This window comes from Phlebotomus argentipes, unplaced genomic scaffold (genome assembly GCF_947086385.1).
Source record: "Phlebotomus argentipes unplaced genomic scaffold, Phlebotomus argentipes genome assembly contig_2, whole genome shotgun sequence".
NCBI classification, from domain to species: domain Eukaryota; kingdom Metazoa; phylum Arthropoda; class Insecta; order Diptera; family Psychodidae; genus Phlebotomus; species Phlebotomus argentipes.
The window spans coordinates 9343896-9404843 of NW_026776162.1; the positions used below are offsets into that span (position 1 = coordinate 9343896).

A 60948-nucleotide genomic window follows, 5' to 3' on the forward strand; every position below is an offset into this window, starting at 1 on the left:
GTGATTTTAGAGGAAACTTAATGTTCTCAAATCAAATAATCGATTATTTGACTAAAATAATCAAAAAATTAATATTTTCTCAAATAAAATTGAAAAATAATCAAATTCAACAAAAAAATGATCCAAAACGGATTCTTTCCCAAAGTAAAGTTGTGAAAAAAATACAAATTTTGAATAAAATAATCAGAAAAAGAATGTTTTCCAAAATAAAATTGCAAAATAATCAAATATTGAATAAAATAATAACAAAAAAATTAATATTTCCTAAAGTAAGATTGCAAAAAAAAATCAAATTCGCAAACAAAATATTAAAAAATTAATTATTATTTTCGAAAGTAAAATAACAAAAAAAAATCAAAATAATCAAATTCTGAACTAAATAATTTAAAAAAAATGAATTTTTTCTCAAGTAAAATTGAAAAATATTCAAAATTTGAATTAAAATCACAAATAATTTAAAAATAATCAGAATTTGTATCAAATAAACAATTTTTTATTAAATAATAAAAAAAAAATCAAAAATATTCAAAAAAATCAAATTTTAATCAAATATTCAGTAAAAAATCAAAAAAATTATCCAAATTTTGTATGAAATAATCAAAATTTGATTAATAATCACAAATAATCATAAAAATGATTAAATAATCATAAAGTTAATGGTCTCAACTTGCGATTGACTTACCCCTTGGAAATTCCTCAATTTTATGCCTTTGAAAGATTATAACAGCGAAAATGGACAATTTTTTCAAGTGTTCTTGAAATTTAAGAAATTCTCCATCAAAGTTATTTGAAACCCAGTTTTTATACACAAAAACGAGTAAAATCTCTTATTCCTAATGAACTTTTTGGCAGGTAAAATAAAAATGACAATATTTCACGAGATTTCAAACATTTGATGATCTTATATTTCTTTTCCTGAGATTTCTTTAAAATAAGCATGAAAATTTCGCATAAAATTTTTCGTATTTAATTTGTACATTTTAATGATAAAATTGCAACTCAATTGCAATTTCTGCAAAAGCAACATTTGGCCCGAATAATTGTCAGAGCAAGTGAAACACTGGAAAAGCTTCAAAATACAATCCAATGAAGCCATTCATCGTCGCAATTTCGCAATAAACTTCTCCTTTGGCCACAGAATGTGTGTCGGATGTCAAGTGCAACTGTTCGCAACAGTGTTGATTGCAGCTTTGTCACCCTTCAGTATCATCGCGCATGCAATATATGCTTTGGTTTGTGCGATTTTTAGCATGCGGCAAATTCAATCGGGCAATGAAAGTTCGCCGATGAATCACGGCGCACAATCGCATGTCTCCATGTAAAGCACTTGTGTCAGCAATTATGATTTACGTGCTCTACGCTCGCCTTCCTCCCTGAGACTCAACTTCTCAGCTTGCTGCGCCCGCCCGAAGGACCCTCCAAATGTCGAGCAGTGCAATCAAATTTTCCATGTTGTCGGCAATGTTGAGCAATCAACCACCAATTTGCAATCACCGCTTGTGTGCGGCAATCAGGAGCGCTTGATGCTACTTTGTTTCAAATAACGCGCCACTTGCCGAAGACGTGCCATGCCGAGAGTTCAATTTCAATTTATGGCCAGTACGATGCTGGCAAACACACACACACAACCCCCGAGACAGTCACTCCGGCGGGGGTGATAAAACGAGAGAGTGAGAGAGAGAGACATTTAATTAAGTTTTCTGCGACAATAAGTTGCTTAATTAAAATAATTTTTGAGATGCACTTGCATGCGGGACGCAGATAAAAACTTAACGTGCAGAGGGTGGAATTTATGGGGTGGCAAAAGGTGTGAGCGCTGAACTTGTCTGCTCAACAACAAAGAGGCGGATCAGTGATGCTTTTGCCAACGTCTCAGGGTGGTTTTTTTGCTATAAATTTCCACCATTGAAGCCTCCAAAGTTGGTTTAACTTGTTAACTCTCTGCGGATCTCTAAATGCACACAGTGAAAAGAGCGGGAAATACGTAGTAATATTCACTACGGCGTAGTTAACGCCAGACATAATAATCAATCCAATTGCTACTTTTGAATCTACGTACTTAATATCATTGCGTGGCTTTTGCCGAGCTTTAAAGCACGACGTCATAAATACAACAACGAATAATGCATAAACGGTGTATGAAAGCACAGCATAAGCTTCGCTAGTCACAGAAAATCAACTACGCGTTATAAATACTATTACGCGTCGTGTCATTTACAACGTTCTTGACAGAGAAAATCAACTACGCGTGATAGCATTTACTACATTTCACTAATTTGACCTGAAAAATCAAATACGCGTTATAAATACCATGGCAAATACCAGGCCAATCGAGTGACACATGGTAAATACGACAACGCGTAGTAGTATTTATAACGCGTATTTGATTGTTGAGTCATATTTGGATAATTTGAACATCGTGTCATTCTATTAATGACGGCGTAGATAATTTTTCGGAGTCGCAGCTTTGAATTATGTCTTTATTACGCCATTATAATAATTATTATAATATATCACGGCACATAAACGTTATTATATTAACTACGGCGTAGTTGATTTTTCGTGAAAAGTTTCACGTTTGGAGAAGCTTTCGTTAGATTTACAATGCATTACGCGTTGTGACGACGTTGTTAATCCGAGTGTGGCGCTTTTCCACCCCTCAGGCGAAATCAAATGACAGCTGGAAGTCTCATCCAAACAATATGTAGATATGAACTGAGAAAATTTTCGCAAAGCATTCTGAAAAGTGGCACTTTTATTCACATCCCTTTCCATTTTCCTGTGCGGTTGTTGTCGCATGCTTACATTGATTTCCAGATGGATGGCATTTTCCTTCCACAGCGACAGAGAGAGAGAGCGAGAGAGAGAGAGAGAGAGAGAGAGAGAGAGGGGAAATGTGGGAAAACTTTCACATGCATTATATTGCAAATTAACTTCTTCATTGTTTGTTTACGCGTCAAACTTCGCCCGAAAGTCTCTTATATGCCAAATGGATTCTCCGCTGCTTGCGAAGCGTTGCGAATTAAAAGTTGTGCGCCGTGCAAGTTTGCCAATTGTTGACATGCTTGCGAAGGTCTGAAATCGGATATAACCATCTTCCACAGTTCGATAAGATTATTGACTTTGCATTTTGCCGCACGTCTTCAGCCAATTTTGCCATAACAATAATTCCGGGATTCACTCTTTCGATGCTGATGTTTACCCAGAAAAGTACGCGCAAATTCGATTCCCGCCAACCCTCCGTTTGGGGATTTGTCGCTCCGGGGATGATCTCCCGGTCAACATTCTCATGCGCTTGTCCGAGATCGACGGGTGCCTCGAAAACTATCAAAAGTCGTCAAAATCGCCATTTTTCAGCAGAGCGAATTCAAAATTTAGCGTTAAAAAGATGCGAAATTTGCCAAATTTACCTCAAAATGCCTTCAAATCGTCCGTTAAAGTGCAAATATTGCTCTGTATTTATTATTTTCTTAATATTTTAGTTGATTTTATGGATATTTATTGGAATTTTTGACTAAAATATACCAAAATTAATAGAAAATCTGAAAATATTACTTTCCAAAGTCGGTTTTTAATAGTCTTTGAGTCGATTTTATCGTAATTGATTCTAAAAAATCAAATTTTCACACTTCACTTGAACTATTTTTAACAGTTTTTAACAGTTTTTTAGTGAAAAAATTTAAAAGATATGAGAAATATTCATTTAGACTATAAAAAACATTTTAGGATAATTCTGAAAATCTAAAAAAAAGGCGTTTTATGAGTTTTACAGCAATTTTTGAGACATTTTTCTTTGGAAAATTGTTGACAATTTTTTCCCATTTGAGCTTTTCTACAAATTATCAAATACGAATTTCAAAATTTCTCCACAGGAAGAACAAAATGGAAAGCTTCTCAAAAATACGTAAGACGAAAATGATGATAAATCAACTTTGCGCAGTTTTCAATTCACCCTTCGAAATATAAAAATTTATTTTGCAATTCGCATGTTTTTTTCGCCACTCTGCACAACTTTTTCTATAAAAATAAAAATACTGGGGCGCAATGACGAGGGTGGAGAAAGTTTTCTCTTATCGGCTGGAGAGGAAAATATTTTTCTCGCACTCGATGCGGTCATTCGATGAAATATGTGTGACAAATATGCACCTCTCGATATGGTATGGAAGACTAATTGCCTCAAACATCTACATTTGCCGTAATCTAATATTGAAATATGGATTCACCGAGGCAGAAAGTTAAGCTGAGTTTGTCCCGCTTTTTTCCCACCCTTGAGAACTTTTCCATCACGAGCTTTTTTTTCACCCAGCAAATATGCACAAACAGTGGCGTAGCGAAGAGAACGACAAAATTCACTCTATTTTTCGCATTTTGCGCCTGAAACTGTGAGAGAAAAATTGCTACATAATCAAATTTTAAAAGAATTTTATAAAGACAGTCAAAATAGTCATTTTTCAAGAGAAAAAGATGTAAAAATTCGCTGAATTTTACCTCAAATACGCTCTAAATTATTCACAGTATTCTGAAATTTTAAGTTTATTTAATTTTTGTAAATTGAAATTTTGATTGAAAAATTGCAAGAGTTCTAGAAAATCAACTTTCCACATTTTACATGTATTTTTTAAATAGAATTTCAATCTAAGAAATAAAAAAATATGTTAAATATTATTCTAGTCGATTCCTAATATTTTTCAAGTTTTTCCCAATATTTCTCATTAAATTCCGTCGATTTACAGCTCAATTTTTCACTTTTAATGTGACCAAATAAGACTTCAAGTGATTTTGAGTCAATAATTATTATTTTAATTGATTTTTTCATACAATTTCGTGCAATTTATACTTTGTAATTTTGAACAGAATTCAGCCAGAAATATTCTGAGTTCTTCTTTTGGCACAAAAATTGTGCAAATTAGATGTAAATCACGTCTTGCATAACGTGTGTGTTTCCTTCCTTAACATCTGAATGAGCGTCTGAATAGCGCAATATTGCAAGTTTCAGTGCAAATACATGAGATGAGTGAAGGAAAATTGCTGGCAGAATTGAGAAAATATGCAATTACGCCACTGCAAACACTTATCGAATTCCGAGAATTCATTGGTGCAAACATGAGTTGTTTCCCCATTTTCAATTTATTGCAAATTTCCAGGTGCGGTATTTGTGGCATTCGATTCGACGAGCCATTGAGTAAATATGGAGATTGCATGTGGAGTGAATCTATGCAAAAATGCATCTCGAATGTGTGCCTCTGGTCTGACCTCAAACTCCCGGGGGGATTGGAGAGTAATCCAGTTGCCAAAATTCCAAACAAACCCCTGGAAGAATGCCGGCGGTTAATCTCCTCGGCTGTGCGGCTGAAAAAGCCCCGCCAAGCAGAAGCTGAAGTGCATTCATGCGGATAATTGTTCTGAGTGTTGCACTCAAATTCACCGGTGAGACTGGCAATATGTTCATTTGGTCAGCAGCTTCCTGGGGAATCGGATTGTCTTGCTCTCCGATTCCGGGAATTTGGTTTGCACTGGACAAATAATGGAATTACATCGTGCGCTGCGCCACATTAAGGACGTGTACAATCGACGAATGGAGCTCTGCTGGCCGGCCTCAATGGGCCCCAGGCAGCCCGGGGCCGAGTCCCCGGTGTTATCGGCCGCATTCACTGCCAGGGACGATAAGGGGCGCGGTGTGGAAAAAAGGTGATAATTCAGAATTGGGTGCGAGTGGCAAAAAACCACGCTATCACTTCCATCTTCCTCGGCACAGTTTTGCGGAGCATTTCCCGGGCGAAAAGGTAAAATAAATGACTTTTATTCTACGCCAAGGCGGAGATGTTGAGGTGAAAAGTGGTGTACAAGCTCAACTGAGAGGACTGAAAAGTGAAAGAGCTTCAATTGATGCATTTCTTTGAACGAGATTTTGAACGTCTTTCGATTTGTCCTAAGAAAAACTGGAAATATTTTACTCATTAGACGAATTAAGCTTTTAAAACTGCCAGAAATTCAAATTTTTAAACTGTTTCCACAATAATTCACAAATTATAATAAATATCTTAAGATTCTGTGCGATATTTCTGTAAAAAATCGCCTAAAACAGCTTTTTTCAGCGTCTTTTCCGACCATAACCTCAGAAATATCACTAAGAGATCTTAAAATATTCCAATTCAAAGCTTTCTAGATTATAAAATCATCTTTTGGCTCTGATTCAGAGTCAAAATCGTGCAGAAAAGGGGTTTAAATGAGTATTTTCACAGTCCAAATGACTGTTTTTGAGGTTATGTTGGATTTTAACACAATTTATCGTGTTTTACAATGTTTATCGCATGAAAATATCTTAATTCTGCCAGAGATTAGCAATCTTGGTGACTTTAGCATAAGAATTGACGTGCTAGAAAGCAAAATACTAAATAAATCCGTCTGTGATTTGTTACATAACCTAGAAAAGGATTATTTCTTTGCGTAATTCAAAAGAAATCCAAAGAATCGCGATGATTATTTAGGAAAAGAAGCACTGAGAAATGGAAGGATTCTCAATTTATAAGTTAGAAGGAACACTGAAAATTCTGCTTAACTCAAACATAACCACAAAATTGTGTTATTAATTTGAAAAATAATCGTTTTGAGAGTTTTTTCATCAAATTTTGAATCAAAAACTTTTTTTGTCCTACAATTTCATCTAATATTCTCGTAATACGTTTAAAAACTCATTCTTTATATACCGGAAAGTCATGAAATGGTGTACAGATTTCCAGCTTTATCTTCATCCCCTTGAATTTCACCCACAGTTTTTTTGGGGTGCGCGTGTTTTGCAAATGAGACAAGACTGTGCGAGGTCAGAAATGACTGGAAATTAGTCAATTGACTTTCAAATCAAATTCAAATTCTAATTGCTTCAAGGATACTTTCGTGCAACATCATCATTGCGGAGGTGTGACTTTGGCAGGATCATGAAAAAAAAACGGAGCAGTAAAAACCTCTTGCGCAATGGGAAGTGAAGTTTTTCTCACCCTGTAAATTTTCCTTGTATACATTGTGTGTCGAGAGCAATAAAATATCGTCGGCAGAAATTGGTTGGCGGGAATTTTGTGTGTGTGTGTTTGTGTGTGAAGAAAAGGGCTAAAATGCTAACATTTTGCTAAGTAAGCAAAAACTCTCCACACGGAAACTCCTTATGAGGCGCACACAGCAAAATCTAATGGGAATTTATATTTAAATTCAACCACCCGTCGTACATTTTCATACAAATATTTAAACGTAGAGCGAGAGAACATTTCTGGCGGCGTCATAAATTCTCCCCTTTTCTTTCTTCTCCCTTTCGAAATCATCATCAGGAAACGCACACAGAAAATCGGCAGAAGAAAATCGGGTGTGTGTGTGAAAAAGAGCAGAGATTCCTCAATAGCATGAAAACTTCCCAATTAATCAGTGGTGCCATTGGAATTGATTTCCAATAAAAAGAAAAGTCGCTCACTGAACGATGAAAGAGTTTGTGTTGTGCGCGGGAAAATGTGGGGCGAATTCTATACTCTCGGAGGAAATCCTCCGAACAATAAATTGTAATAATAAAACATAAAAATTGATTTACCTTCACACCATAATCTTATGTCCTCCCCCACCCCCCCAAATGCGCCCCATTGCGAAGCTTTTGGCGTCTCTGGGAGAGCGGATTTTGGAGCTTGGAAGCTCCAAGGAAATAATAATAATGAAAAGTTTTTTTCTCAACCGCCATTCTTGTCTCTTTCTCGTCGTTTCCCATTATCCCACTCTGTCTGTGTGTGTGTGTGTGTGTGATCAAAAAATGGAAATTTTCCCATACACAATAGGAGAAAAGCCTGAGAGATGGCAAACCATGCAAATGGCGAATGAGATATTTTATTCTCAAGCCCTCTGAGAGCTTAAAGTTTTACGACTCGTGTCAAGAATTTGAGCTTTATTGCACAAATTCTCCTCTTTCACCCGCCCAAACTTGCTTCAGCATCGCTCATATTTCTCCAAATGCATCTCTAGGATCATTTAAATATTTAAGTGCATTCTCGTGGGAGCCAATAAAATGCGGCCTGAATACTTTTATCATGGACGAAATCCGACAGAGAGAGAGAGAGAGAGAGAAAAGCGAAAAACCGTCCCCGAAATTAGATCAAAACATCCACTTAATCATCCGCTGACCCACATTTTGCGGCAACCTCAATTGAAAACTACCCCGGAATGGCAGAGGAAGAAGCCTCAATGCCTCAGACACGTAATAAATGGGAGGCAGCGGAATTAAATTCATTTGCGAAATGAACATCACACCAAATTTTCAAACACTTCTTTCCGCGATCATCCCAACAGTGCCCGAGAGAAGTATTGTGGCACTTACTCGGAGATAATAAGACTGAGAATCACAGACACTCTTCCAGAATGTTTGCAGTTCTTCAAACTTGCTTTTTTTCTTATTTTCTTCAACTTTTTCGGGATTTAATAGATTTTTCCAACCGTCTAAAGTGTCATAACCTCAAATTTACGAGTCTTTAACCTAAAAAGACGCCATATTTCTTGTTTGCCTCTGAAAACTTATGAGGAAACAGTATTTTTGACATTTCCAGCAAATATTTTGTTGGGAATCAATATTCAATCACTCTTTCGGATGTGTTTCGGAACATAACCTAAAAATTATCTTGAAATATCGAAAAGAATGCAAGAAATTTGCTATTTCAGACCAGAAAATTAATCAAAACGTTCTGATAAAATCAATTTTGTATCTTGAAACAATATTTTAGAGGTTATGATCAATCTTAGCATCAAAAACACAATTTTTAATATCAAAAGCTTTTGATTTTCATCAGATTTCACTTATTAGTGTGTTAGTAAATGCAAATTATAACAGTTTAGTCGCAAAAATTAATGATTTTGGAGGTTATTTAGTGACACAGTTTGCCTTTAATTACCCTCAATTCTTTTTTCCGTGTATTTCGTTCATTCACAGTCGCAAGCCCCGCCCATTGGCATGCCCCGCCCCTTTTGACACGTAATAACGCAGAAATGTTACTGAATTCATGGCTTTACCGTCATTCAGTGCCAACGTGAGAGGAAAAAGCACATCCTGTGCTTTTGGGAAACCCGGGGAAAAACCCTCACCTGACCCAGTAAATCTCCCTTTGGGTGTACATTTGCGCCACAGCGAACAGAGCTGCGGGTTGGAATTGAATCGTAGCCAAGGAAAAGTTCTGATTTTGCAGTCAGATTCAGGCTCACGAATGGAATTTATTGTGATGTTGGCTCGCTGGCCAATTCACATTGCCATGGCGAGTGCGGTGGAATCATCTCATTTCTTCAGCCACGGCTATTGATGAGTTGCAGCGTCAGATTTCCCTTGGGTTGCGCACAATTTTTTTCGCCACCGCGGCGGTGAATTGTGTGACGCCGCGGTGAGAGTTCAATTGGAAGTGAAACGGCGCGGGACTTCTGCAATATTAATCGCGCCTCCGCGACTCTGTCCAAATTCAATTTGCTCACCCGCAGTCTGGATGCGGCGTGTGGGCGTCGCCGAAGAGTGGATATCTGTTCCGGCGTGCTATTTGCACGGCGCTGAAGGGCTGCAGAATAGGAATTTCGCGGTTTGACACACAACAATGTTCCCACGAAGCGGCGAGAATTCAGTCGCACGGCCAGAAAAACCAGCCCGACATTTTGGATTTGGCCAAAACACCGCTGGATTTCATCTTCCGGGTTGTGAAATTTTAATAGTGTGTGATCAATTTGGCCCTTTTTTGTCCGCCGGCGGGGTGGTTTTCGGCGGGGGTGACACCCAGGAATTCGCAGAGCCGTCACAATGGGGACGAATTCTGGGGGCCACACAATGCGTGAGTGAGGAATAAATCATTCCTTTGTCCCAACATTTCGTCTACTTAATGAATGTGGAATATGGACAAAAAGAGTCATTTTTACAGTCACATCGCATATATATTAAAAAGCTCTCCTCGCTCGTTCTCTCTCCTTTGCCAGAGGAGCTTTCGCATGATGTACAGCCAGCGTCCCAGGAAGCTCAACCACAGTTGACCTCAACTCGTTTTTGGGGGTTATTTATCCCATGTAATTGCAGATGATGCTTATATTGAGTCACAAAAGAATAATTATTTAGTGATTAATTACAAATTCCAACTACGAGGAGCGCAACACTATTAATCATGCCATTATGGAGAAAAACCAAATGAATTAATGGCTACAAATTAATGTTGCGATATGAAAAATCATTTTCCACGATGTGTGCGCGCCTTTCGCACCCCGTCCGCAGAGGGGTGGGGGGAAAAAAAAGAGCTTCGCCAGTGAGAAAACCATTCGCGAGGCTTTTCCATAACCCAAAAATGCAAATATAAATTCTCTTAGTGGATATTAATTACACTTTTCCCGGCTCATAGACGCGCCTTTCTTTCTCTCTCCCTCTGATGTAGGGGAAATGGGGTGGGATTTTTCTGTTCTCAGAGAGAAAGAAAGATGCAAAAAAAGAAGAAGTAATGTGAGTGAAGATTGTGGTTTTCTCCGCAGATTTGTGGCGGGTAAAAGGCTTCAAATATCGCTCGCTTTTTGCTGTCTCCTCTGACTTTTGCATAAATTACGAGCTTTTTTTCTGTTTACTCATCAGCATTTTTCCAAGGAATTTGCGCTGTGTGTGTTTTTTTTTAATCACTTTTTAAGCGACACCAGCAACAATAAATCATCCCTTTGCCAGCACACCCCCAGTCCTGGGATATACTATTAATTGGCAGAAAAATTGTGTTACTCCACATAAATCTTTTCCACCCGTCTTTGGCGCTGCCCGGGAATTATTCATCCGCCTTCGGCGAGTCCTGAAGGAGGTTCGAGGGTTGATTTTTCCACTTGCGGTGTGGCGTGGCAAATGAAGTTTCCCACTTGTCTATTTGCGCTGCGAAAGCACGACTCGTGGGCTCCTGAACTCCGGTTACTTCACACTTTGTTTCACCCCCACTCGTGCCTGCAGTAAACTTTCTTCCGCACCATTGACTCCACTCGTCCGCCAGAGTGTGTTTTCTGTGGGCATAAAAAGCCACCCCCCCAACCACCCTCGAGAGCCCCATTCGACGGTGTCACACATGCCCAAATAAATGGGCTCGGGTGTCATTTATTTTGGTTAAGTGTCAATTTCTTAAAGTAACACTTTCATTTATAACAATAACCCATCATTGGGAGTGAATGTTTTTAACCTTCTTGTGCAGATTTCTTCCCTTTTCGGCCATCGCACTCTTTTCGCCTTCTTCATTCTGTATTTATTTATTTACGCTGGCAATCCACAAGCCACCCACTTCCGGGCCATTGGCTCTCGGAGGGGTGGATTTTGCTTTTCGGGGGTCGGAGGCAAAAATAGCCCATGAAACCATTGGTTTGTGAATAATGCGCCTATTGTGTTTTGTGGCCACATCAATTCACTCTCTCTCTCTCTCTCTCTCTCGCTCTCTCGGCCTCCCCGTGGACCATTCACAGGAAGAAAGAGTCGCCAGTGCTGGCCAAGGGGGAGATAATGTGCCTTCCTCACACTTCTTAGCGCATTTAAAGACATTTTCCATCGCTTTATCGACTCCTTCAACTGTTTCTTACACTCCAATCTAGGTTTCTTTTCCGTTTTAAGACCAGAAAAGCTTCATTTCTGTCCTGATTTTCTAATTTTCTCTCCAGAAAATGCTTGGAAGGTTTCTTAGTAAATTGTAAAGTCATTTTAACTTGCATTTTGATCCTTTAACAGATGAAATGCGTAAATATGGCGAATTTTTAAGTATTTTTAGTAGATTTAGAGTGAAATTATCACTTTGAACAGCATATAAAACGTGGAAGTAACTAAGAAAAGAGACTTTTTTAAGGTTTTCACAGCAGATGTTGACTTAATTTGACGTATTTTCAACAGAAATGCTCAATTTTGCCATATTTTAAGATTTTAAACACACATTTGATGATTTTAAGGGTTGTTTAATCATCAGAATCTGTTTTAAATCAATCACATAAAGTAGAAAGACACTCAAATTAATATTTCTAAGCATAATAATATCGAAAATAGCGGAAATTCGGTGAAACTGCGAAGCTTTTGAGCAATTATTCTGTTTCCCATCAACTTATTTGCCCCTTGGATGTAAGTGATCCCATTTGGAGGTATTAAAATACACGGCCGAAGGCATTGACCACTCACTCGAGGCTCTGCATTATTCACTTTCGCTCATTTCGCTCCTCGCGATTGAGTCGCAATTGCAGAAATCCTCGCAACGCGATGTGCGAATCTAATTGAAATTGTGTAGCAGACATTTATTATGCAAATTGTGGTTCATATAAGCACAAATCCGCGGAATGGCGTGTATACATTCCGCCATAGGTATCTTCACAGATGGTACAAGCGTTAATAATTCATGCGCCCGCCCTCGGAAAAACCCACCCCGACAGAGACACTGTGGCGCTTTGTGAGTGCTTTCAAAATGTGTAATAATAATATTCCATTTGGTTTCTAATGTGTACAATTCTTATACTTAATTAAACCTCATTGTGGGAATGTTTTTCATGAATGTGCGTGTGTTGCTCGTATTCACTGTGATTCATCCAATTTTAATTTCCAACTGCGTTATTTTCGCTCTCCACTTGCTGTTTATTTCAACGATTTTTCACCATATTCCGCACAACATTTTCCAATTGTGGAACTTTTTCAAGCTGGAACACGCGTTTTCCCGCATGTTTACCCATGAAAAGGCTGGGCAAGAAAAGGTTTCTCGTTTTTTGGGGGGGTCGGAGAGAGCTTTCACCCGGCGCCTCCACTGGCATAATCAATTCATTCATATATAGATTTTCTGCGCAACAAATAACACTAGGCAGCAAAAATCACACTTTTTCTGTCCTGTTTTTTGAGGTGTGGATTTTCTGATTCCTTGAGTCAAGGTGCAAATCACAAGGCGATTTTTGAACAAACTTAATGTTCTCTAATCAAATAATCAATTTTATTTGGGTAAAATAATCAAAAATTATTATTTTCCCAAGTAAAATTGAAGAAAATAAATCAAAATAATCAAATACTATATTAAATAGTCAAAGAAGTCATTTCCTAAATGCAGTAAGAAAAAATCAGAAAAACAAGTATTTATTTAGAAAAAAAATTTCTAAAGTTGATTTTGAAAAATAATCATATTTTGTAATCGAAAAAAAATTCTCAAGTGAAATTGCATAAAAATCTCAATAATCAAATTCTGAATTAAATAATCAAAAAATAAATATTTTTTTAAAAGTAAAATTGCAAAATAATCAGATTAAAAAAAATATCAAAAAATTTTAAATTGTAATGAAATATTCAGAAAAAAAATCAAAAAATAATCAAATTTTAATCAAATATTCAGAAAATAATAAAAAAAAACAATCAGAATTTTGTATGAAATAATCAAAATTTGAGTAATAATCAGAAATAATCGGAAAAAAGATTGAATAATCACAAAGTTAATGGTCTCAACTTGCCAGTGACTTTCCCCTTGCCTTGAGTCATCAGCTTTTCAACGGTACCTCACTTTTTTTCCTAGACCCTCAAGTTTTCCTTTTAGAGCCTATTTTCACCTACTTTGCCGCACTTATGTGCTCATATCTCGCCCAATTTTCCACGGATTTTCCTCAAATTAGACTCAAATGATAGCTATTGAAATTACCTACTACTTTGTAAAACATTGTGAGTGTTTTAGATCACTCCTTGTTGGTCAAAAATGATCTTTTGTGAACCACTAGGTAAAAAATTCAACGGGTTTTTTACCACTTTTTTCTAAATATCTCCGAAACGAAGAAACTTTTATGTTGGATTATTTTTCCTATGTGTAGAGCACTTCAGGGGATGCATTTCTTGTTGTCATTAAGACCAAAAAAATACGTATAAAATAGCTAAAAAGTCGAGATATTGGCTTTTTTTCTCTCTTGTTTTAACATCTAAGCATTATCATCATCTAAATGAGTGCGTAGACAGCAAAATGTACCTTCTTAGGAAAATAGGTTAAAAAGCTGATGACTCAAGGAATCCGGAAATCCACATTTCAGAAAAGGGAGGGAAAAGTGTTGCACAGTGTAATGCGGGACGCTGTGTGACCTGAAGAGCGACTCTATATGTAATCCAATGTGGCCATATTGTTCTGTAATTCTAATCAAAATTCACCCTTGTAATCAGGAGAGGCTCAAACTAATAATGTGGGATTTGAAATCACCTTTGCCAAGTCCTCAAAGTAACATTTGCCAAAGTGTATTGAATATCTGTAATCCGCAATCTTCCTCTCAGTAAATAACATACTTGCCTCACGGTAATTGCATTGAGAGTAAATCAATAATGCATTTGCGTATTATTAATATGAAAGTGACCGTAAGCAGGGGTACTTAGGGCGGCTGTGGAATGGCACACAGAGAGCACAATATGGCAAATAGTGTGGCCTCTCTTGGGGGACTTAATAAATTACCGTAATTGCTAATGAAGTCTAATTATTCCCTAAGGTCAACAAATGCCCATCGCCATCGACGGGGGAATTGATACGGAGTATTATCAGGGCTCAGCTGGCGGGTGGAAAGAATTATCCGAATATATCTTAATTAGGCAACATGATGAGATTCATTGATCTCGCCTTCGATCTTCCCAATTACGCATGTTTATTATTTTCACCTTCTGAGAAAATATATTTACTGAGATGGCTCAAAAGGCAACGGCAAATATGTTGTAATTTCCATCTAATTTTCGAATCGCACAAGTTGAAGATTGAGCCAAGGGTGAGTTAATACAGTCAGAAGTGGTGTACAGCTCATCAGAAGTACTTAAGAAGTGAAAGTGTTCAAAAACTTACAATTTTCCTTACCTGACTGTTTTTTTTTACTGATTAATTATCCAGATTTTTGGATTATTTTTAATTTTTACTGAGAAATAGTCATAATTATCCCTTTTCTAGGTTATGTAACAAATCAAGGATTGATTTTAGTGAATATTTCGCATTCTAGCACATCAATTCTTATGCTAAAATCGCCAAGATTGCTAATCACTGACAGAATTAGGCATTTTCATGCGATTTGATGTCGAAAAACACTGAAAATTGTGTTGAAGTCGAACATAACCTCAAAAAAATTATGTAGATTTGGAAAATGTTTATTGAAAAAAAAAACTTTCTGGACAATTTTGACTCTAAATCAGCAATTTTGAGTTCATTGGCAAAACATAACAAGATGATTTCGTAATTAAGAAAGCTTCAAAACGCTGACTTTAGATTTCTTAGAGCAATTTTTAGGTTATGATCGGAAAAGATGTACAAAAAATCGTTTTTCACTGAGTAATCTTGCTCCTCAGCTGATCATTAGCATCCCAAATTTAATAATCATATTGTCCCAAATGCCGCTAAATGTCTCTGAGACAGTGAATTAAGAAAATACATCTTAAGAAAATATTCACTGCAAAAAGGCAACGGAAAATATGTTGTAATTTCCATCTAATTTTCGAATCGCACAAACTGAAGATAAAGCGATAAAGTTCACCCAGTGAAAAGCAGTGTGAAATTTATTCCACAGCATCTCTAACCGAAAATTTCTCAATGTGTTTTTTTTTCTTCCATCGAAACGCGCGCGCCGGGGTGAAAAAGCTCAACGGCACCCGGAGGAGCATTTAAAATTCCTACCACGAGTCGTGGCAAAAAAATCTAGTGCCAAAATTTATACACATGTTTAAGCGTTCTTCATTTTTCACCACATTCTCCGCGCCCTCCGCAAAGCTCTCGCGCGCCCAGCTTTCGTGCGAGAGAGAGAGCTTTGACCTCGCCGAGGCACTCACAGTGAATTAATTTGTGCACAAGTCAATTGGCGTGGATGGGAAAAAGCCCTTCCACATGATTCTCATTTGAGCCTGGCTCTATCTGTAATCGCGCAAAAAATCAAATGTCGCAAAATCGACTAAAACGCCATCAGGGAGGCTTAACATCGCGAAACATGACGTAAATGGACTTGTAGCACCTAAACGGTAAGACATATCCACATGCGGTTTTCACCAAAGGTCAAAAGTTATACTGCCGCTAGAGCTTGGTGATATCAAATCCAACCCTTTATCCCTCCGTCCGCCATTTTGAACACCCCCATAATACATTTTCTCAATTAACTCAGCCCCTATGGTATGGATTAGGCCCAAACTCCAGTATGTTATACCTGGCATCAAGACCTTTCCAACGAATCGCTACCCAAGGACCTAGGTCCTTCCGAACCCTAGATATTAGGGTTCAAATTTTTAAAACTAAAAATGGCCATAACTCTGCTTCTAATCATCCGATCTGAATAATTCAAAGCTCATTAGATAGATCTCATAAAATGCCATCTTCCACCTACACAGCATAACTTGATTTGACAACCACTAGAGGCGCTAAGGTCAAAAAAACCATTTTCAAAATTTCGAAATTGAATAATTCAAAAACTAGATTATCAATTTTCTTTAAATTTTAGTATGTTGTAGCTGAGGTCGAGACCTTTCCAACGAACCCCCATTCATTAAGATTGAAATCATAGGAGAGGAGATATGGGGGGTCAAAGTTCACGTCTTAACCGGCCTCTGTCTCTATGTAATTTTTAAGTCAAAAATTTTGTTCAAAGTCAAAATATTTTGAATGAAATTTTTAGATAATTTGATAGTCCAGATTAAGACGTTTCTAAAATGTGCTCAATTTTGTCAGAGTGATAAGAGCGATGCCGTTTCGCTTTCGTATTATACATTATGTGCCCTTCACTTATGCTGCTTATGCTCACTAATCTAGAGAACTGCATACTTTAAGGCGATTGAAAACCAAGGGGAAAGTCACTGGCAAGTTGAGACATTTAACTTTGTGATTATTCAATCTTTTTTTCGATTATTTGTGATTATTACTCAAATTTTGATTATTTCGTACAAAATTCTGATTATTTTTCTATTAATTTCTGAATATTTCATTAAAATTTGATTATTTTTTGATTATTTTCTGAATATATTTTTGGCAAAATTTGATTATTTGTGATTTCAATTAAAATTTTGATTATTTTTCGATTTTACTTGAGAAAAAAGTATTTTTTTTTATAATTTAGTTCAGAGTTTGATTATTTTGATTTTTTTTTTGTTATTTTACTTTGGAAAATATTAATTTTTTTTTATTATTTCATTCAAAATTTGATTATTTTTCAATTTTAATATAGAAAACAATAATTTTTGGATTATTTTATTCAAAATATGATTATTTTTTTAAATCTACTTGAGAAAATATTCTTTTTTTAAAATTATTTTATTCAAAATTTGATTATTTTTCAATTTTACTTGGGAAAATAATCATTTTTTGATTATTATACTCAGATAATTGATTATTTGATTGGAGAACACTAAGTTTCCTCAAAAATCGCCTTGTGATTTGCCCCTTGTTGAAAACCATCGATTAACCATGTGCTTTTTAGTGAAGCCGACATCGCGAACTAACCCAAATGCAATAACTTTAATCAAGTATATAACAAATTAAGGAACTTCATAGATAATAAATTAGATCCAAAATCACTTTAGCTTAGCTACAAATCGAGTCTGCCACATTTCGAGTTCGCCCAGCTCAGCCATAAGCGAACCTTCGCGTTCACTTATCACGTCCTTTGGAGTGTACTTTGCCGGCAACTCCACACTAATTGGAAATAAATTCAATCAATAGATGGAGAGGCACGAAGTGTGATGAGGGGATATTTTGTGAATATATTTGCCTTCTTGCGCTCCGCCAAATCGCACACACCAAATTCCATCCATGTGCTTTTCGGGACGCACACGAAACGCGCACACTTTTGCCATCAAATGCTCATTTAATGGATTTTGCGATAGTTGAGATAAATGAAGTGTTCATATTACTTCATGGAGAGCATCTTTCCATTTCCTCATCGTCGCCCTCCGGGGCTGAAGATTCCCCCAAAACCTTTTGATTTATCACCCGGCAAACCACTTTGGGAGTCTCTTGAGAAGCCACACTTAATTTCAAGCAACTTCTCACTGACTCAAGAGCTGCTTCTAAAGCCAAAAGACCCGCATTTCCTAGGAAACTTTCCACTCACTCTCTCTCTTGCTGGATTGTGAAGTGCACAGGAAAATTTGCCACATTGCAACAAATCTGTCCATGATATCCAAAAGAGCTTTTGACTTCAACTTTGGCATCGATTTTGGCCCACTTTATATAACACTTCATAAACTGACATAACAATTAACATTCTACTGAAGTGTTTATCAATACTCCAGACTTTTCATGACTATAATAAATTTGTTATCAAATTAAATATAATTGGAATGCTGTTCAAAACAATTTCATATCATTTTTGACACGACTGAATTTGCTCTGACAACAAATTGAATTTATCAAATTTATAGTTGTGCATTTTTTTGCGATTAATAGCCAAGCAATTTGGTATAATTTGAAAGAAGAAATGCAATAAAAAATAGTCATGAAGTGAATAAGAGGAAAATCACTCGCGATTTCAGACTATTCAATCATTTATTTGATTTTTTCATCATTTTTATTGACATTTTAATTATTTTCTCCACAAATTGCCGCCAGAGGGCAGCAGTTTAAAGGCGAAAGGGGATGGTTTTGGGGGTTAAAACACCTCTTAATACTCTATTTAACAGTGTTAAATACTAAAATTTCTGTCAAATAAAATTTGTAAAATTGATAAAATAAAATATTTGCTGTTAATTCAACAAATTGAATAATTTATTGATTATAATTAAATGTAGAATAATTTATATGCGGAGAAAATAATCAAATACTTAAATCGACGGGTGCCTTGAAAACTATAAAAAGTCAAAATCGCCATTTTTCAGCAAAGCGAGTTCAAAATTTTTCATTAAAACAGCTGCGAAATTTGTCAAATTTACTTCAAAATACTCAAAATGCCTTCAAATCGTTCGTTAAAGTGAAAATATTGCTCTGAATTTTTTATTTTGTAAATGTTTTATTGGTATTTATTGAAATTTTTCACTAAAATGTGGCAAAATTAATAGAAAATCTGAAAATATTACTTTTCAAAGTCGATTTTTAATGGTTTTTGAGTCGATTTTATACAAAAAATCAACTTTTCATACTTCAATTGAACTTTTTCTTAATGTTTTCAAGTGAAAAAATTTAAAAGATATGAGAAATATTCATTAAAAGTCCAGAAAAAACATTTTAGGATAATTCTGAAAATCTACAAATATTTTCCAAAAAAGACGTTTTTATGCATTTGACTGCAATTTTTGAGACATTTTTCTCGGGGAAAAATTATTCAGCGTAAACAATGAAAATTCGACTTTTCATTCGCAAAACATGACAATTTTTTCCATTTGTGCTTTTTAGATAAATAAGATTTTTTTCTATTGTCTCATAAGATACAAATCTTAAAATTCTTGTACAGAAAGAACAAATAAAAGACTTTTTAAAAATACATAAGACGAAAACTATGATAAATCGACTTTTCATAGTTTTCCATTCACCCGTCGAAATATATTTAATTTTTAAATTAATATTCAGAGTATATTTAAATATTATTCGATTTATTTATATATATATTTTGACAAAAAAGTATTCAATTTTTTCATCTTTTTATAATTTCTCATGGAAAACAATCTTTTTTTGCTGACAATAAAAGTACAAATTGATATTTTTTAAATATTTGATCAAAGCTATTGAGATTCCCCAAAAGTCGAGCAGTGATTTTCCCCTTGGAAATCAATTTCATTTGACAAAGTTTTCCAACAGCCACTATTGATTGTGCATAATTTTCCTTCTGGCTCTTCTGACATTGACCATCGTGAACGAGGGAAAAGTGTGTGGTGCTTTTGAGCCAAAACCCGTCAAACCGATCTCGTGCCAGATGATTTAAATATCCGGCCATAAATTTACATATTTCAAAGCTTTCATCCCTCCAGACAAGCATTGATTGTCGTGCTGAATAAATTTGTGGCGATGAGAAAAGAAGGTCAAGATTTCCTGGAGCCAAAATACAATCGATTCGAGGGAGTGATTTAATTTAAATTTCAAAATTTCTTGACCTCCCCACAAAAACCCACCCCAAAAATCCCACATATTGTACATCGAACAATTGACTCTCTCTCTCTCTCCCTTATTGGGGAAATCCTTGGCTCTTTTCCTCCCCTTTTTTTTTTGTCCACCACCAGCCAAGTTCACAATTGAGTGAAATTGAGCCATTTGCAGAGAACAAGAGCGAACCACAAAGTCATTATACAGTGCGGTTGGAGATTGTTTGGGGCAGATAGAATATTTTGAGAAAAGTCCGCAGGTCAGTTTTCCACTTAATGGGGCGTTTAGTAGCCTCGAAATCATGCGGAAAATCGTGAATGGGGCATCAAAAGGGGAACCAATAAAAGTTCCAAAACCCCATCAAATGAATGTTTGAAGTGCTGCGAGGATTTCGGCGGCGCATTTGCAGTCATTCAGCAAATGTTTATATGCACTATTTAGCCCCCACCCCGCTGGCCAATCGGCAATTTGGCGGCGGTCATAAATGATGGAGGCGCAGAAATTAGCAACATTATAGCCAAAGCGCAGCATGTGAAATCCATCTAATTATTATTTTGCGTTTCAATTGCCAAATTAATATTCATGATTACAAATGGAATTTCCGCGATGTCGAGCATCAAACAACTGCAGTTGGGCTCGAGAGCGTCTCGGAACACGGGGGTGATATTTGCATACACACTCGATCCCTTCATCCCCCTTGGGCGCCGTCAAAGGGAATGTGTAATGGCATGTTAACAGTGGCTGGAGTACAGGCAAATAATTCAGTCATAACTAGACAAAATATGCTGCTCGCCTTGTCGAGAACACCCACGGCATTTTCCAACACTTGTCGTGGGATTCAGAGCATCAGACGCGCGCGGAAACACTGCGAGAAAATGCCTGGGAAAATGCCACTGCTCGAGGCTTCGTGGGCGGATTATCGCTCGCGAAGCTCGTGTGTCGTTTTAAGCCCAAAAATCACAAACAATTTGCCTCATTCGCCGACACACACACACACACACACACAGTATTTGCACACCAGCCAAATGGCAAATTGAGGGAGGGAAAATTCACTTATTACCATCGCTTGATGATCGCCGAAGTTGAGCCAAAAGACACCTTAAACAAGGGAAATTACAATTTCAAACTATGTACAACATGAAAGCTTGCGTTGCTCGACTAATTGGCGCACTTCTTGAGACTGAAAGAATAGAAAATACCTCTAGAAATATCAATTTTTAATCGGAATCATCGACGGGTGAATCGAAAACTATGAAAAGTCGATTTATCATAGTTTTCGTCTTATGTATTTTTGAAAAGTCTTTTATTTGTTCTTTCTGTACAAGAATTTTAAGATTTGTATCTTATGAGACAATAGAAAAAAATCTTATTTATCTAAAAAGCACAAATGGAAAAAAATTGTCATGTTTTACGAATGAAAAGTCGAATTTTCATTGTTTACGCTGAACAATTTTTCCAAGAAAAATGTCTCAAAAATTGCAGTCAAATGCATAAAACGTCTTTTTTGGAAAATATTTGTAGATTTTCAGAAATATCCTAAAATGTTTTTCTGGACTTTAAATGAATATTTCTCATATCTTTTAAATTTTTTCACTTGAAAACATTAAGAAAATGGTTCAATTGAAGTATGAAAAGTTGATTTTTTGTATAAAATCGACTCAAAAACCATTAAAAATTGACTTTGAAAAGTAATATTTTCAGATTTTCTATTAATTTTGCCACATTTTAGTGAAAAATTTCAATAAATACCAATAAAACATTTACAAAATAAAAAATACAGAGCAATATTTTCACTTTAACGAACGATTTGAAGGCATTTTGAGTATTTTGTGGTAAATTTGGCAAATTTCGCAGCTGTTTTAATGCAAAATTTTGAACTCGCTTTGCTGAAAAATGGCGATTTTGACTTTTTATAGTTTTCGAGGCACCCGTCGGTAGAGAAATAGTCTTAAAAAATTCAACAAGAACTGCTGAAATTGTTTAAATTATCTATTAGTCCAAGAAAAGAATGAAAAGAAATAGAATTTGGGAATATAATTGTAGAATTAGGCAAAGAAAACATTGAAAAATGGAATAAATTGAAAAATTTGCAGAAACATGACAATTATTGAACCTTAAAACAATAAGAAACCCTGCAAATCTTCTATAAAATCATCTCTTTCTTAGCTCTCAGCCCTCTCAGCGTTTCAGGGTGGTTTTCTGTGGATAAAAGCATAATTTATCCAGTGGAAATTTGACTGGGAAGAGTGACAAAAATTGGTCATAAACAAACAGATGTACGAAAACACAAGTTCACATGTTCAGCAACTCCACTCTAATCCACACACGCGATGCTCTGGTTGTCCATGAAAAACCCACCCTTTTTCTGGCCATCAATCCACCCCATCTTTGTGCATTCTTTTTCCGCTCAGCGTTCGGCACATTTGCGACGACGAGGCGCAAACGAGGGAAAGTTAGATACAATGTGGCGTATTTTTGCATATATTCTCCAACCCCTCAGTTTCGCCAGCGGCTTGTAAATTCCATTTAGTGGCATTTTGCATGCAGCAGCAGTTCTCAAAATTAATTGAAGTTGAACACACTCAATAATAATTCAGCTTTGCGTTTCACTAAGCCACCCTTTGCACGCGCCCAGCAACAGCGCCTGCGGGGGTAATTAGAGTATCGCCAGATAATATCGCTATGTATAAATCAAGTTGGAAGTTAAACAACGTAATTTTTCGCCAGTGCGCGCCGAATATGCAAATGTCGCGCGTCTCCGAGGACGGCCAGTCTTTAGGCGAAGGAGGGAAATCAAGAAGGAGCCAATTATCATTAGGACGCGGCGCGAGAGACATGTTAATATCCAGGCGGCAATAAATGTCATATTTCGCGTGTAAAGTAATTAAATTCATGCAATTCCGCCACACTGTAAAACTTTATACAATTCATAAATTGCCGTGAAATCTCATTCGCTCAGCCAAGAGCGCTTTCGTGCAAGTTTTGCTCTGGGGATGTGAAATTGAGAGTGCGGAGGAGAAAGTTTCCGGCTAATAAGATTTCTATGATGGCACAGAAGTATCTTTTCCCCTATATAGTACTTCTCCTCATTACCTATAATGCGATTTCCGTCGCAGTCCCTTCAGACTGCCCAGAAGAGCTTTAAGCTTTGGCGATTGCGGAAAAATTGCCGCTTAAAGATTCTTCTTTTTCTTGTATTGCACAAAAGTTGTGTTCGTCTCTAAGACGAGAGCTTTTATGCGAATTAATTCTTGCGAGAAGTCTCGCCCCTACCTTTGTGCCACATCTGCAAATCAAGGGGTTGCTAATCTTGGGGATTCACTGTCACTTTTGGCGCGAGATGCAAATTCAGATTCCTCAAAAAAAAAGCACATTTCTTCGATTCATCTTCAGAGCATCGCGATGCATTTAATAGAAATTGATATTTTATCTTGTTATCTCTTCAAAATGTATTTATAAAATAATTGTGCACAATTTTTAGAGAGTAAAAAAGCGAATTTCTCAGCTAAAAAGCTTGCAAACAAAAATTCATAGACAAAATTGCTTAAAAACTTGATCTTTAATCGTATATTTACGGTTTTACGCTATGTTTTACGATAAAACTAAGTGTGAAAGTGGAAAAACCTCCCAATTTTTGCACATAATATAGAATCTTTAATAATGCTTCCAAAAAAAACCTTAAAGTGTCTTTTAACTGTTTAATATTCTGCCTAAATTGAACCTTAAATTCCTCAAATTCCTTCCTTCAAATTCTAATTTCTGTATTTATACATATTTATTTTTCTTTCTTAAACACTTGTAGAATACAATTTTTTTTCTCTAACTCTAAGATCTCTCGTCAGAATTAAAATTTCTTCCGACGAGACAATTTGACACTTAATATATATTTTCCTCCTTAATGTGAATCCGTAATTTTGAGCATATTTTCTAAAATCTAAATCGCAATGTGGCGGAGACACAAGATGCTGGAGGCATTCAAAATCCATATGAGCAACCCCTCGTCTGCAAATCCACCCCTCGTCTGCGATTGAGCCGGCAAAGTTTGAGCAAGCAATTGAATTTGCAGTTCAAACATCTTTGTCTGCGCGACGCGCCACGGGAAAAGGCATGTCAATAGACGCCGAGAGCTTTACAATCTCTGTCCCGTGAGACATTTTTCATTTATTATCTTGCGAGACAAACAATTGCTACACAAAAAAACTTCAATCTTAAAGTCATTATGACGTAAATTTACTCCGCGCGCAAAGCTCACCCTCGACAGCGAAAAGCTCCACAGCAGATTTACATCATCATCATCACCGCACACACCATCATCATTATCCAGTCCTTCGTGTTTTTTTTCCACTAGACAGAGCACAGTGCGAGCGAGAGAGAGAGCTAATCTGGAGGTAGAGTGTTTGCCATGACATTAGTAACACGGCGATTTTCAATTAAAATCTCGTTATCATTGCGCAGATAAATGGATATAATAGAGACTGCATAGCATGGAGAGTGATGCCATTAATATGACTCCCAACTCGCGCGGGACACTCTTTATTTGTCACAAGATGAGAATTTAGGGGGTTGTGGCAATAAAAATGACATTTTCCACATAAATGACGTTGAGATATTTTTTATGTGGCGCTTTGGCGCGCACAAAAAGCACCGCCAGAGGAAAAGTTTGCCAGCAATGAATCAGTTTGAGCACGAGAGCATCATTTATGATGTCGCAGGGAAGTCTCAACTAACAACTCCATTCAATTTATGTTTATCCACTCGCACACACACACTCGTCGCACCTTTTCACTCACGGAAAAAGTCACCAATTGCCACTTCCGGGAGCTTTCACGGCACGTGTTGCGAGCTTTTGACGCCGCGCACGGTCGAGAGGCCATTTGTTCTCAATTTACACACGAAGAGGTCAAGGATTGCGCCTCAGGATGTCGAGCCTTGGAAGCACTCACACTCGGAAGGAACTGCCAAGCGAAAGGAAGAGAATTACTTGAATCACTTCAGGCACTTCAACAGTGACTCCAAAAGTGTCTTTTTCTGCACTTTCTCCAGACTTCTTGAACGAAACTTTCTACATTCATGGCTAATTTCACTGTTGTTCCGAAGAAACTTGGATTGATCCTAGTTTCAGCCTAATTTTCAATCTATTTTCTCACAGGATTCAATCTGTTGAACATGCTATATTTAATATTTCCTTAATTAACAGTTGAATTTTGCATATCCAACATATAGAATTGTGTCTGCGAGTGACAGAAGCATTTGATCGATCGTCAGAATTAATCTGTTACTCGTAATGAAGTTTCAGTAATAATTTGTGCAGAGATTTCCTATGAAATCGTCATGAAGCTTTCAAATTCTCATGACTTGGAAATGAGAAAATAAGGCCAGAAGTGTTGTACAGATCTGAGGAAGTTTCAGGAAGTGTTCAAGTATTTTTACTTAAAGAAAATCGTGATTTTGATCAAGAAAAATAGGCAAAAGTGCAATTTTGCCAGAAGAAAATCATAAAATATTGTATGAAAACCGTTTCTAAAGTAGACAGATGAATTTAATTTAGTTTATGGATAATTCTCTGTATTATAAAACTAGAAAATAAATTGCAGCTTCACTAATCTTGACCTCATTTCTCGTTTCCTTCGAAGTATTTTCAAGGAATTTAAGAAAATATTCAGGATTTTTTATACGATTTGTGAATCAATTCTTATCTAAATCGAGGAAATTTAGTAGAATTTCGCAATTTCACTCATTGAAAATTGTGATTCTGAAAGCTAAGAGAGTTTAAAGTGAAAATAACCTCAAATATTCCTGTTCACAACACTAAATTTCAAGCTATAAAGAGCAGAAAATCATCAAATATTGTATTAAAGTGTCTTTAAAAATTCCGAAAATCAGAGTTTAATCATTGTCAGTTTGATTTTGGTTAGATTTCAAATTAAGTTGATTTTGGTCTTATTTTAAACAATAAATGTTAAAGACTTTTCACGCAAAATTGCAGAAGATTGAATGCTTATTATCTTGCCCTTGATTTACACATTTTACAGACGATTTTTGCAGTCTTGAGAAGAATTGCTAAGACGTGAATTAGATGTGATTTTGGGGGGAAAATTCAAACACATACTAATCTGTACACAATTTCCTGCCACAATGTCTTCCTCCTTGGCTACAATCGCCGACATCTACTCAAGTCTGACGGCCTGCAAAGCTCACAGAGTGTATATAATCGAGTGGAGTGGCAAAGCTCGCTTCTGTGCAACAGAGTCAGTCGATTAAGAAAGTTTCCCGTTCAAACATGCACACACAGCTTCATATTGCATTCGTGTCGCCCAATAAATTCTGATTATTCGGGGTGGAATCTAACAAGTGTATACAACGGAGATCAAGTGTATTATGGTTGGCTTAAGTTCCGCAACTTCATTATTTTCACGGGGTGCGCTGTTTCGCACACAGCGTTCCAAGGGGTGTGGGGCGCTCGCCCCAAACTCGCCCCTGCAAACTTTTCAATGCTTCTTCGCTCATGGGTGCCAAGAGTGGGTGTCGCAGTGCATAAAATATTCCTCCGTGTCACTTATCGCCAAAGGACATCAGCTGTTAGGGAGTGAATTGAAAATAAAAAGGGGGAAAAAAGGCCACCCCAAAACAGACTCTGCTGATGATAAAACTTTACATGTTTGTTTATTTCTCTCCCCCGGAAAAGCTCTGCATGCGGTGTTACTTTTGGCAACTTCCGAACGCGTAGAAGATTGTATTTTTTCCATGGAGAAACTAACTCTCGATTTGAGACCATTAACTGTGTGAATATTCAATCATTTCTTGATTAATTCGTGATTTTATATTCAAATTTTGATTTTTCCACACAAATTTCAATTATTTTTTAATTGTTTTGTTATTTTAATGCAAATTTTGATTTTTTTTTTCATACAAAAAACAATTTTTTTGTGATTTTTATGCAAATTTTGATTTTTTTTCACACAAATTTCAATTATTTTTTGATTATTTCGTGATTTTTATTCAATTTATGATTTTTTTTCATACTAATTTCAATTATATTTTAATTGTTTTGTTATTTTAATGTAAATTTTGATTTTTTTCATACAAATTTCAATTTTTTGTGATTTTTATGCAAATTTTGGTTTTTCCATACAATTTTCAATTATTTTTTGACCATTTCGTGATTTTTATTCAATTTTTGATTTCTTTTATTCAAATTTCAATTATTTTAAAAATTATTTTGAGATTTTTTTTCAATTTCATTTTTTTTTTAAATTTTTTCGTGGTTTATATTCAAATTTTATTTTTTTTTTCATATTGTCGATCATTTTTTGATTTTTCGTGATTTTTTATACAAATTTCTATCATTTTTTGATTTTTTCATACAATAAATTCAATTATTTTTTGATTTTTCAAGCAAAAGTTCAATATTTAGCAATTTTGCTTGAAAAATAGTAATTTTTTGATCACTTTAGAGACCAATTATTTTCCTCAGAAATCGTCTTGTGACTTTTGTCCCTTGTATTTTTCCGAGTGAATAAAATGCCGCCACAAATCCCATGAGAAATCGCATTTTGTGTACTTTTTATTAATAAATTTATTATATATATTATTTCAATTCAAGTGAAAATGCAGAATTTATTCATAATGACTATTGAATTTGACAATAAATTGCTAAAAGTATTACAGTTTAATTTCCACAGCATTGTTTAAGAGTATATTGAATACTTTTGGCATACATTTTTTAAGCTCTAAAAGCACATTACGTGCGGTCATTGCGTAATTAAACAGAGCTTTGATAAATTGAAATTGTTTTTTCATTATTTCAAAGAGTATAATTAAACCGAATGGAAATAAACTCTTTTAGAACATAATATTTATTCTGGGGCAATTGCGCAACATAACATAAACATATATAGTGTCGCTCTTTTTTTTTTGTCTCCTTTTGGCTCTTCGTGACACCACAAATATGATTTTGAGGTGCTCCCTTTTATCTCTCGAATCATATCAAGGCAAATTTAATTATGCTGTCGAAAAATAAGCGAAGAAAACACATCAAATTTCACATCCATAAACATGCCATTTTTCCTCGGCCAGCCCATGAAGAGAATATGCTTTTTATTCATCATCAAATGCACATTAAAGTCGAAGACATTAAGCGGTTGGAAGAGGCACAAATAGAATCATCCAATTATATTACCATATGAAAGCTCTGCGGCCGGAGCTTTTTTTTTCCCAGCCCTTCGATGGCGGTGACAAAACACACGGAGAATGGAGGATATATCGCAGGGTGATGAATATCTATTTAGGGGTGGAGAGAGAGAGAGAGAGGGCTGAATATAACGGCTCAATTGGGAAGTTGGATCATTGCAGAAGATGACAAATGGCATTATCAAAATTCTGCCAAACATCCTCGCCGGCTTTTGCCTCCATCTTCCTCTCCTTCTGGGGCTTGTTTATGCCGCAGAGCAGAGCAAAATGGTGATGTACAATATAGCCCTGGTAATCAAGGGTGATTTCGGATGAGAGATAATGCCCCAATGGAAAGAACTGATGCCATCTACTCAGCCCCAAACCACCCCCCGTCGCAGCCTCGGCCACGCAGGAGCCACAGAGGCGGCCATTATTGGGCGAGATATTATGAACTTTTTGGGCATTAGTTGCTCTTCTCTCCCCTCAGAGTGCGCTCAGTGAGCACCAAGGGGGAGATAATATGCCCTAAATCTTTACACCACTTCCAAACACTTCCACAGACACTTTCAGAACATCAGCATTGCTTAAAACATCAATTTTCCTTACTCTCTTCACCTTTTTCCATCCGCCTAAAGCATCATAACCTCAAACTTCAAAGTCCTTGATCCTGAAAACTTAGAGAAAAACAGGATTTTATGTATTATTTAAAGTTTCCAGTTGATATTTTCATGTGATTTAATTTTCAATCGCTCTTCTGGATGCAATTATCTTGAGATATTGAAAAGAATCCGTGAAAGAAACTTGTTTAGAGCTGAAATTTGCTATTTTACAGTAGAAATTCAATCAAAGAGCTCTTAAAATAGGCAATTTGGTATTGTGAAACAGTATTTTAGAGGTTATGATCAATCTTAGCACAATTAACACAGATTTTTTTCACATTTCATTATTATTTTGCCAGTAAATGCAAATTAATCCATCTTAGGTGCAAAAATGAATGATTTTGGAGGTTATTTAGTGACAAAGTTTGCCTTAAATTCATAACATTACCCAGAATGATGCAAAAAACAATTATTTTTCTCCAAGTATTGCGTTAATTTCACATCCAAAGTCTTCTATACAGTCATTTACTGCTGTTTATCAGTCACAAGCTCCGCCTATTGACATGCTCCGCCCATTTTTGATACGTAATAACGTAGAAATGTTACTGAATTCATGGCTTTAACGTCATTCAGTGAGCTTTTTGTTCAGGTTTCTTTGGCACAATGACGGAAATTGTCCTGGTCGAAAATAAGCTCTCTGAGCTTAGGACTTGGGGGTGAAGGAGGGGGTAAAAAACGTAGAAAGATGCAAAAAACAATTATTATTCTCCAATTATTGCGTTACTTCGACTTCCAAATGCTTCAACGGACTTGTACACTACAATATCTCCCCCTTGATGAGCTCAGAGGAGGCTCAAGAGGTCAATTCGCAGCCACAAATGGCACAACATAAGCGAAATCTCAGGGCTTTTGCAGGTGCGACTGAATGGCATCTCGAGAGCGGCCGCAAGGTAAACATTTCATTGAAAGTGCGGCGAGAATAATGGCGCCAACGTGTGGCAAAGGCTCTTCTGGGGTGATTAAATTTGGTGACACGCAATTCAATCAGGAAAATTGAAACCTCGAAGGCGGAAATAATGAAGCGAAGCCAAAACAACACACACACACCCAAATTCCAGTCTGAATTTAATTTCACGAGTTGAGGTACAACAATGAGAATCTTGTTTTCACAGTGCGTTGTTTGCAGGAGGAGGAAAATATGCCACACGGAGAGTTTTCTTGCGAAAACCCTGCGCTCGATGGTATCTCGGGCGCGGGTTGTGGGGAAGAATAACAAGAACCCCTAACGAGGGTCTGTCTTCCATTGATCAAAATGGCATCACAGCAGCGCGCACTGAGAGAAAAGTCGTGTGTTCTCTCATAATACACAACTTAAATATATACACAAAAGCTCATTATGTTCATGTGAACAATGGCAAGGATTGTTTCACAAGCAGTTCATGTCACAATATGCAATAAAGCTGCTTTGCAGAACACCGTTAATGTCGCGAGAATTCAAATTGGAGAATGAAAAGCATCCCAGCAAACCGTTGACTTCAAAAACAGCGTGTTTCTAAGCTGATTCACTGAGTAAAACTTATCACAATCAAGCAGTCTTCTTATCACCTCTTTACAGGACAATTTTAATCATTTTTTACTTCCTGCTAAGATATTGAGCGGACAAAAGCGCTTTTCTTAGCACATTTCTCAGCATCCGTCAGAAAAATGTTATAAATTGACAGATTTGCACTGTCAAAGGTTCTTTTTCAACAAATTTAGGTATTTTCCAAGTTATTTTATTGCTTTTATATATTTTTTAAGGTTATGTGATTCATTTAGGACAGATTTTGATGATTAAAACACCCTCAAAATTATAAACTTTGTGTTAATTCTGGGAATATTTCGCTTCTTCTTGGCAGAGTTGAGAATTTATGTTCGAAAAACATCATATTGATTGAGGAAAATCCTTAAAGTGAATCATAACCTCAAAAATGTCATTTCAGTTTGCAAAAATGTGTATTTTTTCTAGTTATTTTCGCAGTTTGTGCTTCCAAATTGGAAATTAAAATCTATTTTCTTGTAAAATCATTCCGCCTTGATATTAATTTATACATTTTCAAGTCTGAAAAGAATAAAATAATCCAAAAGGGATTTTTAAACCGAAGACAGAAGAACCTGAAATTGCTTGTCAGTCTAAAAAGCAATCTTTGATCTAAAACAAGCGCTTTTGCGAGCAGATTTTTGAGCACGGTGAAATTCTCACCTGAAAATGTTTTCGCTGGGATTTTCTTCTGTTCCGCTAAGCACTAAAGTGAATTGACCCGAAAATTCTTCTATCTTCACAGGAAATTGTATAAACTTCACAAGTTGCTAAAGAGCTTGTCAAAAAGCTCGCCATTTGTGCTTCTTAGGAGCAACAAAGGCAGGAATAATTGGATGAAATTGTGAGAATTTGTGACATTTTCTCGCAGTGCAGCACGATGAACCCTTTCTTATCCGCCCATCCGAGCCATCAGTGGCAGGGCAAATTATTTATTCATTAAAATGCTATTTATCCGAAACAAGTGTATTGTTCTCATGGGGAAATCCAAAAGGATCCACGGACTTATCCGCCACGAGTGTCTCTGCAGGCATTAGGCGAGCAGCGGAGAGGAATAGTTTGAAGGCACTCTCCCGCCCTGTCAAGTTTCTTATCTTATCCAAATGGTGACACATGCCAGGCAAACTACTTACACGTCTAATCTCCCCCTGCGAAGCCGTCATACAGACAATAAGCTCTCGCTCTCTTGTCGCTCTTTTTTTTCTCCTTCCCTCCGCCGCTGTGCTGAAGAATCTGCTGAGACGGCGGCAGAAGACATTGGGAGAAGAAGCGAAATTGTTTTCATATTTTGCCATATCGTGACATCTCCAGAAATGATATTTCCACCATATCACAGTTTTTTCCTCTCTTATCAATTCCCTCTTCGAGATTCTCGCGCACAATGTGAGAGTGAAAATGTTGAGCTTCAGCCTGTTTTACCTGATATTCACACGTCTATTTGATCCATTTTCCCCATACAAAAGGGATGTTCGTTGTATTAAGCGAGAGGATGAATTACATTGATTCGCTGGAAAACTATTTTCTCATCCCCTTTTTTCCATTCGCCCCGTTGAAAAGACGCAAGAGAATGCCAGCGAAGTCGCTTTTCTCAACGAAAGCACTCGCAATGATGAAGCCTTCAAGGGGTTGAAATGAAGTTTTGTGTGTATGTGGAAAATGTTGAAAAATGAATTCACATTTATCTTGACAATTGATTGCATTCACAAGAAATGCAATATTGAAAATGCACCCATTTTCCCAAGGGGGAAAAGAGTTTCGCATTGTGTGAACGTCGAGGGGTTGCTAATGTGGATTTTAAACGTCTCAGCATCCGTTTAAGATTTAGACATCTTAGAAAATATGCCCAAAATGACGGATTCGAGAATTCTGTGCGGGATTTAGAAGAAAAAGGAGTGAAAAATGAAGGAGAAATATAGATTTTAGGTGACAAATTTTAAGTCTGAAGATAGATTTTCACCCGTTTGGGGATCATAAGAATTCTATACTTTATGAAAAAAAAATGTATTTTTAAGGTAGAAAGAGTTTAAGAAAGATATTGAACGGTTAAAGGACTTTAAAGGCTTTTTCTTTACTCTCGACTAGAGATTTTCGTCGAAATACATAAATAAGAGGGTTTTTCCAGTTTCTCATTCGTTTTTGTCGTAAAACCTTGCGTAAAACCGTAAATATTCGATTAAAGATCAAATTTTTAAGCAATATTCTCTATTTATTTGTGTTTGCAAGCTTTTCAGCTAGGAAATAAGCTTTTTACCCTCTAAAAATTGTGCACAATTATTTTATAAATAAATTTTCAAAAGATATCAAGATCAAGGGGTAAAAACACAGGGCGATTTTTGAGAAAACTTAATGTTTTCTAATCAAATAATCAATTATTTGAGGAAAATAAGCAAAAAATATTGTTTTCCAAAGTATAATTATAAAAATAATATAAATATTCAAATTCTGTATTAAATAATCTAAAAAAAGGATTTTTTTTTCTCAAGATAAATAGCAAAATATTAAAATTTTGACTAAAATTTCCTCGCGACAATTGCGTCACTTTATGATCCTCTTGGTTTCGTCTCTCCAGTGATTGTTATCGGAAAATTGATCATGCAGGCCCTTTGGAAAGAGGAAAAGTTGGATTGGGATGATCCGCTTCCGGAACATATCAGTTCCCAATGGAAACAATTAGCCGAAGGTCTTCCAACCCTTCAGGAGATCACAGTTCAGCGCCCAATGTCGACTTTGACGTCTCCCAAGTCCACCGAGTTGCATGTCTTCTGCGACAGCAGCTCAGTTGCATACGGTGCCGTGGCTTATGTGGTCACAGAGGATGATATCCATGGTCGCCAGTCTCAGATTCTGATGGCAAAGTCGCGCATTGCTCCCACATCGTCGATCACCATCCCCAAAATGGAATTGTGTGCCGCAGCTCTAGGCTCTCAGTTGGCCCACAAGATCAGAAATGCTCTCTCAGTCACGGAATATTTCTTGTGGACAGACTCGACGATTGTTTTGGGGCAAATTAGATCAAACCGCATTAAATTTGACGTTTTCACCGCGCATAGAATCGCTGAGATTCTCAGACTGACGGACGTTTCGAAATGGCAGCACGTACCGGGAGCCTCAAATCCTGCGGACGTTGTATCGCGTGGTATGTTGCCCACAGAATTGAAAGGTTCATCTATATGGTGGACGGGCCCAGAGTTTTTGTTGGGTAAGGCCGAAAACTGGCCTCAAGACCCGTATAGTGTCACGCTCATTGCTTCGTCGACTGCCATTATCAATCAGGTCCCAGAAAGTCACATCCTTGATACCATCCTTGAAAGATCCAGCAGTTATCTGCGGATACAAAGAATCCTAGCATACGTGCTAAGAGTCCTGACAGGTTCGCCTAGTCGCATTAGAGGTCCCATTACATCCCAAGAACTCCTAAAATCAGAGCACAAACTAGTATCTTTTGCACAAGCTCAACACTTGGCAGAAGTGAGATCAGCCATTGCCGATGGCACCATGTGGACCAGCAGGAGGTTCGCCCATGTGCGCCACTTGACTCCCTTCATTGATGGAGAGGGAATCATCAGAGTGGGTGGCCGACTGGCTCAATCGCCTGCAAACTACGATGCCCGCCATCCAATTCTTCTGCCCAAGTGTCGCCTCGCCACGATCATCGCCACCCACACACACAAGAACAACATGCACGCGGGACCACAACTGCTTCTGGCCACTCTGCGTCAGAAATATTGGCCGCTGGGAGGAAGAAATCTGACCAGAAACGTCGCTCGCTCATGTGTTGTGTGCTGGAAAACCAAGCCGATCCGACAGGAGCAGAGAATGGGAGATCTTCCCACGAGTAGGACAGATCACGTGGCTCCATTCAAAGTGTGTGGCATCGATTTCTGCGGCCCAGTCCTCACGCGTCCTAGCTACAAGAGAGGAGGTACATCATATAAGACGTACATTTGCGCCTTTGTCTGCTTCACGACGAAAGCCATTCAACTGGAAGTTGTCGGCAGTCTCTCATCCGAGGGCTTCGTCGCTGCGCTGCGGAGATTCGCGGCCAGGAGAGCTGCTCCAAGCGACATCTTCTGCGATAATGCCACCAATTTTCGCGGAGCCAGCGCAGAGTTGGCAAAGTTCCTGCGAGACATCCAGTCATCGCCAGACGTTGTTTTAGAGGCAGCTCCCAAGGGCATCAATTGGCACTTCGCGCCACCAAGATCTCCTCATCATGGCGGACTTTATGAGGCGGCGATCAAGTCCCTCAAACATCACTTAGCCAGAGAAGTTGGACAGACTATTCTCACATTTGAGGAGTTGAACACCATCGTAGCACAGATCGAAGCCATCCTCAATAGCAGACCAATCACGCCACTCTCCGAGGATCCAAATGAGATGTTCGCATTGACTCCTGGTCACTTTTTAGTGGGACGCCCACTGAACGCGCTCCCGGATCAGACGCTCACAGATGTTGCGCCAAATCGCCTCTCCAGATGGCAACTTTGCCAGAAGATTCTGCAGCACTTCGCCCATCGTTGGAGGAAAGAATATCTCCATCTTCTTCAGAAGAGAGTCAAATGGACGCAGGAAGCGGACAACTTGAAGATTGGAGACATCGTTCTCATCGGCGACGATTCAATGGCCACACATCAATGGCCAATGGGCATCATCGAGGAGCTTCATCCGGGCAGAGATGGACGATGCAGAGTCGTCACGATCAGGACAGCAAGGGGCAAATACAAAAGGGCAGTTCAGAGACTGTCCAAATTGCCCATCGAGGGACTCCCGCCCTCATCATCGGCCCCCCCAGGATGTTGACGCATTTCAGTGCAGAAATATCGTCGAATGCGCTTCACGCCATAGAGATAAGACCAAACCAGTTCCTTATCAAGTCCCGCTCGGGCACCAAAATTTAATCTAATTGCCTCCTGTGTAATTTCTACTTTCTTCACTCTTAACCAGACAGTCCAACTGATAACATCGTGATTTATACAATTTATTGAGTTAATTAAATTCCAAGTCAGAAACTTTGCCATTTGAAGTGTAGAAATTTGCAATACAAGTAGTTTAAGTGAAGTGCAAAAGTCTATTTTTTTCACCTCCGCCGCTCATCATTTTCGTCTCCGCCGTCAGTCAAGCTGTGCCACCAGAGGGGGAGAAAAATTTTTGCCCTCCGAGCCACATAGGCTAATAAGTGAACAATTGCAGGTTGGTGCCCATCCAATATTCAAGAAATAATCCAAAAAATGATTGAAATTTGTATGAAATAAGCAAGAGTGACTTTTTTTCCTTGTGACAAGATAAAATATCAATTTCTTTTTCACGAATAATCGCACGAAATTGCTCAACGATGAAAGGAATCGAATGAAATGGAATTCAAATTTGCATCCCCAATATTAGCAACCCCTTTGGTGAAGTGGAAGCCAAAAAAAAGAGAGAGACAGAATGAGTTGTTCTTGATATTTCCTTGTCACTTTATTTACAAATCTTACTTGGTGTATCATTATAATGGGGTTGGCACCCTCGTGAGTTGCCATTCATGTGGTGTTTTGTGGGTAATTCAGTACAATCGGTAATGGGTGAAAATGTCTCACTCACAGAACGTCCGTAACAGATAGAAAATTCAACTTGCAATCTGTCCTCCCTAATGATTCGTCCAGAGATTCATCGCCTGAGCTTTTTGCACGGCGACGATGCATTTGCGCTTCCGTGTGATGTCATCAGTGCCCAGGAATCATTTGTTAGGACGACGAGGACACGCGATGTTAGCACTGCCAGCGCCGGGACTGATGGACGAGGAGAGTGGCAACACCTCGGCGTGATGTGATTTGTGTGTCTTGCCAACCGAAAAGTCCTCTTCCGCTTTGTTTTCATGAATTAAATTGTGTTAGTACATGTAATACATAACCTTCCATGCTGTTATATACAATAGATAGTACTTTATACAAGTACGCGCCGTGCGACGCACGCTCTAAGAACTCCTCGCACACACTCTATCCTAAAGTAGCCTGCCAGCCTGCCTCCGGAGGTCAGCCCGGCCGGAGGTCAGCGGGGGAAATCAACCACTGTACAACCAACGTATCACTTTGCCAGAACAGAGCGCAATTCACAGCAGGGCGGCGAGGAGGTGTCACGTCTTGAACATCGCCACTGATATAATGACTGCGGACGCAATCAAGTCGCTGTACTTCGTGCTGGAGGCCGACGTGATGGCCGACGCGGAGTATTCGCCTGTCGGGACACAAACGGAGGGCTTTAGTGAATTGATCCGCGCCGCGACGCGCGGGGGTTGAAAGCTCACCGTTAATGACATGCACCATTATAGTGAGGGCCTCACTGTTGGACGGGCTGCAGGTGTAGTTGCCCGAGTCACGTTTCCGTGCCACATTGATGATTAGCGATCCCACCTGGAAAGGTGAGCGCGCGTGTGTCAGATTACTCTCTCTCTCTTGCGCTCGTCAAATTAATCCGCACTCACCGTGGTGTGATTGCCCATTTCGGGATCAAGAAACTCACGCTCCATCTGAATCTTCCAGCCACGCTTGTTGTCCTGGTAGATCTGCTGGATGCCGAAGAACCACATGATATACGACGGTGGCTCCAGGGCGCCACGAACTAAGCAGCGCAGTATCACTTTGCTCCCCGCCTTCACGTATCGCACTGCATCGCCCACCAATTCAGTCCGCGGCACTGAAAAAGACCCAACAAACACTCATGAATCACCGCCAGAGCGGCAGAGCTCCAAGGATGCGGCGCTGAATCAGGACGAGAAGTCTCTTCAAGAGAAATTGCAAGAGTTCTCGCAAGATATTTATGTAAAATAAAACTCATGAATTTAACTCTATTCAGTTAGCATGAAGAATCCAAAAAATACAGCGATTCCCACTAAAACGAGGACTGTTAAGCATGTGTTATATTATAGTTTTTAACCTTTGAATCAGTTTTTGCTCTATTCCGAGACTCACGAAAGAACTTAAATTTCTCCATTTGAGTTATTTGCAACTCTGTTTAAGTCAATTTGTACCGCCTGAATGTGTTATTTACTTATTTTTTACTTGTGTTTTAAAAATTTTTGGCAAATTTCAACATTTTTCACCTGTTTTTCTTATTCACTCAGAAAGTTACTCAGTTTGAGCAGGAATCGCTCCTAAAATTTACGTAGTTTTTGCGCAAATCCTATTAAAAACAGTTGAAAACGTGCTCAGACAGAAGTGATATGTTCTAGAAAGTTGTAGGCCATCTTTTTCCCTTTCCAAAGCGCTATTATTCATCAGAATCCGACAACAAATAGCGTTTTTATGAATATTTTTAGTAAATTATGCATGCAATATGAAAACATTCATTAATTGCAAAAAGTGGCCAGGAACACCATCTGGCGGTCAATTGGTGACCTTGGTATGTTCTAGAGAGTTGTAGGCCATCTTTTACCCTTTCTAAAACGCTATTATACTTAAGAATCCGTTAAAAAATAACGTCACTATGAATATTTAAAGTGAATAATGCATAAAATGTGAAAATATGCTTTAATCGTAAAAACTAGCTAAGAACACCGCCTAACAGTCACTTGGTGACCTTGGTATGTTCTAGAGAGTTGTAGGCTGAGAAGTCAGCTTTCCAAAACCGTGCTATTTTTGAAAATCGGACGAGAACTTTGGAAGATACGGAGGAATGTCCGCCTTGCAAATTGCTCGAATGCGCTAAAAGCTCCGCAGCGACCTTTCTCAGTGACTGACAACCTGTCGGTCAGTGGGTCAGGTGATGGCGCCTGAAACTCACCCACAACGTTGAGGTGAACTTGAGCGCTGATCTTTGGCTCGGTGGAGACTTGGCACTCGTACACGCCGGCATCGCGCGCCTGAACGTACTTGATTTGCAGCGTCCAGACGCTCGTGCTCTCGACGTAGTGCGACTGGAAGCGCTCGTCGGCGATGAAAGTCATCCGGTCGACGCTCAAGATGTGGTCGTCACGCACGCGGACCCACGAGACGGATTTGTTGCCCAGCTGCTTCATCTGCAATTGGCCGGGAATCGTCAACTGTGCGCCAGTTGACACACAATCCTTCACACATTTGGCGGGAAATGTGCAGCGACTCACCTTGCACGGCAGATACGCGTGCGTTCCGACCTGTGTCGTCACGTTGGTGATGTCGTGATCACTGAGATATGGTCCTGTGTGCGCCTCCACGTCCATCTGGCTCTCCGTGGGATTGGCGTCTGCAAAGAAAAGCGCACGCAAACTTGGTGAAATTTCCACTACAAACGGCGAAAAAAGTTCAAAATGCATCGATTTGGCGTGTCGACAGTCTTGGCTCATCTCCATCTGGCATGTAATCTGTCCCGAATCAGCCAAAGTCCACCCACTTTTCGCCGGCCAAGCACTTGATTATGCTCTGTGCCCGAATTTAGAGCCAATTTGCACCAGACGTGTTCTGAATACCATCCCAATTTGAAATCTATGCCCAAATAGAGCGCACATATCAAGGGGGAGATAATACAGTCAGAAGTGGTGTACAGTTTAATAGAAGTACTTAAGAAGTGGAAGTGTTGAAAAATCTACAATATTCCTTTCCTGCGTGATTATTTTCCCGATAAATCGTCCAGATTCTCTGAATTTCCTTCGATTTTCACGCAGAAACAAACGTAAGAATCTTTTTTCTAGGTTATGTAAGAAATTAAGGACAGATTTAGTGAATAATTCGCATTCTAGCACATAAAATCTTCTAGTTCTTGGCTTAATGAGACATTTTCAAGCAATTAACAGTGCTTTTTTGTTCCTTTGATGCCAAGAAACACTGCAAATTGTGCTAAAACTGAACATAACCTCAAAATTAGTCATTTGGACTTGGAAAATGTCCATTTAGACAACTTTCTGGGCAATTTTGACGGTGAATCAGCAATTATAAGGTCATTGGCAAATCATAAGAGATGTTTTTGTGATCTGGAAAGCTTTCGAATGGAGTTTTTGAGGTTATGATCAGAAAACATGTCTCAAAACAGTGGTTTTAAGTCGATTTTTATAGAAACATCGAATGAAACTTCAAGAGATTCATTATTTTTGGAAATTAATGCGGAAAAAGACTACAAATTTCATATTCTAGAAGTGTCAAGCAATTTTGGAAGTGTTTGGAAATTGTGTACAGATTGAAGGCATATTATCTCCCCCTTGGTATATATATAGAGCATTTTTCTCCCATCACTTCGGGGGTGCTGCGCCCCTTCTAAAATGCCCATTTGCCGGGGGGGGGCAATTAATTGGGGGCACAGAAATTATCTCCGCCATTCTCTCGAGTCACATTTGGAGGGATTAATTGAAAATACACTCCGTCGTTTCGCACTCCAATTGCAGGCCATTCCCGAGGCCCCCATTTTCCCGGTGGGAAAGGCGAGAAAGGGAGGCGTTTCCACTGGAGTTCACACGCATAAAATTATTAATTTTATCGAGGCACACTCGCAACTGCTCTGTGAAATATATCGTGAGATGATATAGCCCAGGAAATATGCAAAGACCTCCAGAGCTAATAAAAATTCCCTCCATGGGAGTTTAATTTTCCAAAATCATGCGCCACCCCAGCATAGATTGTGTGGCATTAAAATACTGGGCGGCATTTCGCACATAATTTCTGGCGGAGCTTCTGCCACTGTTCCCAGGGCGTTTGCCTAATTGCTCTGCGTCTCGGGCACATTAAGCGTCAAATGATATCAACATTAGATCCACTCCGGGTATCTTATGAGATCGGTAAAGTGATACAGAAGAAGTTGAGTAATTTAATTCCTCTATTATCGTTCAACATTGCCCTATTACAAGTGACAAGACAGTGTAAAAGTGTGCCACGATGTTTGCCATTTACATACAATGCGTCGCAATGTTTGAGGTTTTTGTACATTTCGTGGAATTTAGAAGAAAAATAGAATGTCGGAAAAATCAAGGGGGAGAAAAACACTCATTTAAGACACTTTAAATGAAATTATTCACATTTCTTAGCAAAGTTGAGCATTTGTGATAAAGAAGATTAGAAAAAAATTATAAATTTCATTTGAATTTCGCTTTAAAAAATTTTTCACAGAATTAAAAATTGTCTTCAACCTATAAGAAGTATTCATCAAGTGAAAGTGTGTCAATATTTCCTTGTTGTTGCTTCAATTTTAACATAAATTAGTGCAAATTTTGAATTTCTTTGCAGTATTAGCAAAAAATAAGGGTTCTTTGGATCCTTTCTAGGTTATGTGATTAAATTAAAGACAGAATTTGCCACTAAAAAACACTAAAAATCATTTAATCTTTGTGCATGATATTGAAATCTGATAAAGATAACAAGATTTCAACGTGAAGTTGTGTAAAATATGCTAAGATTGATCATAACCTCTAAAATACTGGTTCAGGATACAAAATAGTCTATTTAAGAGAACTTTCTGAGTGTCTTTCTTACTCTAAAATAGCAAATTTTAGCTTCTTTTTGATTCATAATTGTTAATTTTTCTTCAAATTTCCCCTTGGAAGGTTTCGAATACGTATTCTTTAAAGAATTTTTTAAGATAATTTTTAGGTTATGTACCAAAGTGTCTTCAAAAGAAGGATTGCAAATTGAATCACATCAAAATATCTACTAGAAACATAAAATATTTCTTCAAAGTTAGTGTTTTTTTTAATTTTTTCAGGGTTTGTACGAGTTATTTTGGGTGTTTTTAAGCCAAGAACTTCTAAATTTAAGGTTATGATACTTTAGACAATTGAAAAAACCCTATGAAGTGAAGAAAATAGGAAAAAACCAAGGAGGAAACATGTTTTCAGCACTGCTGAAGTTCTGAAAGACTCTGTAATTCTCTCAGGATATTTGTGGAAAGATGTCAGAAAATGGTGTAAACTCTTTAGCCATATTATATTCCCCTTGGGAAAAATAGTGTTAAAGTCATTGAGAAATATTCACTGAATAAATATTGAGAAAACATGACAGGATTGTTAAGAAAAGCACTTTCGTTACAGGTTTTCCTTCTCAATTCTCTGTAGTGAAAAAATACATTGCATATGAAATATTAATCATGAACCACAGAGGCTTCAATTATTACACTTTTTTTGTGTGCAAAATGCCTCACAAATGCACAAAATACAATTTTTTGCTGTTGCTTCATAATTTCCATGCAATAGAGTTCAATTACATTTCCATTCGAATTGCGCTGTGACAAAGCTTTGTTCCCTTTGAATTTGTTGTTCTCTTTGATGTTAAAATTTCACTATGTATACCTGGGAACATTTATTGATTCGCAGCAGAATTTTGCAGACAGTGAAAATGTTCGTGGTGAAATCTTTCGCGCGCAAAGCTCAGTCAAACGTGCAGAAGAAGGAATTCGTGAGAGTGGCTTTTTGCACACCTGAGAAGGTGTTTGAGGCATTTTGGCCGACAATGGCATAATTATTGTTGACTGGCATTGTTGAGCGACGGCACAGGCACTCCATCATGAATTTGGGGGTGGGAATTTTATGCTACAATGGCTGTTATTTCAGTGGGCACCCCATAAAGTGGTGTTCTCCCCGCCCACGATAAGCTCATCTTGTTTGCTCTTTAGGACTCCGCAAACGCCAAGCGCCCATAAACTGATCCTCTTTCTCGTCCCCAGAACAAATGTCAACATGTAGCGACAATATAAAGTAAGTGCGCAAGAGTTGAGAACCGCGTGGCGAGACGAAATTGGCCAGTGCCCAGTTTTATACGGCATTATTCGGGCATTTATCCGGCGAGTCATAAATAAAGTCATGTGTACACATTTGCAAGACACCCCCAAAATATGCCACACTGTCTCTCACCCACTTCACGCGGGGCGAACGTGACGCCCCATTTGGGCAAATAAATTAACATAGTCGCAAACACAGTCAATCAGGGGTCAAGATTATGCCGATACGGCCATTGGGATCATAAATTTTTATGTTGACTCGAGCCCGATGGCCCAAAAATCAAGGGTGCGCCGATGGGGTTTCGAGTGGGGGTGTGGAATTTATTGGAATGGCAAATAATATGCTCAGTGAGCAAGTACTCATGCTTAAAGTCGTAAAGATTTCATTGTCACTGAAAGCTTTCACCTCATTTTCAGCATTCCCGCACACATCCTTTGGGGTCATTTCCAATTCAGGCACTCCACAGTGCCACAGCACATTGTTTGGGGACTTGCTCAAGACATCCCTCTAAATATCTAAACACCCACTTTGCAGTGAATTTGATAAATTGCCTATTAAACATGCAGAATTTGCAGCGGATTAATTTCTCCCCTTCTTGACAATTCAAATACACACCCTAAAAGCGCATCTTTAACACTTTTCACACTTTTCTACACACCAAAATAACATTCAAGAGTTTATAATTGGCTATGAAACATGACAAAAATGAACTGAAAGTGTAATTTTTTAATCGCAAAAGCTCAATTTTCACATGATAATGAAATTATTTCCAGTTTTAATGCAAAAATGTGTGTTTTTGAAGAGTATTTAATTACAAAAAAACTTGTTTTAAATCCATTAAATGTGGTAATTTGCTGCAAAAGAAGTTTTTGCAACAAGCAATAATCCAAATATTTCGCCCAAGGGGGAGATAATATGCCTGAAATCAGTACACTATTTCCGAACACTTCCAAATTTCACAATTATTAATTTAATATGAGTTTACACTCGATATTTCTACAAAAATCTACTTTTCACCGCTTTTTGGGTATCTTTTCCGATCATAACCTCAAAAATATAACCAAGAAATCTTGAAAAATTTCTCTAGGAAGTTTTCTAGATCACAAAATCATCTAATTATGATTCTGCAATGAACTCAAAATTGCTTATTCTGCGTCAAAATTGGGCAGAAAGTTTTCTAATTGAATAATTTACCGGTTCAAATGACTATTTTGAGGTTATGTTGAATCTTAGCACAATTTGCAGTGTTTCTTGGCATGGAAGGATAAAAAAGCACTATTAATTGCCTGCAAATGCTTAATTCTGCCAAAGAATGTAAGAAAAGACGTGTTAGAATTGCAAATTATTCACAAAATCTGTGCTTGATTCGCTACATAACCTAGAAAAAAGATTCTTACGTTTGTTTCTGCATGAAAACCGAAGGAAATCCAAAGAATCTGAGTGATTTGTCAGTAAAGGAAGCGTTCAGGAATGGAATATTGCATGTTTTTCAACACTTCCACTTGATTTCGCCCACTTTGCACCACAATATCTCCCCCTTTGGCATGGAGCTTTCGTGGCGCTCTTGTGACTTCGCCTAAGTCACCCCAAAATCAAATAGCGTCATTTAGAAATTCGACTGGCAAGACGCCCACTTCACAGCTAAATGCCCTTCATTATTCATGGTGGCTGATTTGTCATTCAAATGCAGTGGGAAAGCCAACGAGGCGTCGAAACCGAACAATTCCTATTAATTGTGAAGCGCTAAAAGCCCCCAAGGGTGTTCATATCTTCCACTTGAGCTGGCTCTCCCTTTCCGAATCCGAAGCTCTGCCACTTGAGAAATTCCCTTGTCCTATAAATTCAACACTGGCGGACAGACTTTCCGCCAGCAAATCACTCACACATTTTTCCTCCCCCTCAAAATATCTCAATGGAATTTAATTAAATTCCATCATGCGAATTGGGTATATATTGAGTGTATTCTCAGAAAATCATAAACCCAAACCCAAAAGCTTGAGCTTTTCAGCAAAACGCACAATGCTGAAAATTGACGAGCGCTCTTTGAACTCTTCTGTATGGTTTTGCAGCCATCGCAAATCGTGCGACTGACACAGAATTTAATATTTTAATGGAACGTAATCATCGATTAGCCCAGTTTCCGCGGAATATTTAATCTTTCCCTTTTGCCAATGGAAAATGCCTCTTTTTTTTCTCCCCCGTGCGCGCCATCGACAAAATGTATGCAAAATAATTGGATTACATATTCCTCCCTCTTTTTCCCAGAGAGAAACATACTTTTCCCCACTGAATGATTCATCATGCAGAATACATAAAAACACATCAATTTCGCCGCTCAATTCTGTCCAATTTTGAAGCAAACCTCCCACTTTTGGGGCTGCAATGCTTCGCTCAAGGGTGAAGTATTTCACCCTTGTTTAGTATAAAAGACTTTAAATTGAAAAATTAAGGGAAAGTATTAAAAATTAGTTTCTTACAACTTTTTTTTTCGATAAAATGTACTCAAAATCTATTTAAATTCGGCTTTTCTGTATTAATTTTGCCATATTTCAGTCAAAAATTCCAATAAATTACAATGAAATTAACTGAATGATTTACAAACTAATTATTATAGCCCAATTATTATCATTTTATCAAATTATTAGCGGATGTTTGATGTAAAATTCGATAAATTTCACAGCAAAATTAACGCTAAATTTTCAAGTCACTCTTCTAAAAATCAGCAATTTTGACTTTTTATAGTTCTTTATTCGCCCGACGAATTATAAATATTCAGAAGTGTTTAAAGAATCAATAAAAATAGTCAAAGAAACTCAAGAATATTTTTTCGTATTAAAAAAACTCTCTGTTTTTGGAGTGTTTTTCTTTGTTTTTCGGAATATTATTGATAATTTTTGCATCAAAATAGATTTAATTTAGAATTTTTTATTTTATTCAAGAATATTGATTGAAAATGCGTTTAAAAAAGAAAGATTCTCAGTAAAAATCCGTTCAATTTGAGGTTTAATCTAACAAAAAACAGTCTAGAAATGCCAAATGATGAATTGTTAATTGATTTCAGGGAAAATAATTCAGAAATTTGACATAAATACACAAATTATCTGCGGTGAAGCAGAAGAAAAACTCATTTTCTAATCGCTTTTTTGATTTCTTTGACTCTTCAAGTGATTTTTAACGTGAATTATTCATCGTTCAATGAAAACAGTCGCTTTTTCTGTTCTGCACAGAGAGAATTGCGGCCACATTATCTCCCCCTTGGCTTAGGTCGCCCACAAGACGCAGAGACAATCGAGTGGAGTGTGAGTAAATGGATTTATGGATGATATTGTCTTTAAGAGGAATAAATTAAATTCCCAACCATTTATTTACGGGCAATTAATTATCCATCGAATTTGCTTGATTGGAATAATAAATTCAATTTGCCAACATTATATCAACTCCGCGGATCCGCGCCAATTCCATTGGGGGATTTCGCCTCCACTTTCGCCAGAGCACAAAACTGCGGCAATAATTTGCAATTTGACTGTGCGGATGAAGAGAGCTGGAATGAATAAATTTCGCATTGCAATCTCTGGGAATCTCCATCCGGGAAAAAGCAATGGCATGTGAATCAAGATAAGGGGGTGAAAGTGGATTGTTTTGTGCGCGCCAGTAAATGGAATTTAATTTTAATTGATGAAGCTCAAAACTTTGCCCTCCAGCGTCACTGTTATGTTCTGTCGGTGAATTCCATAAAACATAGATTATCACGAGATATTGCCACTCGGACCAAAACTCATAAAACTTTCAATTTGGCGCCCCCAGAATTGCAAACACACACACACACCGGAAATCAGGCTTGAAATTCATGGACTCCGAATCCACGCGCGCTTTTTCACCGCATTTCCGCGTGTGTGTGTCGGAAAACTATGTATTTATGCCCACAAGGCCACAGATTAGCTTCAGCAGGAGCTTTCACGAGGGGGTGGAGATTGAAAAAGCTCACCTGTATTGAATAGCAACATCAGTACGATCAGACATTGTCCCACTTCCGACAGCATTTCGGTGGTTTTCTGCAAAGAAAGGGAATATTTATTGTCATGTCGAGGGTGATTAAGTCCCGAATTGGGTTTGAGGTTTAGCACTGAACTCCCCTAATAAACACCCCATCAATGCTATACTTCTTCCCCAAGAGATTGGAAAAGTGTGTGCGTGTGTCTCATTAAATCTCCCCTTTTTCCTGCAATGAACTTTAATGTTTTCGCAGGCTGCAAAATAATGATTTGCTACTTTCAAGGGGGAGATAATATAACTAACATCTGCACACCACTTCCTGACACTTCCACAAATTGTATGAAAAATCCTTAACACTTCTGAGAAGAGTCCGAATTGAATAAAAGCGATTACAGACTTGCTGATGATCCACGAATCGACGCGAACTCGGATCAATCCTCCGTGGATGAGCCTGTAGTGTGTAAAGGCTTTGTCGACACTAGCGACACTGTGTTTGGTGTGTTCAGCTGTCAGTTAATTTGCATACTTCAAAAGAGTGAAATTTTACGTTAAAATTGCGAAAATTGATGATTCGCAGAAGAATTTAATTAAAATCATTTGCAAGAAATCCGCCATTTTGCGCCTTTTCTGGGTCATGCAATGTTTCGGCGCATTTTCGCACGAGCGCGCTGCCGTCGCGAACCCCTGAAAAATCGGCTGAACCTTCGATATATCGAGGGATATTCGCGTTTTCTGGCTAAGCGAACTGTCAGTCGAAGACACTCGCGCTCTCGCTTATCCTTCTGTGGATCATCAGCAAGTCTGCAATCGCTTTAAAATGATTAATTAACTGAATTTTGTCTATTTTGATGCTAATTTTGGCGTTATCACCCTGAAAATAACCTACAAATCAACTGAAATCTAACTCAAATCTAACTAATGAACTTTCTAACCTTTATATTTGATGTTTCCAGGTAATTTTAATGGTTTTTCTTCTTCTGAGAATCAAATATAACCTCAATTAGTCGCTCAATTAGAATCTTTCTAGTTCAAAATTGCGACTTTAAGTACGGAAATTTCAGGTTATGTTTGATTTTGATTTGGTTTTTCGCATTCCATGATTCAGAATTGCTATTTTCATGAAGTTTAATTGTACAATTTTATTAATAAATGAAATATTTTCGTTTTCATTGCAAGAATAACTACTTTTATGTGTTGTTTTGTCATAAAACTCTGTCACATAACCTAGAAAAATATGTCAAAATGATCAAAATGCAGGCCTGAATTAGAGTTGATTTCTAAAAGTTAAATAATCCAGTGAAAATTGAAAATAATGATCCGAATTATTGCAATTTCATCAACATTTTCACTTCTTTGTGCTTCTGCTGAGCTGTAAACCATCTTCTGACCACAATATCTCCCCCTTGGCTATCTGTTTGATGGAGAAAAATCGCAAACAATGCAAATAGAGTGTATGTTGGGAATTATGACAAATATTTATCAATTCCAGCTCTCAATATTTGTCCAATAAAATTGTGGAGTTTATTTACAGACAGTGTTGAATATAAATATAAAATATGAATTTCGAATTTCTAAAATTGATATTGCTGATCGATTGCACAGTGTTGAATAACAAGCGATAATTTCGCATGTTGTTTTTTTTTGCACCAGTGCGGCACAAAAAGGAAGAATTCACGCACCCTTTCGGAGCTTTTGGGCGATGTGGCGATGTAGATAGCATATATATATTTAAATGATGCTTATCGGAAATTACTGGATGTACGAATATGGCACATTCCGTATGCCGATTGCAATCGATTTGGAGGTATTTTGGCGCTAAAAGGCTGTGCGAGAAAAGTGAAAAGGAGAAAGTGGATGCGTGCCATTGTGGGGAAAATTGCCGGGTAGTTGCCGGATGTGGGCCAAAAACAGAGGCAATAGAGACTACAGGCTGTTATCACTGGAGATTTAAGACGCGCATTACTTCCCACCTTCAAACGTAAAGGCACATAATCGAATACGTGACTTGCGTGATTACGGCGCCAACGTGGATGATTCTGGTCCTCGATGGGAAGGAATCACCGAGACTTTCCTTATTTTTTCTTTTTTTGGGGAAGAAAACTTTCAAATTCCATCCTTGTTAGCCGCGGCAAAAAAGGAGTTCCTCGTCAACCAAGTCCCTCAATTTTCTTCCCTCAATGCATTAGAAGTCGCGGGATTTTGCCACTTTCACGCGGTTTTTTTTTTCTTCTTTCTCATCTTTTCTCAGGGGGTGTTTTTTTTTTACTTCTTCTTCATCTCTTCGTCGACATCAGAAGCCGCACGCGAAGTTTGGCGAAATGAATTTCATTCTGGGTGAGTCCTCAAGATGGATTTCATGGCGGATGGAGTGAAAAATCCATCCTCCTGGGATTCCATTATATTTCTTCCTTCATCCTCACGACGCAGCCTTGAACCTTGGGCGAAGGCGCAAAAAAATATTGCCGCAATAGATCGTTGGGAGTATCCAATGGTGGGTTTTTGCAGCTTAAACAGATGTGGACACTGCTTAGATGAAGATAACGCGCTGTCTTCTTAAAGCTTTAAAGCGTCTTCATTCTATTGAAGTGGGCGGAGCTTAAGAGTGGGCGGAGCTCTGGAGAATATTTCCCTTTCTCTCAGCATTTTCACGTGTTTGCCATTCCATCCAGATGATCATGTAATAAGACAAACAAATGCGGATTTCTCAGAAGGACACTCACCGACGTGCATTGAAGCTCTTCTCTTCTCCATATTTATTTATGTGTTGATTAAGAGATTCAGTCATAAGTAGTATGTTTGCTCATCTCAAACACCTCTCACGTAAATACACTTCATTCCGGGAATTCCGTCGTGTTATGTCAGAATTTAAATTCCTTCCAGGAATCTGTAAAGCTCATATTCATCTTCTATGTTCATCTCGAGTCCTCTTCAACTCTGGTCGTCACATGAAAATATGTGTCTGAGAATTTTTCTATACAATATTTAGGAGTATTTATTGATCTCTGCACCCGTAAATTCATTCCTTATCCCATCGCAGTGAGAGAGAGCGTGGTTCGGTGGGTGAGTCCTTAAATCCTCCACAGCGATGACGGTGGAAAGAAATACCTCGGAGAATTGAAAATGCCACAAGATAAACAAGTGAATTGGAAATTCACGGGGAATAAGGAAGTTGGAGATATGAATTCATGAAGCCATAACGAAATATTCTTGTTTTCCCGGGGCCCATTGTCTGTGCGACGGACGGGAGGGATGAAGTGTGACGCGCCCAAGGATTCTGTGGGCGGAAGTGAGACGGGATTTGGGGCTGGGATAGGACATGGGTACTCGAGGCCACCGATAGCAGAAGCCGAGGAGTGATAAATAATATGAGAAAATTCGGTCGTGCGCAACACAAAATGCCATCCGAAGGATATTATTGTCAAAATCACTATAGAAACATTGGCTATATTTTCCCACCCCCACCCCCTTCTGCGGAACACACGACCACTGTTCAAGCAAGAATTATCAGTAAATTATTTTTCCAAAAGCACCCCAGCCACAATAACAATGCATCCGAGGATGTTTTGGCAACGAGATTTGCATAAACTGACCATTGTGGCGACGATGCAAGCACTCTGAGAGCGAGACTCTCTCCACGTATAATTTGCAAATTCCCCAATTGTTTCGCATGCGAGATGCAAATTCAATGGTGTACATTTGCAATTTTCTTGTCTGACCCAAATAAACCCCTCAATTTGTACTTGATTAATCTCCAGTGTCGATCGATTTCATTCTGTGTTGCTGCGATGGCAAAACATATGCGCGCAACTCTCTCGGAAAAAGGGTGCGGGTTTTTGGAGGACAAAAACAGAGGGGTGCGATTTTCTACATGATTCCGCCATCGACAGCTAATCTCCGTGTCTCTCGATGAACTTGCACGGACATCACCGGCAATATTCCCCACACTCACCCCACAAAGTTTTCGGGGGGTGTTTTTGTGCGGGGAAAACATGTCGAAGGGTGAATGGAAAACTATGAAAAGTTTGATTCTTCATGTACAAAAATTTTGAGATTTTTATCTTATCAGACAATAGTAAAATATCTTATTTATCTAAAAAGCACAAATGGAAAAAATGTCATGTTTTACGAATTAAAATTCGAATATTCATTGTTTACGGTGAACAATTTTTTCCAAGAAAAACGCCTTTTCAGAAAATAATTATAGATTTTCAAAAATATCCTAAAATTGTTTTCTTGGGCTTTTAATGAATAATTCTCATATCTTTTAATGTTTTTTTAACTTGAAAACTTTAAAGAAAAGTCCAAAAAGTGTACAAATTTGATTTTTTTTTTGAGAACTTATTTGGATAAAATCGACTCTAAGATTTTTAAAAAATAGACTTTGGAAAGTAATATTTTTAGGATTTTCTATTAATTTTTGGCATATTTGAGTCAAAAATTCCAATAAATACCGATAAAAACAACTAAAATATTTACAAAACGAAAAATTCAGAGCAATATTTGTACTTTAACGGACGATTTGAAGATGTTTTGAGGGTTTTTGAGGTAAATTTGGCAAATTTCGCAACTGAATTAACGCTAAATTTTGAACTCGCTCTGCTGAAAAATGGCGATTTTGGCTTTTCATAGTTTTCGACTCACCCGTCGATTGTAGAATGCTCAAAAGCGAGCTTGTTTTTTTGCACAATTCCATCAAAACCATGGGAGAATGGCAAATGCATAAATCATGCGCTTCGATGGCAATTCCATCCCCAAAATACACACACACACACCACGCATAACTAGACATGCTTTTTTTCCGTTCCACCCCTTTGTGATTGGGGAATTGTGGCAAGTCTCAAAAATCTTCCGTGTACACTTTATGTGGCGGAAATTTTCAGATGCGCGGAAAAACATGGAGATGAATGGAAGTTTCTTTCGGGGGTTTGTGAAACTTTCTCATGAGGGTAAAACTTCAATAAATTCCACCCTGAATTCGAGTACACCCCCCCCCACATAGACTTTAAGGGGGTAATAGTTTTCCAAATGAGCGCTTTTTTCCACACTCCAGAAATGTCTTCTTCCGCGGCAACTCACGAAAAACTTTTTCCCAGCAATTTGTTAACAAGACCTAATTAAAAAGAAAATTTAAAGTCTGCCTTTTAACTCCATTCTTCCCTGGGAAATTTTTATGGCATTTAATTTAAATTTATGTGTATTTCTAACTTGTGAAAACTATTTTGTGTTTTTCTTCAAACTTCAGAGACATTTTGCGTGATCTGAAATCTTAAAGAAGGCGGTTAAAAAATTGAGTGAATTTGTGCCAATATTTTCGAAACAAAGTTACAATTTGTACATTAATATATTTCGTGTTGTTTTGCAGAATGTAATAAATTCCATTTTAAGTGTCTTCACGCTGAATTCTGCAAATTAAAGCTCTCGCCAAGGGGGAGATAAATAAAAGAAAAATTAGCAAGAATAAATATTATGAAAAATAGTCATTTTTCGTCGAAAATTCAATCATTATTTGAATTATTCTTGATTTTATCCTCTTGAAAATCAATTGACAATTTTATTCAAGGGATTTTTCAAACTTATCAATCAATATTATTGTGAAAATTTACTCTAAAACGCTAAAAAAATTGTTAACTCTTTAAGAAGCTCAAAAATTGGCAGATTTAATTTGAAAATAGATGAGAAAGAATCATAAAATGATAATTTCCCACATTTAAAAAACCTTAACAGAATTTTCAGTGCTTCTTATCTCCTTAAGATTTAGATATTTGCTCTCTTAGAGAAAGTTTTAATGTTTATGGAGGATTTTCCACTACTAAATCACACATAAAAGCGAAATATCTCCTCCTTGGCTCTTGCAGCCTCAGTGATTGCATCCCTTTTCGGGCAGAGTCATTAAGCAGTGGGGCGGAGCGCCACCCTTTGCGGGCCAAGAGCCCTAAATCAGGGTCGTTTCGGGGTGGCGAAATTAAAAGAAGAAATATTGCACCATAAAGCCCTCTCGGAAATGCCCCAAAGGCTCCGTTTCAGGGGTGGTGAAGCCGTCGGGAGGATGTAACAATTTGCTGGAGTACAATTTCGGTGTCTGTATCGCATCTCCGTGACTATTGCAGAAGTGCCAAAAAGCTCTCAGGCGCAGGCATCTATTTTCCTTGGGGGTCATCTTGAGATGGAGAGGCGAAGACGCTCGCATGATGATGAATATTATGGAACAAATTGAACCACTAATTCACCACAGGCCTCTCCTCGAGCTGATCCTCGGCTTCCTGACACCAGCCATTTGGGGCCCCCATGGATCGGCACTCCATGGAAAAATGTCCACATCATCCCTCTCTCTCTCTCACCCTGTGTGGGGCGAGAGGAGGTCGCGTGCCTGGCACAATATGCCGCAGGACGAGCGCAGGGATGAAAAGACAGAAAACGGCGACGAGCGGAATAAAAAATGAGGTTAGTATATCGCCCTGGCTCACTTAATATTCAGTCCATGATTCCGGGAAACAATGTTAGACTGTCTACCAAAAAAGAATAGACCGGAGGTGTGCTTTCATAAAGTCTCCTCTCTCTTCTTCGCTTCTCCTCTTCCTTTCTTCCTTCTCCTGCGCGCGAATCCCATCTCTATCTAATGTATCTCAACATGAAATAATTTTCCCTTTAGAGCGGGTGACTCGCTTTCTGGGGCGGGCGTTCTTGCGGGGAGGGTTGGGGGGTGGAAATCAACGGAGCTTGTGTAATTTTTCAAAAGAGGAAAACTCCACGGACAAAAGGGCGCACGTCTCATCCCGTGACAGACGCTGTCGACAGCTAAAAAGACATTGTAATTGTTTACCAATTTCCGGGTGTTTTCTCAGCCTCACCCCCTCCCCACGCCCCCCGTGAAAGGGATCCCCGCGCGCGCTTTTTGGGGCCCCAAAATTCCCCTCGGCGCCCAGGACGGAATTGGACAGCGGAAATTTTGACAGAATCATTAGTAAGAGTAGAATAAGAAACTCACAGCGGCTATTTATCATTTATTCCCGGCAAAATACAATTTTCCTCCTCTGTCTCTTCTGGGAAAAAGATACTCTGTTGGCCACCCATTCCACTCCATGTCATGTCTCTCCTCCACGTCTTATGACGCCCAACGAACGGAGAGAGGATCCTTCAGCTGACAGCCAAGGAGATGTTCTCAAGACCCGAGAAAATGGGTTTTTGCCTTTAAGACTGCCGCACGGTAATTTCTCTGCAATTAACCATTTCGCCGGAGCTTTGCAGCCTCAGGGCGAGCTTTCCATGAATTTTGTATCTCATCATTGAGTGCTTCAATTGCGCTTGGCAGTGCTCAAAAATCCCCATAGAATTTCAAATTTTACTCATTTAAAAGCATTTAAAACTATCGCTTGAGGAACTTCTTTTATCTTGTCTTTGATCGAGAAATTGGCCTTTTTTTCCCACGCGAATTGAGAAATTAAACTGCATCAAAGCTTCCACAGCTTGAAATTAAAATATTTATTCAGCTCAAACGCAACTGTGATAACAGAACAAACCGTGGGAGGCATTGAGAATGGAGATAAGACGCTTCGTGAGCTTCGCAAAGATCTTGGAAATGTTCCAGCAACAAAAGCTTCTGGCGATGGAGCTTTTTGTCTCTGCAGCTCCCAATAGATATCAATTGTGCTGCAATAATGCATTCTGTATCTCTTAAGCTTGTGACAACACAGCAAATGACCTTAATTTTGTGACTGAAGCAAGCGGGAAAAATGGAAAACCAGGTCATGATGAGGAATTATCTGGAAATTCTGTGCATACTTCATGAATTCTGCGAACCAAAAAGCTCAAGCCACAAAACCCTGTGGAGCTTAAGCCGTGTATGAAATTCTAATTCCCCTCCTCAAAAGCACTTCAGCGACAGCTCAGAAGCTCCCACAGTTTATTTCATCTGCAATTTCACCATAACTACACAAATTCCGCAGGCAAGTTGTTTACGCAAACGACGCTCACTTTTGAGTAATTTCGAGGGGGGAATTTCCGATACATTAAATATGGGGATGGGGGAGGAGCTTTGAAACAATGGCAAAGTGTCACCCATTGAGGCAGAGTTACTACCTTGGAGAGACAATATCCAGGGCGCGGTGGGACAAGTTGAATGGCTGCGGCATCAATCTTCTCCTCAATTTGACGACACTTCGCGCGCGCTTGGGCGCCATAAAGCAGCCAGAAAGTTCATCGAGATCATTGTGCCTCATCGACATTGTCGCCGCTCTCTTGGGGCCAACACTGTGCAATTGCGCTGTGCAATAAAGAGACGCTGTGAGTTTTGCCACAAGGACTTCTATTCAATTACAGCCCCGAACTGCCAAATTGGCCCCAGTGTCTTCGCCAGTCTCTCCGGAATTCAATTGGGACAATTTCCGCCTTAAATGGCACGCGACACACATTCCACCCCTCAGACGCCGTCCAAGAGAGGCGAAGCAGTCGATTTGAATGCCGAAAAAGGGCGGCAATTCAATTAAGCGCCGCTGATGGGGATCTCATGTCAAACAGCATCCAATTCCCAAGATCAATTAAATCGAACACTGTCGGCTGTGTGTGTTTAATGCGCCGCTTGCGGAGGCGAGCGAGAGATAGAAATCATCTAATTAATGCCATTCTATTCATCTTTGCATGCTGAGGTAGACAACGTGTATTAATTGTTTGGTAAACTCATGACGATTCCCAGAGTTCAGGGCGTCTGGTAATTGTCCATTCGGCATTCCATCGAGGGGCGCACAAGTGCCAGGATATTTGGACGTTTGTCCAAACTTCTCAAGACACTTCTTGAAAAATCCCAGGATTCACTTGATTGTCTAAAAATAATTTATTTCTATGTAAAATTGCGAAATAATCCAAAATTGAATATAATTTTGACAAAATATTTAAATAAATTGAATAATATTTAATTTTTTCAGAAAAATTCAAATTAAATTAGCGAAAAAAGACACAAAATTTGCCACAATTTCAACAAAAAGCTTAAATTCTTGTCCTCTGCTGGCAATTTGTAGTGAAAATAATCAAATATTTCAATTTTTATAAAATATTCAGAAAATAATCAAATATTTCAATATTTTTTGGAATGCTTAATTTCATCAACAGTTTTTAATCGCGAATGATTTTTCCTTTGAAAAATTCCCCAATTTTTTTATCTAAATTAAAAAGCAATTGATAAAGAAAACATGAAAAAGAATTATCATGAGTAAGAAATATGAAATCATCTAAATTTTATCCGAGGATTCATTCACAATAATATTTTGATAACAATTCATAAAAATCCATGGAAAAATTTTTCATTCGCACGTTGAATTAAATTAAAATTAAAACACCACAAATATTTATTGAACATAATTCGTTTTTTTATTAAATCACTCTGGCTGTTCTGAGAAGTACAAATAAAATGCTTTGCTCTAGGATAAATAAAGGATATTCAGAAAATAATATTATGCAAATACGATTGAAATTAATTTTATCAAATTTGATTTTGCAGAACCACCGTTTTTATTTTAAATAAAGCTTCTTATTATGTATTATCTTTTGAATAATGGAATTAATTATGGAATATTCTTTGATATTCCTGATAAAAGCCACATTTTCGTGTATCTCGCAAGTTATCAACCCTTCGAAGTGCCGCAGAATAGTGAAGTGAGCTTTGGCGTGCGAAGGAGCTTCGGGGGCTCGCCAGTCACTCGCAAATAGACACACGTTAATGACTAAGAGCCACAATGAGAGGACTTGTGTCTCCCTAATAAAGCCCGAGGGTGGGAAATTATGGGCACTTCGCAGTGTCGTGTTTGCCCAGGATGAGGCTTCGTGGTGTCGCCAATTGTCACGGAAATAGCTTGTAATTAGTGGGGTGCTTTGCGTGTTCACATGAAGTATAGCGCCAGAGCCTCAATGATTGATGTCCGGTGTTTATTTTTGTGGGCCACAGAGCTTAATTACCTGTTCGGTGTCCTTCCAAATTTGAGACTCCTCGGGCGGTCGCCGCAACTGTCCTTATCGCCTGTCTTCGGCACTCCGGGCGGCACGACTATCCATAGCAGGGGGCGCAGGGGGCGCAGGGGGGGGGGGGTGGGAAAAGCTCTGTCGTAAGCACTCTAGTGGCCCAGGTAAAAAGTCCACTTGATACTTCTTAAGGGCGGGGGCAGAATATCTCTTGTCACAGCACTTGATTGAGAGTTTGGCGCGAGAACTGACTTGCGAAGGAAAGTATTCCGAAATAATCACTGCTGAATTGCTACCGCATAAATCACTCTGTTGCACTGCATTTCCGGGTCAATGTGTGGCGGTCAGTGTCACTCACGCCCACGGGGGTGGAAAACTTGCGCTGGCCACGGCACAGAGTTACATCACGACTTCGCGCTCAGGTGGAAAACCGCAGCACCGCTTTTTGGGGGATGCTTTCTGGGCGCCGGCGGAGTCTCGACTGACTCCACGCTCCGCCGTCACGCGGCTCCCTTCGCCAAACTCTCCACATCTCGTGGCGAAAGTCTCCAAAGAGGGGCGCGATGCGCGCGCAGAGGGGATGCTCCGCCGTCAACCCCTAATCCTCAGCGGCATCGTGTGCCTCTCCCATCAAATTTTGAGCAACATTATTTTTGAGCATGTGATATTCATTCCTTCTCCTCGTGCGGCTACATTTCACTTTTTAGTGCGCCACAATAGCAGGAACAGCCAGCGAGACAAAGAAGACACCATCCGATGGGGAAAAATAATTTATGAGGAGAGCTTCTTGCTCATCATTCTTGCGGCTCTTGGTGGGTGGGTGGAATTGCAGAAAAGTCGACGATGAGATGGAGAATTCCGCAGCAGATGAGAATGAATCCCTTTCAAATTCGCATCGCTCTTCGGGGTGTTTTATAAGTACAAAACCCGATATATAGCAAATGTTATTCAGCGCTTCATGCGAAACTCCAACACACAAATATATTGTTTGTGTGTTACTTTGAAGTCATTAAAATAGTACATATTTTGACTAAGTTTCATGCGAAAATTCGTGCAATTTTCCCGCTTAAAATAAACTCAACAAAAGTCCTCTTTAAAGACTCTTCTTCATCACTTTTGCATCATCCTCATCGACTTGTGTGACAAAAGTAAGCTCTAGATTACTTGCGGAGCTTTTCAATGTTTTTACGTCTCACGGAGAGAGAGAAAAAAAAGTCTCTTCACTCGCCGACAACATAATGCAATTGTATTTTCTCTCCCTCTTCCATTTTCATTCATTCGATATTACTTGTTACGCCCAGCAAAAAGCTCTTTTCCACTTCTGTCGCCAGAAGAGCTCTCGATGACATTCTTCCTCCTCATTTGCAAGAGTGCCATCAAAGCTCCCCCGTGCTTTGTCAGACTCTCTGAGTTGCAATTATTGTGGCACTTTTTCCAAACCCACGCACTCAAATGGATAATGCGTTTTCTCAAAGAGAGAGAGAGAAAAGCCGCCACAAATCATTTGCATCACTGAAATTGTGCTTTCACATTTTGTAAAATTGATGTAAAATGTTAAAACTGTCTCAGAGAAATACTCATAATTAACTCTCTGAAATTAATTACAAGCTCATGATTGCATTTTGATGATAGAAATACTTTTATTAATATTTCTCAGGGAATTTCCCACAAGTAAAATGCCATTTCAGTGCATTTTCCAGCATAGAAAAACCACAGGAAATTCCCTCTCTTTTTTCCTACCCCTCAATGCTGAACAGTCCACAAAGGGAAGCTTGAGGGTATTCGGATTCCATTGAGCTATAAATGATGCTGAGCAGCTAATTATTTCTTGGCCCTTTTGCAAAGTTACACTTGACTGTGAGTGAGAGTGAATTTATTGTATTTCACTGTGGATTTATTAATTAAATCCACTGCAGAGCTTCCAAGTTTTCCCTGAAAAATCCACGCGTTATATATCGTGCAAGAAAAGCTCCGTTGGTGGGTTTGGGAAAATATATTGCACAGGGTGGGTTTTCGCCATTGAGCGAACGACCGCAGAAGGTGATCCCGAATTTATGTACATGCTCTCTTGCTCCAATTAATTTCCCACTGCATTTTTCCAAGCAATGTGCAGCTCGCGATGGACGAACAAAAAAATGATAATGAAGCTCCGCAGGACCAATGAAGCACCCATAAAGTTAAATTATCTGGAAATTGTGCAATTGTGCACCCTTTTTTTTTCACTGCAGCTCACCATATAATTATTATACTTCTCACTCCAAACGTCGTGTGCGAGCATGTGGAATGTGCCAGGGCATTCATCTCAATTCGGGGAAGATGCGATGGCGCATTGTGTGGAATTTTATGAAACGAAACGCTATTAGCCACTCTCCACGCACTCTCCAGACGATGTAGCGACGACAATAGGAGCCAATTTTCACCTATTCAACGCCATCGTGCCACCTAATGGCCATCCACATTGTGCATCTCGCCCAGGACAGGTATTTGTGAGTACGTATTAATTGATGGTGCGCGCTTAATTGCTTTTTAATTACTCCATGGACTCCATTAGAGAGCTTTTCGGTTCCATGTGTGTGTGTGTGTGCAGAAGATGCTTCGTTGCACCTTCGTCGCCACCCCCCAAAGCCACCCCATTGTGCCATTTAATTTTTCCCCCAAGCCATGGAAAGTTCAGCACTTGCCAATTATTGCGTATTAATTCGATTAATTGAGAATGAAAGTACAAATTGAATTATATACTTTCCTCACTCACACCCCCAAAAGCTCCTTCTCCTTCGGCTTCCCAAATTTCGTATGCATAGCGACAAGATGGGCTTCTTTGAGCACCCAATTTCCACCACACAGAATTAGTAGAAACTTCATGAGTCAATTTAGAGCAAAGTTTCTAATACTTTGCACCACTATTTATGGAAATTGTGTCCAAGAGAAGCAAAAGCAGAGTTCAGCATGTCAAAGAGGAGCTTTTGAATGTCAATTCTAGCGATTAACAAGAAAATTCTAACTCTGCAACTGGACTTTTCTTACACAATTGTACCCACTTTATCAACTGCCACACTGAAAGAGTGAAAAGTTTTGGGAAAAGGCAAATGATAAATCGCTATCAATTTCACAAGGGATTCTGTAAATTCCATTGTGAATAAGTGACGATTTTCCAGGAGAATTTCTATCACTATAATTCTTTGAATTGAAGCGACAATTTTATGTTAAAAATTCAATTTTCCCATCAAATATTCCATTTGCGCAATATTGTAACCAAGTATTAAATATTTAGTGGTATTTTTAGAATTGGAGTTTTGATTCTACAAGAATTACGTTTGTGTTGTTCAGTGTTCAATGTCAAATCTGTCATATTAAGCTCACAGAATAAATTTTCCAAGAAAAACTCGATAAATCAAGGAGGAAATATTGATCAAAAGTGGTCTTAGTGTTCAAAAATCTATAAAAATCCTTTCTTGAGTACTTTTTATTGCCAAATCGTCGCGATTCTTGGGATTTCTCTTACTTTATACGTAGAAACAATCATAATAATTGTTTTTCTAGGTTATGTAAAGAACCAAAAACCAAGATTTAGTGAGTAATTCGTATTCTACCACATCAATTCTTACATTCTTTGACAGAATTAAGCATTTGCATCCAATAAACATTGCTTTTCTGGACTTTTGATGCTGAAAAACACAACAAATTGCGATAATGTCGAACATAACCTCAAAAATAGTCAGTCTGACTTGGATAATGTCAATTTAGACAACTTTCTGGACGATTTTGACTCTGAATCAGTAGTTTTGAGTTCATTGGCAAATTATAAACGATGATTTTGTGTGTTAGAAAGCTTTCAAACAGAGTTTTAAAGATTTTCTAGTGATATTTTTAGGTTATGGGTAACAAAATATACCCAAAAAAGGGATTTTAAGGTTAAACAGTCTAAAAATTTCAAGTTCAAGACTGTTTGAATATTATTTCGCACTCCGAATCACTCTTCCAAGTCGCCCCGCTCTCCTGTATTGCGGAGCAGAAGAACTAATTGGAGCGCATTGGAGAAGTTGAGTGTGGTGCAGATGCAATAGTGTAAAATTACTCTCGATGCTATCCAAACTTCTTATGGGCTCAGACACCTGTAAAATTACCTGTTCCTGCATATCTAGATTTTTTGCTCGCTCTCTTCATGCGCTCTCGTCCTGTAATGAAAAGGTTTGCGCTTTCCTTCAGCATGTCCTGACGATGGCGGGAAGTGGCGGAGCGATACAGGGTGTTTCGCTGTGATTGTGAGGAGCAAATTGTGTGAGATAAAATTTAATAAATATTCCGTGGTGGAAAAAGCTCAGAGGGAATTTCTCCCAATATTGTTACTGAGGGAGAAGAAGAAGCTGCTCATCAATTCGTGTGGCATTCCTGAAATATAGGAGGAGGGTGGAAATCCTTGTAATGGAAATCCTCTCCATCTCACCGACCCGCCAAGGAAATTCTGATGCACGACAGCTTCTCATAACTGTGCACTGAAGCGAGAGCTTCTGCTTGTTCGTCAGAAAGCTTCAAGTGCGAAGGAGTCTGCAGTGTTGCTCACGGACTAAAAATACATATTCCTAAGCAGACACACACACACACACTGGGGCTCGAGGAGGTCCTCGGGAAAATGAGTTTCTCAAGATCATCGCAGTTGGGCGAGAGAAAGAGAGCGAAGACTGTTGAGAATTTTCCTTCGTGTCGTGGCGAAAAAGACAAGGAGTAGATCATTAAAACAATTGGATTTCTTCTACTTGCATGCGGATAAAATCAAAATTCAATTAAGCGGCAAAGTGGGTGGATTGCCACCCAATCGCCGATTCTGGGCACGTAGCCGGGATGTGTGTCATGGTGTTGGGCGAAGCCATCCGAGTGGAATTTGGCCCTTCTTGTAATTGGCGACAAATTCTGATTGTACAACACAGAGAGGCTGCTCCGCAGGGGGGATAAATAATTGAGTGGATACACGCATTTGGGGCGCCCAAGATGTCACAA

The 60948-nt window shown here is 38.4% G+C and overlaps 2 protein-coding genes across 3 annotated transcripts; one reads left to right on the forward strand and one right to left on the reverse strand.

The window, feature by feature from the left end:
- The first annotated feature begins 29619 nt into the window (after positions 1 to 29619).
- Positions 29620 to 35162, forward strand: LOC132265247 (uncharacterized). The gene is made up of 2 exons (XM_059765825.1): positions 29620 to 29698; positions 32932 to 35162. Exons 1-2 carry the CDS (start codon positions 29620 to 29622, stop codon positions 35160 to 35162), a joined length of 2310 nt encoding a protein of 769 aa, XP_059621808.1.
- Positions 35163 to 35992: 830 nt separating this feature from the next.
- LOC132265178 (zwei Ig domain protein zig-8-like) lies at positions 35993 to 56401 on the reverse strand. Of its 2 annotated transcripts, none has more exons than XM_059765744.1 (7): positions 55951 to 56401; positions 45998 to 46064; positions 38440 to 38558; positions 38121 to 38355; positions 36823 to 37034; positions 36646 to 36751; positions 35993 to 36575 (listed from the first exon to the last, which is right to left on the reverse strand). In XM_059765744.1, exons 2-7 carry the CDS (start codon positions 46050 to 46052, stop codon positions 36475 to 36477), a joined length of 828 nt encoding a protein of 275 aa, XP_059621727.1. In that variant the 5' UTR covers positions 46053 to 46064; positions 55951 to 56401; the 3' UTR covers positions 35993 to 36474. The 2 variants fall into 2 exon arrangements, with proteins under 2 accessions (XP_059621727.1, XP_059621726.1); XM_059765743.1 differs by having other exon boundaries at positions 38121 to 38379.
- Between the last annotated feature and the right edge of the window lie 4547 nt (positions 56402 to 60948).

Excerpts from the sequence above, each read along its gene's own strand:
- LOC132265247 (XM_059765825.1), top strand. The coding sequence starts at position 29,620 with ATGAGCTCAGAGGAGGCTCAAGAGGTCAATTCGCAGCCACAAATGGCA. Across the intron at positions 29,699-32,931 it reads AAATCTCAGGGCTTTTGCAG|TGATTGTTATCGGAAAATTG; the intron begins GTGCGACTGAAT and ends TCGTCTCTCCAG.
- LOC132265178 (XM_059765743.1), bottom strand. The coding sequence starts at position 46,052 with ATGCTGTCGGAAGTGGGACAATGTCTGATCGTACTGATGTTGCTATTC. Across the intron at positions 38,380-38,439 it reads ACGCGTATCTGCCGTGCAAG|TTGACGATTCCCGGCCAATT; the intron begins GTGAGTCGCTGC and ends ACTGGCGCACAG. Across the intron at positions 36,752-36,822 it reads AAATGGGCAATCACACCACG|GTGGGATCGCTAATCATCAA; the intron begins GTGAGTGCGGAT and ends TCACCTTTCCAG.